Here is a 72089-nt window from a genome sequence, read left to right as displayed (position 1 = left end):
TGATACCATTAAAACTGAGGAGATTATTAGGGAATGCTTTGAAAATATATTGCCAAATAATTTTAAAATCTGAAATAAATGGGTAACTTTCTTGAAATACATGACCTATCAAAATTTAACCAAAAGATACAAATAACACAAACAGATCAACAACAAGCAATGAGATTGAAATGGTAACTACATTCTTCTTAACAAAGAAAAACCCATGACCAGACACATTCACCACTGAGTTATATCAGACCTTGTAAAGAAGAACTAACAGCAATTCTTAAACTATGCCACAAAATACCAAAGGAAACAACAAATACAAACTCATTTGATGAAAACAGGGTTAACAAAACTGGATAAGGATACAACAAAAAAAAAACTACAAGCTAGGATTTTTAATGAACATAGTTCCAAATGCTCATAAGAAAATGCTTACAAATAGTACTCAACAGCACACTAAAAAAATACACATTCAAGTTAAGTTCATGCCAGAAAGTCAAAGATTTCTGAACACATACAAACACATAAACGTAAACAAGCATATGAATAGAACCAAGAGCAAGAATCACATGGTCAAGTCAATAGGTGCAAATAAAATCCTTGAAAATATCCAATATCACTTCATGATAACAAATGCACCTGTTACCCATGTTTATTGCATCATTATTCACAATATCTATGCTATGGAAACAGCCAAGATGTACCACTACTAATGAAAGGATTAAGAAAATGTGGTACTTACATATAATGAAATTCTATTCAGCCACAAGGGAGAATGAAATTTTGTGTTTTAAGTAAATGGATGGAACAGTAGAACATCTTTTTTTTGTTTATTCACATGTGCATACAATGTTTGGGTCATTTCTCCCCCCTACCTCCAACTCCCTCCCTCTCCCCCCGACCCCTTCACTTCCAGGCAGAAACTGTTCTGCTCTTATTTCTAATTTTGTTGAAGAGAGAGTACAAACAATAATAAGAAGGACAAAGCATTTTTGCTAGTTGAGATGAGGATAGCTATACAAGGAGATTCCTAGCATTGCTTACATGTACATGCGTGCTACATCTAAGTTCATTCTTCTCGAACTGACCTTTTCTCTAGTTCCTGATCCCCTTCTCCTATTGGCCTCTGTTGCTTTAAAGTTTCTGCATTAGTTCCTTTGCACTGAGAACATCAAATACTATCGTGTTTTTTGGGTTTCTTACCTATCCTCATACCTCCCTTGTGTGCTCTCGCCTTAACATGTGACCAAAGTCCAATCACCTTGGTATATTTGCCCTTGATCTAAAGTCTGCATATGAGGGAAAACATATGACTATTGGTCTTCTGAGCCTGGCTAACTTCACTCAGGATGACAGGATAACATCTTAAGTGAAGTTAACTAGATTCAGAAGGCTAAAAGCTGCATATTTTCTCTCATATATGGAATTTAGATCTAACACAAATGTAGCAATATTATGAAAAACAAGAAATACCAAGGGGGGTGTAAAAGAAGGAAGTTAAGGTGAACATGGTTGATGCATTCTCTATGCAAGAATGAATATAGAAATTTTAAACTGGTTGAAAACAGTAATAAGAAAGGAACTATAGTAGAAAGAAGTAAAAGAGAGGAAATGGACCAAACTGGGTAGTAATACATATATGCATGGAAGTGTCACAAGGAAATTCCCTATGTAGCTATGTTAAACAAACAATACTGTCATTTCGTATACTTTTCTTTTCTGATGTTGAAGGACAGAAGGTAGGAAGAGGTTCTGCCTTGGGGGGGGATTATTGCTAGTGGGAGGGGGAGGAAGTACAGAATTGAAGTAAGGGGATGATTATGGCACAAATACTGTGTACACATGAGTGCAAATGGAAAAAAAGATACCTGTTGAAACTATTTCTCCAATGGCAGAATGAGGAGATAAAGGAGAATTGTGGAGGGGGTGAATTCAAGAATGATGTATTTGATATACTATAAGAACCTTTGTCAATGCTACAATATACCCCTACCAGCACAACAATTAAGAATTGACCAGAGTCGAGGACGACCAGACGGCTTGGGAAGATGCAGACCAGGTGAGCTTCGTGGTACCATGGTACTCCCACAGACAAGCCTGGGCCAGAGCAGCATAGCCACCTGGACAGACTGACTTCCACCGGAGGAAAAAAGAGAAACTGAATAATAAGCAATAAGAGCAATAAAGACACGTGGTAAAGAGGGTGGGGCACACTGAGCGCCAAAGATTGGGGGAAGGGAATCCTTCCCAGGACTGTAAATAAACAAGCTGGCCTGGCCGGAGAGCCTCTGGTGGGAGCAGGGGTGCACACCCAGCAACCAGGAGCGGGAAAGCTTGTGAGAGTGGCAGAGGGATGAAAACTCCACAGGAGAGGAGGGAAGACCCACTTCCCACGTGAACTGTAAACAAACATGGTGGCTGGCAGGAGCAGCAGCACCGCCCAGGAATCAGGAGCAGGAAAGCATGTGAAAGTGGTGGTGGGAGGAAAACTGCACAGGAGAGGGGGTAAGACCCACCTCCCACATGAACTGTTAATAAACATGCAGGCCTGACAACGTGGGGGCAGTGTCACCTTTCCCAGTGCTTGGAAAGGGGAAAGCTTGTAGCAGAGGCTCAGGCACAGGAGAAATCTGAGTAAACAAAGCCTGCAGGGCCAGGTGAGTGCTAAGCTCACCCCTGAGATCTGCATAAATAATGCGTCCAGCAACAGCAGGCTGACAGCAGCAGGCAGGCAAGCCAAAGCTGCAGATATCATTCTCAGAACTGTCTCCAGACTCTTTTTTTTTCTTTGTCTCCCTACCTTTGATGAGAGAACAAATGAATTACACCTGCAAGCTGAAAAACTTACTGAAACTGTATTGCATTTGAACGTGGGACACTTGGTGGGGGTTTTTTTGTGCGTGTGTGTGTAGATTTGTTCTACTTTATGTGTCCCCTTTGATGAGACAACTACAGAACAACATCTGAGGCACTATCTCCAGGATTGGAGACTGAGACGGACACCCAAATTATTAAGACTGAAACTTCATTGCATTTGAACTTGGAGGTTTTTTGGGTTTTTTGGTTTTTGGTTTTTTAAATTTTTCTATTTTTCATTTTATTTTAATACATTTTTATATATAGATTTTTATTTCATTTACTTATTTTTTATTTTTATTCTTATCTTTTTTTTATTTTTGATTTTCAACACTCTCTCTGTCTCACTAATGTCTGTTCAGCTTATTGTCAATTAGTACACTAAAGCTCCCTGTTTATACCTTTGAAATCTTCTTGTCTGATACCTTGTTCTGTTTTCTCCTTCCAGTCTGTGTATTTGTTTTTCCCATTTCTTTAACTTCTTGCTTTCCATCTCAGCTCACCCTTCACTTCTAAATATTACCATTGTTATTATTACAAGCTAGAAAATACTTAATTGCACACAGTACAGGGACAGTAACAACACCAAAGACAATGATGGGAAGACAGAAAAAACAGGGAAACCAGTTTCCCCACAGCAAAAAATTAGTACAGGAACCAGAGGGGAATGAAGAAAACAGGTATCCAGATCCAGACTCCAACAAAATGAAGATAAACTATGCCAAAGGACCCAATGAAGCCCACAAGGATAATTTAAAAGAAGACATACTACAGGTACTCAATGAGAATTTTATAGAGGTGATACTGGATAGGGTCAACCAAAATGTACAGGAGACACTCAAGAAATTCCAAGACAACAAAAATAGAGAATTTGAAAAAGCAAAAGAAGAAATAAAGGAAACCATAAAAGCACTGTACAAACACCAAAGTGAAAGAAAGAACACGATGAAAAGAGAGAAAAATGAACTCAGGACAAAAATAGACAACATTAAAGAGGAAACCACCCAGGATATGGAAAACCTCAGAAAAAAGAACAAAACAGAACTGCAAAACAAAACGGAAGGCCAATCCAGCAGAATAGAACAAACAGAAGACAAATCTCAGAACTTGAAGATGAAATGGTAATTAAAGGAAACATTGAAGAACTATAATTAAACAACTCAAGACCTGTGAAAAGAAAATACGAGAACTCACCAACTCCATCAAAAGACCAAACTTGAGAATCATGGGCATCGAAGAAGGAGAAGAGGTGCAAGTGAAGGGAATGCATAATATATTTCACAAAATAATAATGGAAAATTTCCCAAATCTAGAGAAAGATATTCCCATACAGATGCAAGAGGCCTCCAGGACACCAAACAGACCAGATCAAAATAGAGCTACTCCACGACATATCATCATTAAAACAACAAGTTCAGAAACTAGGGAAAGAATATTGAAGGCTGTAAGAGAGAAAAAACAAGTAACATACAAAGGTAAACCCATCAAAATCACAGCAGACTTCTCAACAGAAACATTAAAAGCAAGAAGAGCGTGGGGTGAGATCTTCCGGGCACTGAATGAAAATAACTTCAACCCCAGGATACTCTACCCAGCAAAACTATCATTCAAAATACATGGAGCAATAAAAGTCTTCCATGATAAGCAGAAACTAAAACAATATGTGACCACAAAGCCACCACTACAAAGGGTTCTTCAAAGGATTCTGCACACAGAAAGTGACACCCAACTTAACCATGAAAAGGCAGGCAGCACCAAACCACTGGATAAGAAAAAGCAAGACAGTAGAGAGTAACATCAAGTTAGGTACACACAATCAAACCTTCAAACAACTAAGACAACTAAATGACAGGAATCACCACATACCTATCAGTACTAATGCTTAATGTTAACAGACTTAATTCACCCATCAAAAGGCACTGCTTGACGAAATGGATTAAAAAGGAAGATCCAACAATTTGTTGCTTACAGGAGACCCATCTCACCGACAGAAATAAGCATAGGCTTAGGATGAAAGGCTGGAAGATTTACCAAGTCAATGGCCCCCGAAAACAGGCAGGAGTAAGCAATACTTATCTCTGACAAAGTAGACTTCAAACCTACATTGATCAAATGAGATAAAGAAGGAAATAGACAAAAAGGAAATAATAAATATCAACCTGTATGTACCCAATGTCAATGAACCCAATTTCATCAAACATACCCTGAACGCCAACACAGTGGTTGTGGGAGACTTTAACACCCCATTATCATCAATAGAAAGGTCATCCAAACAAAAACTCAATAAAGAAATCCAAGATCTAAAATATGCAGTAGATCAAATGGACCTAGTTGATGTCTACAGAACATTTCATTCAACTTCTACACAATATACATTCTTTTCAGCAGCCCATGGAACCATCTCTAAAATAGATCATATCCTAGGGCACAAAGCAAGTCTCAGCAAATATAAGAAAATAGAAATTATACCATGCATACTATCTGATCACAATGCAGTAAAAGTAGAACTCAACAACAAAAGTAAAGACAAACAACATGCAAACAGCTGGAAACTAAATAACTCATTACTTAATGAAGAATGGATCATCGATGAAAGAAAAGAGGAAATTTAAAAGTTCCTGGAAGTCAATGAAAATGAAACACAACCTACTGGAACCTATGGGACACAGCTAAGGCAGTCCTGAGAGGAAAGTTTACAGCCATGACTGCATATAGTAAAAGGACTGAAAGATCCCAAATCAATGACCTAATGATACATCTCAAACTCCTAGAAAAACAAGAACAAGCCAATCCCAAAACATATAGGAGATAAATAATAAAAATAAGAGCTGAAGTCAACGAAATAGAAACCAAAAAAAAAAAAAAAACAAAGAATTAATGAAACAAAAACTTGGTTCTTTGAAAAAATAAACAAGATCGATAGACCCCTGGCAAACCTGACTAAAATGAGGAGAGAAAAAACCCAAATTAGTAAATCAGGAATGCAAAAGGGGAGATAACAACAAACACCATGGAAGTCCAGGAAATCATCAGAGACTACTTTGAAAAACTATATGCAAATAAATTTGAAAATCTTAAAGAAATGGACAGATTTCTAGATACATATGATCATCCAAAACTGAACCAAGAGGAAATTAATCACCTGAATAGATCTATAACACAAAATGAAATTGAAGCAGCAATCAAGAGTCTCCCCAAAAAGAAAAGTCCAGGACCTGATGGATTCCCTGCTGAATTCTATCAGACCTTTAAAGAAGAACTGATACCAACCCTCCTTAAACTGTTCCACGAAATAGAAAGGGAAGGAAAACTGCCAAACACATTTTATGAAGCCAGTATTACACTTATCCCAAAACCAGGCAAAGACACCTCCAAAAAGGAGAACTATAGGCCAATCTCCTTAATGAACATTGATGCAAAAATCCTCAACAAAATAATGGCAAACCGAATTCAACAACACATCAAAAAGATTATTCACCACGACCAAGTAGGCTTCATCCCAGGGATGCAGGGGTGGTTCAACATACAAAAATCAATAAACGTAATAAACCACATTAACAGAAGCAAAGACAAAAACCACTTGATCATCTCAATAGATGCAGAAAAAGCCTTTGATAAGATCCAACACCATTTCATGATAAAAGCTCTAAGAAAACTAGGAATAGAAGGAAAGTACCTCAACATTATAAAAGCTATATATGACAAACCTACAGCCAGCATTATACTTAATGGGGAAAATCTGAAACCATTCCCTCTAAAATCAGGAACCAGACAAGGATGCCCACTATCTCCACTCCTATTCAACATAGTACTGGAATTCCTAGCCAGAGCAATTAGGCAAGAAGGAATAAAAGGAATACAAATAGGTAAAGAAACTGTCAAAATATCCCTATTTGCAGACAACATGATCCTATACCTTAAAGACCCAAAAAACTCTACTCAAGCTTCTAGACATCATCAATAGCTATAGCAAGGTAGCAGGATATAAAATCAACATAGAAAAATCATTAGCATTTCTATATGCTAACTATGAGCAAACTGACAAATAATGTATGAAAACAATTCCATTTACAATAGCCTCAAAAAAAATCAAATACCTAGGTGTAAACCTAACAAAAGATGTGAAAGACCTCTACAAGGAAAACTATACACTTCTGAAGAAAGAGATTGAGGAAGACTATAGAAAGTGGAGAGATCTCCCATGCTCATGGATTGGTAGAATCAACATAGTAAAAATGTCGATACTCCCAAAAGTAATCTACATGTTTAATGCAATTCCCATCAAAATTCCAATGACATTCATTAAAGAGATTGAAAAATCTACCGTGAAATTTATATGGAAACACAAGAAGCCACGAATAGCCAAGGCAAGACACAGTCAAAAGAACAATCCAGGAGGTATCACAATACCTGACTTCAAACTATATTACAAAGCAATAACAATAAAAACAGCATGGTACTGGCACAAAAACAGACAGACCAGTGGAACAGAATAGAGGACCCAGATATGAAGCCACACAACTATACCCAACTTGTCTTTGACAAAGGAGCTAAAAATATACGATGGAGAAATAGCAGCCTCTTCAACAAAAACTGCTGGGAAAACTGGTTAGCAGTCTGCAAAAAACTGAAACTAGATCCATGTATATTACCCTATACCAAGATTAAGTCAAAATGCATCAAGGATCTTAATATCCGACCACAAACTCTAAAGTTGATACAGGAAAGAGTAGGAAATACTCTGGAGTTAGTAGGTATAGGTAAGAACTTTCTCAACGAAACCCCAGCAGCACAGCAACTAAGATATAGCATAGATAAATGGGACCTCATAAAACTAAAAAGCTTCTGTTCATCAAAAGAAATGGTCTCTAAACTGAAGAGAACACCCACAGAGTGGGAGAAAATATTTGCCAGCTATACATCAGACAAAGGACTGATAACCAGAATATATAGGGAACTTAAAAAACTAAACTCTCCCAAAACTAATGAACCAATAAAGAAATGGGCAAGTGAACTAAACCGAACTTTCTCAAAAGAAGAAATTCAAATGGCAAAAAAAAACACATGAAAAAATGCTCACCATCTCTAGCAATAAAGGAAATGCAAATTAAAACCACACTAAGATTCCACCTCACCCCTGTTAGAATAGCCATCATTAGCAACACCACGAACAACAGGTGTTGGTGAGGATGCAGAGAAAAAGGAGCCCTCTTACACTGTTGATGGGAATGTAAACTAGTACAACCACTCTGGAAAAAAATTTGGAGGCTACTTAAAATCTAGACATTGATCTACCATTTGATCCAGCAATACCACTCTTGGGGATATACCCAAAAGACTGTGACACAGGTTACTCCAGAGGCACCTGCACACCCATGTTTATTGTGGCACTATTCACAATAGCCAAGTTATGGAAATAGCCAAGATGCCCCACCACTGACGAATGGATTAAGAAAATGTAGTATCTATACACAATGGAATTTTGTGCAGCCATGAAGAAGAACAAAATGTTATCATTCGCTGGTAAATGTAGGGAATTGGAGAACATCATTCTGACTGAGGTTAGCCTGGCCCAAAAGACCAAAAATCGTATGTTCTCCCTCATATGTGGACATTAGATCAAGGGCAAACACAACAATGGGATTGGACTTTGAGCACATGATAAAAGCTTTAGCACACAAGGGAGGGGTGAGGATTGGTAAGACACCTAAAAAATTAGTTAGCATTTGTTGCCCTTAACGCAGAGAAACTAAAGCAGATACCTTAAAAGCAACTGAAGCCAATAGGAAAAGGGGACCAGGAACTAGAGAAAAGGTTAGATCAAAAAGAATTAACCTAGAAGGTAACACACACACACAAGAAATTAATGTGAGTCAACTCCCTGTATAGCTATCCTTATCTCAACCAGCAAAAACCCTTGTTCCTTCCTATTATGGCTTATACTCTCTCTATAACAAAATTAGAAATAAGGGCAAAATAGTTTCTGCTGGGTATTGAGGGGGTAGAGGGGAGAGGGAGGGGGTGGAGTGGGTGGTAAAGGAGGGGGTGGGGGCAGGGGGGAGAAATGACCCAAGCCTTGTATGCACATATGAATAATAAAAAAAAAAGAAATATCCCTAGAACATAATGACACCAATATGTTCCCAAAGGAAAAATATTAAGTAAACTGCTAGAGTAATATTAATAAAAGATAAGATACACTGAAAAAAAAATTGACCTTGAAAAAACTAGTGATACATCATTTGTATCTTACATAAAGATAAAAGCTATATTTGACAGACCCGTAGCCAACAGTATAATGAATGTGGAAAAACTGAAACACTACCTATAAAATCAGGAATTCATCAAGGGTGTCTAGTATCTTGATTCTTTGTCTATTTAGTGTTTGCTTTCCTAGCCAGACCAGTAAGTCAAGAAAAAAATAAAAAGGATACAAACAGAAAAGAAGTCAAACCATTCTTGATGGCAGATATAATGAAATCCCTAAATATACCATTGGACAATTCTTGTATCTAATATGCACTTTTAGCAAACTCAAAGATAAAAAAATAAATATTCAAGAAAAGTAATTTTTTATAAGTCAACAACAAAGTCACTAAAAAAGATGTCTGGAAAGCAATCATATTTGCAAGGGTCTCAACAACTTCATTGGCATAAAATCAACAAAAGATGTTAAAGACCTTTACAGTGAAAAGTGTAAGCACTAAAGAAGAAAATAAAGAAGACTCTAGGAAATGGAAAGTGATGCCATGTGCATGGTCAGCTGAATAAATGTTGACAAAATAGTCATAATGCCAAAAATGATATACAAATCCTGTTAAAGCCCCATCACAATTCAATTAACATCTGCACAGAATTAGGAAAAACAATACTAAAATTCACATGGAATCACAAAAGACTCTAACTAGACAAAGAAGTCTAGAATAAAAAGAACAATGTTGGTGCTAGGCATGGTGGCCTATGCTTATAATCCCAGCTACTAAGGAGACAAAGATAGAGAAGATAATAGTTCAAGCCAGCTTGCACAAGAAGTTACTGAGAGTCCATCTCAATCAATAAATTAGGTATGATGAATGATATCAGTGATCTCAAATACATGGGAGGTGTGGGTAGGAGGATTGCTGCCTAAGCCACAAGTAAACCTGTGAGACACTGCCTGAAAAGTAATTAAACCTAAAAGAGAGCTGGATGAATGGTTCAAGTGGTAGAGTTTCTCCCTAGCAAGACCAAGGCCCTGAGTTCAAACACCAGTGCCACCAAAAATACAGCAATAATAGAGGAAACACAATCTTGAATTCAAATTATATTACAGATCCATAGTGACAAAATCAAACACAAAGACCAATGCAGTAGAATAGAAGTTCTAGAAATAAGCCACATCAGATATTTCCATCTTGTTCCTAACAGAGGTGCTGAAAACTTACACTGGCAAAAGAACAGCCTCATTAACAAATGGTGCTGGGAAAACTAGATATCCACATGTAGAAGACAGAAACTAGAATCCTGTCTCTAATCCTGTAGAAAAACAGCCCAAAGTGGTTAAAAGAACTTAATATATGAAAACTACCAGAGGAAAACATAGGGGACACTTTCAAGATACAGGCACAGACAAGAACTCCTTGCATAGAACTCCAACATTTCAGGAAATAAAAGAAATTGAAAAATGTGATTGCATCAAATTAAAAAACTTGTGTACAGCAGAAAAAACAATGAACAGAGTGAAGATACAGTCAGCAGAATGAAAGAAAATCTTTGACACATGTTGAAGCAACAGGGGATTCACATCAAGAATATATAAAGAACTCAAGAAATTATACACCATAATAGGAAGGAACAAGGGTTTTTGCTGATTGAGTGAGTCAACTCCCTGTATAGCTATCCTTATCTCAACCAGCGAAAACCCTTGTTCCTTCCTATTATGGCTTATACTCTCTCTACAACAAAATTAGAAATAAGGGCAAAATAGTTTCTGCTGGGTATTGAAGGGGTGGGGGGGAGAGGGAGGGGGGGAGTGGGTGGTAAGGGAGGGGGTGGGGGCAGGGGGGAGAAATGACCCAAGCCTTGTATGCATATATGAATAATAATTAAAAAAAAGAAATTATACATCAAAAATAAAACATAAAATACATTTATATTGATTCTGGTTGATTTCACTTGGAAAATAATATTTTTCCAAACCTGGGGGAAGGCATACTCATCCTTAGCATGTCAAGCAGCATACTTGGTATCATTTTTATTTTATAACGCTAGACTTTCCTATGAGCTACAGGTGGTCCATGGGTTGCTTTTCTTTTGTTTTGAATAATTTTCTTATCAAAGAAGACACGTCCTTCTGCATCTGTTGTCCTGAAGTCTCTTTCTGATGTACAGTCAATGCTGTGGTTCAGACGTAGAGTCAGCAAGAGATGTCACTGCTCCACAAATATGGTAAACCCAGATAATCTGCACTGTAGGGACCCATAATAGGGAGCCTTCTGACTGCATGAGGGGTTACTGATTGAATTGATAGAAAGAAATCTGTCTCTTTACTCAGGAAGCAGAGATCAGGAAGGTCTCAGTTAGAAGCCAGCCCATACAAACAACTTGTGAGAACCTTTCTTGAAAAAACATTTACAAAAAAGGGCTGGTGGAGTGGTTTGAGGTGTTAGCCCTCAGTTCAAACTCCAGTGCCACAAAAGAAATCTGTTTCTTAATAAATTTTTGGATCATAGAGTATAAACCATAGTGGTGTATTATTTTGTCATATTTTTAATTGATTCCTTTGGAAAATTTACAGAAAATTCCTCATTATTTCCATATGAGCTTTAAATAGATTTGGGGTACCAATAATAATTTCAAATTCTTATACCTTTATATATTTCTGTATGACACCTGTATACAAAGATGTCTCCTAGCACTCTCATTCACAGAAGATCCCTTATCAACATATTTTTATATTATGTGTATAAAAATTCTTATAACAAAATGAGACTGATCTATATGTTGAGATTGTATTTTTCAATGTTCTTCAGCCATGAGGAAGACCATTTAACAAAAATGGTCTAGTTCCCCTGTTATGTGCGTCTGCATAATGGAACTGCAAAAGCATAGATGCTACATAAAAAACACATTAATACATCATTGCTCCAATTTAGGAGCAATTTAGTGCAATCTTGTCATATTCATTTCTATAAAGGCAAATATAAGTAAGAGGAATTGTTTTGGTTGGCAAATAGAAATATAGTTTTTATCTTACATGAATAAAATGACATCCTTAACCATGTATCAATCTTTTCTGAGATTGGAGTATTATGCCTTTCAAATGCTGATGAACAAAGGTGAATGGAAAAAGCAGTTTCCAAATCTGCCATGCTAAGAGCACTAGATTCCTTTATCAGGTCCCATTCAAGCAAGCAGCCATTTCTATTTACTCAATGATGGTTCCATTTGTTTTTGAACTTCAAAGAGAAAATCATTCATTTGCAAAAAATATTTATGTAATGACCAAGTACCCATGCTTGAGGAGGACTACAAATTACCAGTAACTAATTCTCAAAATCTCACTGAAAAACTCAGATTACAAGAGAGATCCAGAATACTAGATCAAGTACCACTTAAATTGCTTTGGACACTGTTGGTTAAAATATTAACAGAAGTTCAAACAGACAGCTTCATAGCACTGTCCAGAGCAGCATCATTCATAACAGCCAAGGGGTGAAATCAACCTTCATGTCCATCAATGGTGAGTAGATGATCAAAATGTTGTATGTATAAAACATTCATTTTAGATAAGAAAAACTTATCTGATTAATTCTTGTAACCCAAACCACTAATTTTACAAATTCAGTCAATTAGTCTATTAGTGTCAATGGTATTTTCCTGAGTAGTTGCAAGTACTCTCAAAATGAATACAAGAAATATTTTGACTAATGAGATTTTCCATACTGCGTAAAATATTCCTATTATACCACTACAAGAGAAAGAAAAAGTTCAAGAAATTAATTGGACACTGACTTAACAAATTTATAGGTACCTGACTTTTCTGCAGTTATTCATTCTTATGCTTGCTTTTTCATTCTAACTTTTAAAATGGAACACTCATCTTTAAGTCTGAAATGTATTTTGTAAAATAATTCTTACCAAGATAAATCCTAAAATATATAACTTCAGAACAAATATCTGGAAGAGTAGTTCAATAAACTTAAAAATTTGAAAAGTAGATTATTGGGAATCTTTCATTTTTTACTGTGCTTTGTGAATAATGTACAAAATTTAGGGATAATGTGCAAAAATTGTGTGTTTCTAATTAGAGTGCTGGGGATTGAACCCAAGGCCTTGAACAGGCAAACCATGCATTCTATCTCAGAGCCACATAACCAACCTTAAATTATGTACTGCACATAGCATGAAGTATTTCCCTGGCTTCATACACAATTGGTTATTGTCATAACTGACATAATTTTCACACTACATTGCTTAATTACTATATTAATGGTAAGATTGCGTTTATGCTGCTTTAAATAGTACCTTTGGGAGTGACTTTCCATCTTCACTAAACTCTATACAGCTGTACTCTCTAGGTTGGTACTGCTCTTCTTGCATCTGAAACAAAGAAAAATAAATCTTTGTTAATAATCTAGTACAAGTCTGCTGATCACCGGTTTTTATGCTAAAGTTTCAGTAGAACATAGCGATATTCCCTTGTTCGTATATTGCTTATGGGGACTTTTGTGTTCTTCCCTCAGCCTTAACAGTTGTTGCAACAGGAATCTCACCACCATGGGTCCTAAAATAATAGTACCTGGACAATTATGGAAGTATACATTGACCTCTGCTCAAGGAGAAAGCACTTTATTTTTGTTTTTAAATCATATTTTATCAGATACTTGAATGGATAAAATGGGGAAAACTGGAAATTCCCTCGGGGTTAGAATTCATAAATTTCTATTCCAAATACCACATGAACAATGACAGTTTGACAAACTACTATATATGAATGATTACCTTTCATCATCACTATACCAGTGATGATAAAGTTTAGCATGATTTTTTAAATTACAACTCAATGTTTCACAAAATAGTTTGAATGGCAACATCAACAAGGATGCCCCAGTGCCTGGATCTGAATCTCATGTCTATCTGTTCACAGCTGTGTTATCTTCATCAAGCTAATTTTCTGTGCCTGAGGTTCTTCATCTGTAAAATGGAGATAATAAGATCTAACACAGTGAACTACTGGGAAGATTACATTGGGGAGTATATTTAAAGTACTCAGAAATATATGTGGCATATAGGAAACTCTGCACGAAATTTGCTATTAGCATTTGTACTTTGATTACACTTTTTGTTCTAGTAAAATATATTTTAGGCAGGTGGCAGGTCAGTGGAAGTGGTCTTCTGTACAATGTGCAAGAAATCAGTTTTCACACCATTGTAAGCAGCAGTCAATAGGGAAGAGGAGACCCAGTGTCCTCAGTATTTCATGAAACTTTTACGCTTGCACTAGTCACCACAACTTTTTCCACTTATAATAATTTACAGCTCATTTTCTTTCAGAATTATTCAGGAGACAATGAACATGTAGAGTAGTGAAAAAATTACTTCCAGAATTACCTAGTAAATAACAGCCATGACTATCAGAGGGACACTAAGGCCACTTACCTTAAAATGCTGATTCTACTATGAAATCAAGGCTCCCTAGTCAATTCATGCTTACCAAATGTTAATGCTGTGCTGTTTTATACAGAACTCTGGTAAGATGAAGGTTATGTGGAATGGCACATTAGAAAATTTGTAGCCAGATTTTCCACTGGTAAAATAGTACAAATCTATAAATGTAAGTTCAGACTACATACATAATGAGCCCTCACTTTTCCCAAAGTGAGAAAAATGTGAACAGTTTATAGAATAATTTTCTCCTATTAGGTTAAGTGCATTGAATTTATATTTAATTGTGTAACAAATATTTTGATTAGCAGTTTTATTATGTCAATACCTCACAGGAGAAATTATTGGTGTTATCCTAACACAAATGTTTTCAATTATTTTAGGATAGGCAATATCCACATCAAATATGTTCATCCCTAAGTAAACTTGTACATAGGTGAGACTATTTCTCATACAAAAGATAAAAAAAGGTAGAGCAATGTAAAATTAAGGGAGAAAATGTTCTGCATAGACAAGCACTGACAAGAGTAAAGTCAATGAGAATCACAGAAGTCAGAGAATTCTTCATGAAAACTAAATTGTAAGCCAGTTATGAATAAATGAGGTCAACTGCGTAAAAGGTAAAAAGACAGAAAGGACAGCACAAGTAAAGATGGAGAGATGGAGAAATCAGGCCAATTAACCCAAAGAATAAATTCTCACAGCAAGGAAATAAAATCATGTACACAAAATATGGTTAAGCCCCCACTTCCATAGATTTATTACACAAGGTGTGGACCAAGGACTGTCCAAAACAATAAATAAAAGCCAAAATAAACTCCAAAAAACCCTTCAAATTCCTGCAGGTACATTATGTAACTCAGTGGATGCATAGTTTTCTCTCTAGAGGTCATTTATATCCTTTGTTAAGTATATTCCAAAGTATTTTATTTTTGTGGCTATTGTGAATGGATTTGTTCTCCTATATTCTTTCTCAATCTGTTCATTGTTGGTATATAGAAAGACTACTGATTTTTGTGCATTGGTTTTGTATCCTGCAACTTTGCTGAAGCTGTTTATGGTGTCTATGGGATTTTTGGTGGAATTTCTCAATTCTTTTAGTTATAGGATCATGTGATCTGCAAAAAGGAATAGTTTGGCTTCTTCTTTACCTATTTGTATTCCTTTTATTTTTTCTTCCTATCATATTGCTCTAACTAGGATTTCCAAGACTATGTTCAATAGGAGTATAGAGAGTGGGCACTCATGTCTTATCTTGACTTTAGGAGAAATGGTTTCAATTTTTCCCCATTAAGTATGAAGTTGGCTATAAGTTTGTCATATGTAGCCTCTATTATGTTGAAATACATTCCTTCTATCCCTAGTTTCATCATATCTTTTATCATGAAAGTGTGTTAAATTTTATCAAAGGCTTTTATGCATCTGTTTAGATGATCAAATGGTTTTTGTCTTTGCTTCTGTTAATATGGTGTATTACATTTAATGATTTGCCTATGTTGAACCATCCCTGCATCCCTGGGATGAGGCCAATTTAATCATTTTGCATGATTTTTTTATATGCTGTTGAATTCTGTTTGCCATTATTTTATTGATGAGTTTTGCATCTATGTTCATAAAATATATTGGCCTATAATTATCTTTTTTGTTATATCCATTTCATTTTGGAATGGCTTCATAGAAGGAGTTTGGAAATGTTCCTTCCCTTTCTATTTCATGGAAAAGTCTAAGGAGTATTAGATCTTCTTTAAAGATCTGGTAGAATTAAGTGGAGAATCCATTAGGTCCTGGACTTTTCCTTTTTGAGGAGAATCTTTACTGCTGCTTCAATTTCATGGCTTGCTATAGAACTATTTAGGTGATTAATATTCTCATGGTTCAATTTTGGATGATCATATGTATCTATATATTTGTCTGTTTCTTCTAGATTTTCCAATTTATTTGAATATAGGTTTTCAAAGTAGTCCCTGATTATTCCCTGAATTTCCTTAATGTTTATTGTTATCTCCATTTTTTTGTTTTTGATTTTATTAATTTTGGTCTTTTTCCATCATGCTTTTAGTCAGGTAAGCCAGGGGTTTGTCAATCTTGTTTATCTTTTCAAAGAAACACTTCTTGTTTTGTTGATTTTTTGTATGGATTTTTGGTCTTTATTTCATATTTTTATTATTTCTCCCCTTCGTCTTGTTTTGGGTTTAGCTTGTTCTAGATTCTTAGGAGTTTGAGATGCAGCATTAGGTCATTGATTTGAGATCTTTCTGTGTTTTCAATATAGGCACTTGTGGCTATAAACTTTCCTCAAAGGAATGCCTTTGCTGTGTCCCATAGGGATGGGTTGTGTTTTTATTTTCATTAAATTGCAGGAACTTTTTTATTTCTTCCCTTATTTCTTTTATAACCCACTGATCATTGAGCAATGTTCAGTCTCCAGATGTTTGAGTATTTTCTGCTGCTTCTTTTGTTGTTGAGTTCTAGTTTCATCGCACTATGGTTAGACAGTAAACAGGGTTATTTCAGTTTTCTTATATTTGTTGAGACATACTTTGTGCCCTAAGATATGATACACTTTGGATAACGTTCTGTGGGCTGCTGAGAAGAATGTATATTTTGTTATTGCAGGATGGAATATTCTGTAGACATCTGTCAGATAGAGTAGATCTATGGTGTCATTCAATTCTAGAATTTCTTTGTTGATTTTTTTTATCTGGGTGACCTATGTTTTGGTGATAGAAAGTAGTAAAGTCTCCCACTATGACTGTGTTGGGGTCTCTTTGTGCTTTTAAGTCCACTAGTATATGTTTCATGAAGTTGGTTGCACTGGCATTGGGCACATACAAGTTGACAGTTGTTATTTCCTCCTGACGCATTGCTCCTTTTATTAGTATGAAGTGAGCTTCCTTGTCTCTTCTGACTAATTTAGGTTTGAAATCCACTTTATCTAATATATGTACTGCTACTCCTGCCTGTTTTGGGGCGCCATTACCTTTGTAAATCTTCTTCCAATATTTTGCCCTAAGACAGATTTTGTTTCTGTAAACAACAGATTTTTGGGTCTTCCTTTTTAATCCAGTTTACCAAATGGTGTCTTTTGATGGGGAAATTGACTCCATTAATATTCACTGTTAACCCTGAGAGGTATGTGGTGATTCCTGCCATTTGGATGATTTTGTAATTTAAGAATTTGCATGTGTACAGACAAAACTATGTTACTCTCTGAGTACTTGTATGTTTTTCTCATGAGGTTTAATACTTTCTGTCCTTTCATGGTTATGCTTGTTTCATCTTCTGTGTGTAGGATTCCTTTCAGAATCTTCTGTAGTAGTGGTATGGTAGTCATACATATTTTTTTAGTTTCTGTTTATCATGGAAGGCTTTTATTCCACTGTCAATTTTGAATGATAACTTTGTTGTTGTATCCTAGGACTGAAATTGTTTTCCTTCAGTGCTCAAAATACCTCACCCTATGCCCTTCTTGCTTTTAAAGTTTCTGTTGAGAAATCTGCTGTTATGTTGATGGGTTTATCTTTGTATGTTATTTGATTTTTCTCTCTAACATCCTTCAAAATTGTTTCCTTATTCTCGGTGCTAGTTGTTTTAATTTTCATGAGATACTAGACATTTTCTGCACTATTTTTTCCATATGAGGACATAGCAAAAAGGTGGCCATATATGAACCCAGAAGCAGGCCCTCACCATACACCAAACTGACTTGTGGCTTGATTTTGGCCTTTCTAGCCTTCAGAACATTGGGAAATAAATTTTTTGTTAATTATTAATGTTTTGTTACATCAGTCCAAAGTGACTGAAGCATCAACAAAGGTAAATTAAATTATGTAAAGAACAGAAAAATATAGAGCAAACCAATGAAATCAAGCATTTTTAGTAGATCAATGAAATACAAACATCTAACTAGCTGTTATGCAAAACACTCACCTTATAGATGAAGAAAATAAATTAGTTGTGCCAGAGCTGTTGATGGGTGTGAAAGAGAGGGGGCGGTCAAAGGCACATGTTCACAGTTCGATAGGAGGAATCACTTCTAATTATTCCATAACAGAGTAAAATAATTCTTGGTTTAAAAATTACTTGAATATTAATCAAAATAGCTACAAGAGTGGAATTATAATATTCCTACAACAAAGAAATGATCACTGTCTGAGGTGATAGATATGCCAGTTACCTGATTTGATTATTACACATTGGACATATGAACTGAGATAGCACACTGTACCTCCCCCCCCATGTGTACAATTCCTATGTGTCAACTAAAAGAAAATGTATAAACCAGGAAAAAAATACTATTTACAAAATTATAAAACTATCTGAACTACAAAAATACCTCATAAAATATGTGAAGATTTCTATTTTTGGTGGTATAGTGGTGAGAATTCAGGGATTTACTCTTGCTGAGCAGGTGCTCTACCACTTGACTCATGTCTCCAGTCTACAAAGACTTATAAACTATAACTACAAAATATTACTGAGAAAAATAAATGCAACCTCTATAAATGCAGATAGATGCTGTTCAGGAGTACAAAGATTTATTATTTAGATGTTAATTGTCCCCAAACTAATATCTAATAGCCTGAAAAAAGGATAAGAAGTCTGGTTTTTAATATAAAATCTGGTTCCAAAATTGATGTGGAAGCTCAGTCTTAGAGTACTTTGCCTAGCATGTACAGGCCTTGGATTTAATTCCCAGGACTGATAAAAATAATTATATGGAAAATCAAAAGATCTGCAATAGCCACAACAGCAGTGAAAACTAAGAAAAAGGAGTGATGACAGGAAGTATTTTATATATTACAATATTATAGGAAAGAAAACTGTGTGGTGATGGTGTTAAGAAAGCCACATAAATAGGTGAAATAGATAGGAGTACAGCAGACCAAGGCCAGCCAGAGAAAAAACAAAAGACACTATCTGAAATATAACTAAAGCAGAAAGAGTTGGACATACGGTTCAAGTGGTACATCACCTACCAAGCAAACATAAGGCTATGAGTTCAAAAACCCTAGTACTGCCCCCCTCAAAAATCTCAACTTGACTAGGTGTGAAATAATTTAAAAATTTTCAAGGTATATTGAGAAAAACAGTGTTTAAAAACACTTTCAATTGCAAAATATGTATGTTTTAGGTTAAAAAAATGAAGCCCACGCTAAATAATTAAGTAGCTCTGGTCAGTAGGGGAAAAGTCCTAACATACGGTTTTAAAGTTCATTTTTTTTCATTTGTTATTGCTACAATTTCATATTCCTTACTTCCTGTTGGTTGAATATGAAGGATGGTGGTAGATGGTAGTCCTGATATATTCATACCCCTCCCCCACATGAGCCTGGGAACTGAGTAACATCAGCTGGTGAATCTGCACATACATACACAAATTAATGGGGAAAAATTCTATCAATGAGCACAGACCCTTCTTTCAAATGTATCAGTTTAGTGGAATAATTCAGGATTATCTGATTTATCTCATTTAGTTCTGTTTTACAACTCATATAATGATTATATATAACATATCTGCATGAATATTTGCAATATAACTGAAAAACATTTTTCCAATTTCTGTTAATCTATCAAAGATTTTTTATGCAGATTTAAATATATCCTGCTAATCCTTTGGCAAGGTTCAGATTAATATGAGAGTCTAATATTCCAGCACTCATCCATAGTGAACAACAAACAGAAACCTAATAAGTAACAATCTTATTGGTAACAAAGTAGAGTGCCAGTGAAGCAGTTTGCTTCCTTCTGCACTTAGCAGATGTTATAAGTACTAGAACAAATGTAGCTAATATCATTTTTAAGTAGCTACATACAACACTATTTTAAAGGTGTAATAATATATCTCCTTATTGGTGAGTGTTTATATTGTGTTCATCTAAGTGATATTACAATTCTATAACAAATATCTTTAACATACATATGTATATATGTAAAGTATTTGTATGTATCATTAAAACATATATACTTAGTGTATACATTATATGAAATAATTATGTACTATTTTATGTTATGTGTGTATGATAAATAAAGTGTTCTTATCACGTGTGCATACTTGACTTGTCAGGGCATGTTTTCCTGGACCCAATGCTAGAAGTGAAGTTGTTTACGTTAAAATAATATTCATAGGAAATTTAGTTACACACTACTAAGGTGCACTCCACACATTATTTATCTATTTAGTTTTATGACTGTGCATAAGAACAATTTTTTCCTCCCATTTGCCAACTTTAGTCATTATCTTTTAAATAAATATTTGTCAATGTAATTGAAAATGACATTCATAGAAGGCTTCTCTGATAACCATGCAAGGCCTAAAGATCCTTGATAGAAGAATAAAATGGGCTCACACTGATTATTAGGCAAAATATAACTTTGTTATCTATGAAAAGAACAATTACCTACTTTGAAAAATTTCCATGTTCTTATTTTTCATCTTTTTCTGTCTTCTTAATAGAAAACTCTTGGTTGTCAGCTTTTCCACTCTCTCTTTGCAGAAGTAATCCATCCTAATTATGGTCTGCAGCAGCAGCAGTGACAGCGGATGCAGTGGCTGCAACACCAGGATTCAGCGTCTGTGACACCTTCATTTTATTCTTTTTGTGCTTTTTTTCTTTGCTTTTCTTATTTCACCTTCAATGACAGTGTGAGACTACAGATAGCTATCACTTCTCAATAAAAATAACTTTCCTTCTTTTCATTGACTGTATCACTTCACTCTTAGTTTGCCTTGATTTTAGTCACTAAAATATTTTTGTATTTAGTCTAATTTTATCATTACAAGTCATTGACAGTTTTGAAAATTCACTTCATCCCTGTTCAGTAAAAGAAAGCCTTTCAAAATGGGCCCTTCATTTCATGTCTTTTTCATCCACCCCTTCCTAGCCAACATTTTCACTTCCTGTTTAACTGGCAAAAGTAAAAGACAAAATGTACTCTCTTCTGTCTTTACTACTTAAATTTTACAGTAAGCAGCCAGATTTTTTGAAAGTGACTGTATATGACCTTAAGATCAAAAGGAACCTTTCCCTGTTCTGCACTAAATTAATCATCCCCCTATAAATGACTTTTATAGTTCTTTTTCTTTTCCCTTTGAATCCTGGGCTATGAAAAAATGAAGGTTCTCAGTGAACTGTATGGATCCAGTGGGGCACAATAAGACTGCTGAGCTGATAGTATGGAATTCTGGAAAAGGAGGTGACCCTCAGTTTTCACAGTCACCCCCATAACACTTGCCACATGTCTACCCATAACAGGAGTGAAACCAAGAAATATTCAAAGCTTCACTCAAAAGCTATTGAGGACTTTTCATACTGTTTTATGGCACCAAAAGAGAAGATGTAATTTCATAATGCTGGATTAGACAAATTACCCTACAAATCCATTGAATTCGATAAATTTGAAAAGAGTGACTTTTGCTATGTGATTTAACACTTACCTGCATTGGAGTGGATGCTTGATCTACTTCTACTTTTAAACAATTTCTTGAGATTTTTGCCTAATTTTACAATTCAATGTACATCAGAACTCAGCTGTCTAAAAATTTGGAGTTAAATACCAAATTTTGGCTGTGAGTATATGCTACGTATGAGATAAAATCACATTCCAAAACTTGCTGAACTAATGGAGATAGATGATTACAGAAATGCAATCTAAAACTCAGAAATGATTAAAAATGCGGACATACGTATACTCATTATCAAAATTATTAAAAGTGATCATGTTGGAACAATGATAAACTGTGAGCAAGATAAATTTATACAAATAAAGCTCAATAAATAGGCTACCTTGGCTGGCAATATTTATCAAAGCTAAATACATTATCATTTCCCTTCTTAGTCATTGCTTCCTTCCTGTCAAGCTATGTATCCCTATGCTAATAAGAAAAAAGTATCTAGAGCTTATTACATTTTTATCAACTTCCTTGAGGAGTATCTTGAGTAAGAAGGTCACTTGGTATAGAACTAAGTTAAATTCCATGTCCTATGCCACATGGAAGTCTGATGGAAATCTGAAGATGATTAAGGAAAGAAGTTCTGAAAATGTTCTCCTGGGGATGGCATAATGGTTCAAGTGGTAGAGTGCATGCCTAGTGAGCATAAGGCCCTGAGTTCCCCCAGTAACACCAAAAACAAAAAAAAAAGAAGAAGAAAATGTTCTGCGGAACTCCTATTATTTAGACTGCAGATGTGATCTATATCAAGACAATTTCATACACAGAGAAAAGCATTTTAAATGTGAGTTTTTCATTAGGAGAAAATCAGAATAGAATGGTTTAACATAAAATAGCAGCAAATAAAACTCTCCCTCTTTCACTGTATTATTTTTTTAGAGGTTCTAAGGTTTGAACTAAAGACTCTGCTGTTGCTAAGCATCCACTCTACCACTTGAGCCATGCTTCCAGCCCTTCTTGCACTGGTTGTTTGGAGATAAGGTCTTTCTTTTGCCCATGCCAGCCTGCAACATGATCCCCCTATTTTACACTACCTACCAGACCAAAATGACAGGTACACACACCATCACACCCAGCTTTTTTTTCCTTAGAGATGGGGGTCTCATGACATTTTTGGCTCAGGCAGACCTCCAATCTGGATCCTCCTGATTTCAGCCTCCCAAGTGGGTAGGATTACAGGTGTGAGCAACTGCTGCCTGTCTGTCTCCCTCTTTCTACAGGTGAACGTTTCTACTCCAAAACCAGGACCTCTAATTTTAACATACGTGTCTCATTCTTAAATCTTTGCTTGTCCTCGTTTGGACAGTTTTGGTATTCTGTCACTTTCAGGTAGGAAAAATCTGACATTTTCTAATTCAGGTTTCATTATGTTGTAGTTATTAGCACTGTGATTATCATATAATGGTTTCTGGGACAATTCCTATATTGGTTTTGTTTTCTTATAAATATCTTTAACACAAACAGTGTTGCTTTAATTGATTCACATGGTTCATTTCATTGGAGCTGCAAAGCCAGTGGTCCTCTGCTTTACTAGACTTAGGTATATGTCCAATATCCACCATCCAATTAGTGATATCTGATTTTATTCATTTGTAAATCAAACAACATTGCTCATTTCATGACTACTGCAACTAGTTTTGAGGTCTTTACTCTCATTTTCTATTTTTATTATTATTAGAATTCACCTCATTTGTGTCAAAAGCATGTTTAGTGTCTGATTTCTTATTTTCATAGTCTAATTTATTTTCAGTGAAACAAACTTTAGAAGATGACTGGCGAGTGTTCACGTACCAAGAACATGGAGGAAACAGATTTTCACATATGCAGGGTCCAGGCTGTGAAATGCCAGCTCTGGTGCAGATGTGCATCCCCATCAAATGTCAAACATCACTGGGACTTGGATGAGCCTTGGGATTCATCCCTAAAAGTTGACAGACATCTGTGGGAAAGTTGTCGTTATATTTAACTGGACTTAAAGTGGAGTGGAACTTGAGGATGATGAAGGCCTTGGTGCCAAGAAAACTCTTCTACAAACAAAATCCCACAAACCCACTTTTCAATGCCCACACACTCACTAAATCCAGACAGTATCCATGGGAATTTAGTGGATGCACTAACAGAAGGCTGTTACAGTGATTTCCAAGATGATGGCAATGTGTGTCCTCAGCTGAGGAGAAAGCAGTGCACATTTTCCAGATGCAATGAAAATGCACGGCTGCATAATTTCTACCTCTTCTCTTTGACTCAGCCTTTTTGTTCATGTTCTCTTACTTTTATTTTATACTATTAAATCTATAATGAATCCACAATTAATTTTGAAGCATGGTTGTATATTATTTTGATTTTTTAAATTAGTCACTCATTTGCCCATGCATCCATATTTCCAAACTATGTAGAAATATCACATTAAGAAACTCTGTGTTCCCAGTATTCGAGATTGAGACCTCAGCCCTATATGTCATCCCCCTCCTGCTCCTTCTTTTCTGCTTTCTCCTTGCTACCCTTCTGCCACATTTGTCTCCTCCTTCTGCAGCTGTGAGGGTCCAAGAGTTTCATTCCACAGTCCCAATTAGGCCACATTCCCAACTCCCTGAACACACTATTAGACAAGTGACTTTGCCCATATACATTCTTCCTGGCTTACTTCCTGCCTGTGTTCTCCAAGTTTCCCTCCCAGATCTTGAATGTCTCCATAACCCGTGCCTGAGCCCTGCTTGTTCTCTCCCTCATACTTCCTGGATCACAGAACTAGGAAGTCTGAGTCCAACTCACCAGTACCTTGTCTTCACACTCACTTCCCACAGCAATAGTTGTGGAGCCTGTTGGCATGGGCAGGTGAAAATGAGCACTGCACAGAGAGTGAAAGGAGATCAAATTACTTGGCAATCATCAAAGCAATCACTTCACTCAACACGAATGACCAGAGCATAACTAAAGTATGTGAAATTTTAAGAAGAAGTCAGATATTTACAGAGTCTCAAAGTGTCTTTGAACAAGATTTTTATTAAATACAACAGAGCAAATAGCAACTATACCATGGGCAAATGTGTCAGATAGCCCTTAACCACAAATATAGTTAACATTGACCAATAATGGAACCAAGTGACAGTATTTGCTGTTCTATTTCCTTATGACTATAGAACTGAGGTCCCCAGCTATTTCTTGGCTCTTGGTTTATAGCTACCTTCAAGTCCTAGGGGTCATCTCCAATTTCTAAGACTGTTCACAGTTCTTAGTCAGGTGGGCTTCCTCAACATGCCTGCTGACTTCAACAAGCCAGGAGGGTCTGCCAGTCCACAGGAATCTGATGCATTAGAAAGGACTCAGCATCACTTGTTTGACACTACATCCCACATGGCATAATCATGTGGAAACATTGTACAAACTCAATCTGAAGAAAAATTTACAAAATAACTGACCTATGAGGTACAAAAACATAAATGTGATGAAAACCAAGGAAAGACCTAGGAAATATCCCATATTAAACGAGACTAAAGAAACAAAACCATGAGGTGCAGTGAATGATGGAGTAGAAAAATTCACCATCTTGGATTTTCTTGGCTACACTGAACATCATTGAGATTACTGGCAGAATCTGAATATGCTTGTAAATTATATATAACTATTGAACCTATAATTATTTTATAGCCATATAAAATAATTCATTATTTTTAGAAAATACAAGTGTTTGGGAAAAAAGAAGAAGCATGCCTGGAACTCACAAATGGTTCAGAGAAAAATCTTTACTATAAACGTACATTTATATTTATCTAGCAAGACACAGGGAGAGGGGGAAAAAAGGACAGCGCTCATGTAGTAAAATGTCAACATTTGGGAATGTTCTTTGTACTAGTCTTACAAATTTCATATAATCCTGAAATTGTCAAAGTAGAATATTTCCCAAAGAAAAATAAATTCTAAAATGACATTAATAAATTGTAGCTCACTGCATATATCAAACTAAATACATATAAATGAAAAAATTACAAGTTTTATTAGATACAGGTATTTACATAATCTCAAAGTACTCCCCCCAAAGTAATTTAATTTAAGAATATACAAACTTAAAAAATTATGAGAGAGAAGCTACCCAGCAGATACCACTAATGACATAATTAATAATAGAAAAATCTAAATTACAGGTCACATGACAGGATTCCATGAAAAAAATCACAGAACAACTTGTGTGATACTCTTGCCAAAAACATATGCTCTGGCTAGAATCATAATTATGCATCAGAAAAATTCCACTGAGAGACATGCTGTATAAATTCTACCTTAAACTATTCAAGATCATGAGGGTCAAGGAAAGATGATGGAATGTGGCAGAATGAAGGATGTGAAGAATACAACAATGGAGTACAATCCATGGATCAGAATGGGATCACTTTGATATCAAGGACAATATGCACAAGTGGGGAGACCTGAAAACAAATGTGAGGATGAAATGATAGCATTTTTCAGTGTGAACATAGTGATTATAAAGGTTGTATTGTGGTTAACTGGAATGTTCTGACTTGTACAAAATACTAAGATAATATGGGTAGTGACATCTCTCAGCAGTTTACTCACAAATGGTTAATAGCTGGAAAATTCTTGATATTAGAACTGGAAATTTCCTCTAATTTTAAGAGTGCTTCTAAAAATTTAATCAAGGATGAATAAACAAGTAGAAAAAGTAAAAGACCTGAGCAATACTTTCTCCAGAGGAAAGAACTAGACATAAGTGTATAAAATTGAAATTATTTTTTAAATTATATAAGTTTAATTGCTCTGGCTAGGAATTCCAGTACTATGTTGAATAGGAGTGGAGATAGTGGGCATCCTTGTCTGGTTCCTGATTTTAGAGGGAATGGTTTTAATTTTTCTCCGTTAAGTATAATGCTGGCTGTAGGTTTGTCATATATAGCTTTTATAATGTTGAGGTACTTTCCTTCTATTCCTAGTTTTCTTAGAGCTTTTATCATGAAATGGTGTTGGATCTTATCAAAGGCTTTTTCTGCATCTATTGAGATGATCAAGTGGTTTTTGTCTTTGCTTCTGTTAATGTGGTTTATTACGTTTATTGATTTTTGTATGTTGAACCACCCCTGCATCCCTGGGATGAAGCCTACTTGGTCGTGGTGAATAATCTTTTTGATGTGTTGTTGAATTCGGTTTGCCATTATTTTGTTGAGGATTTTTGCATCAATGTTCATTAAGGAGATTGGCCTATAGTTCTCCTTTTTGGAGGTGTCTTTGCCTGGTTTTGGGATAAGTGTAATACTGGCTTCATAAAATGTGTTTGGCAGTTTTCCTTCCCTTTCTATTTCGTGGAACAGTTTAAGGAGGGATGGTATCAGTTCTTCTTTAAAGGTCTGATAGAATTCAGCAGGGAATCCATCAGGTCCTGGACTTTTCTTTTTGGGGAGACTCTTGATTGCTGCTTCAATTTCATTTGGTGTTATAGGTCTATTCAGGTGATTAATTTCCTCTTGGTTCAGTTTTGGATGATCATATGTATCTAGAAATCTGTCCATTTCTTTTAGATTTTCAAATTTATTTGAATATAGGTTCTCAAAGTAGTCTCTGGTGATTTCCTGGACTTCCATGGTGTTTGTTGTTATCTCCCCTTTTGCATTCCTGATTCTACTAATTTGGGTTTTTTCTCTCCTCATTTTAGTCAGGTTTGCCAAGGGGTCTATCGATCTTGTTTATTTTTTCAAAGAACAAACTTTTTGTTTCATTAATTCTTTGTATGGTTTTTTTTGTTTCTATTTCGTTCATTTCAGCTCTTATTTTTATTATTTCTATCCTTCTATTTGTTTTGGGATTTGCTTGTTCTTGTTTTTCTAGGAGTTTGAGATGTATCACTAGGTCATTGATTTGGGATCTTTCAATCTTTTTTAATATATGCACTCACGGCTATAAACTTTCCTCTCAAGACTGCCTTAGCTGTGTCCCATAGGTTCCGGTAGGTTGTGTTTTCATTTTCATTGACTTCCAGGAACTTTTTAATTTCCTCTTTTATTGCATCGATGATCCATTCTTCATTAAGTAATGAGTTATTTAGTTTCCAGCTGTTTGCATGTTGTTTGTCTTTACTTTTGTTGTTGAGTTCTACTTTTACTGCATTAAACATAGTACTGGAATTCCTAGCCAGAGCAATTAGGCAAGAAGAAGGAATAAAAGGAATACAAATAGGTAAAGAAACTGTCAAAGTATCCCTATTTGCAGACGACATGATCCTATACCTTAAAGACCCAAAAAACTCTACTCAGAAGCTTCTAGACATCATCAATAGCTATAGCAAGGTAGCAGGATATAAAATCAACATAGAAAAATCATTAGCATTTCTATACACTAATAATGAACAAACTGAAAAAGAATGTATGAAAACAATTCCATTTACAATAGCCTCAAACAAAATCAAATACCTAGGTGTAAACCTAACAAAAGATGTGAAAGACCTCTACAAGGAAAACTATAGACTTCTGAAGAAAGAGATTGAGGAAGACTATAGAAAGTGGAGAGATCTCCCATGCTCATGGATTGGTAGAATCAACATAGTAAAAATGTCGATACTCCCAAAAGTGATCGACATGTTTAATGCAATTCCCATCAAAATTCCAATGACATTCATTAAAGAGATTGAAAAATCTACTGTTAAATTTGTATGGAAACACAAGAGGCCACGAATAGCCAAGGCAATACTCAGTCAAAAGAACAATGCAGGAGGTATCACAATACCTGACTTCAAATTATATTACAAAGCAATAACAATAAAAACAGCATGGTACTGGCACAAAAACAGACCTGAAGACCAGTGGAACAGAATAGAGGACCCAGATATGAAGCCACACAACTATAAGCAACTTATCTTTGACAAAGGAACTAAAAATATATGATGGAGAAATAGCAGCCTCTTCAACAAAAACTGCTGAGAAAACTGGTTAGCAGTCTGCAAAAAACTGAAACTAGATCCATGTATATCATCCTGCACCAAGATTAACTCAAAATGGATCAAGGATCTTAATATCAGACCCCAAACTCTTAAGTTGATACAAGAAAGAGTAGGAAATACTCTGGAGTTAGTAGGTATAGGTAAGAACTTTCTCAATGAAACCCCAGCAGCACAGCAACTAAGAGATAGCATAGATAAATGGGACCTCATAAAACTAAAAAGCTTCTGTTCATCAAAAGAAATGGTCTCTAAACTGAAGAGAACACCCACAGAGTGGGAGAAAATATTTGCCAACTATACATCAGACAAAGGACTGATAACCAGAATATATAGGGAACTTAAAAAACTAAATTCTTCCAAATTTAATGAACCAATAAAGAAATGGGCACGTGAACTAAACAGAACTTTCTCAAAAGAAGAAATTCAAATGGCCAAAAAACACATGAAAAAATGCTCACCATCTCTAGCAATAAAGGAAATACAAATTAAAACCACACTAAGACTCCACCTCACCCCTGTTAGAATAGCCATCATCAGCAACACCAACAACAACAGGTGTTGGCGAGGATGCGGGGAAAAAGGAACCCTCTTACACTGTTGGTGGGAATGTAGACTAGTACAACCACTCTGGAAAAAAATTTGGAGGCTACTTAAAAAGCTGGACATCGATCTACCATTTGATCCAGCAATACCACTCTTGGGGATATACCCAAAAGACTGTTACTCCAGAGGCACCTGCACATCCATGTTTATTGTGGCACTATTCACAATAGCCAAGTTATGGAAACAGCCAAGATGCCCCAGCACTGACGAATGGATTAAGAAAATGTGGTATCTATACACAATGGAATTTTATGCAGCCATGAAGAAGAACGAAATGTTATCATTCGCTGGTAAATGGATGGAATTGGAGAACATCATTCTGAGTGAGGTTAGCCTGGCCCAAAAGACCAAAAATCATATGTTCTCCCTCATATGTGGACATTAGATCAAGGGCAAACACAACAAGGGGATTGGACTATGAGCACATGATAAAAGCGAGAGCACACAAGGAAGGGGTGAGGATAGGTAAGACACCTAAAAACTAGCTAGCATTTGTTGCCCTTAACGCAGAGAAACTAAAGCAGATACCTTAAAGCAACTGAGGCCAATAGGAAAAGGGGAACAGGTACTAGAGAAAAGGTTAGATCAAAAAGAATTTACCTAGAAGGTAACACCCATGCACAGGAAATCAATGTGAGTCAATGCCCTGTATAGCTACCCTTATCTCAACCAGCAAAAACCCTTGTTCCTTCCTATTATTGCTTATACTCTCTCTACAACAAAATTAGAAATAAGGGCAAAATAGTTTCTGCTGGGTATTGAGGGGGAGGAGAGGGAGGGGGAGGAGTGGGTGGTAAGGGAGGGGGTGGGGGCAGGGGGGAGAAATGACCCAAGCCTTGTATGCACATATGAATAATAAAAGAAAAATGAAAAAAAAATAAATTAAAAAAATTAAAAAAACAAAAAAAAATAAATAAAATTATATAAGTTTAATGACACTATAACAATTACAATACATTAAAACACTGACCATGGCTATAGTAGGAGTGGGACAAAATGATCTTCAGATCATTATTGTAGTGATAATAACTGAAAAATAAAATGACCTTCACTAAAGTGAAGTTTATCTCCATGTAAACACAAATGACAGTTTGGTTGTTTGGGAATTGTCTGAACTGTTAGCATTTAGATAGTTCAAGTGCATAAAACTGCAAACTGGCTTTAATTTGAAGAATCCAGTTAAGAGATAATTAAATATGCTAAGAAACAATTTAAAATATTGTATGATTCTTCCTCATCCACAAATGAAACAAAAATATTCTCCTTCAAGAAAGGTTTCACATCATACATTTAATTGGAAAAAATTAAAATGTTATTTGAACAACACAATAAATAAAATATTTATTTCTTTGAAGTCTCTGCCTATTTTGTGATGCTTTCTTTAGAAAGACTTTGACATCACATAAAAGTAATTTGTAAGGGAGAAATTCTAAAGGACCCAGATTCAAATTAGTGGGACATGCAAAGAAAAGATGTCAAAGTTTATGAAGCATGAGTTGGTTTTAAAAAGTGAGGGCCATATTCATATTAATAAGAACAAAAACGGTATGTATGACTATAATAAAAGTTCCATTAAACATAATTTGCCAGTATTGCACCCTGAATTATTCATCACTGTGACCAACCATCAGAGATTCTATTTTTCCCACTCTTTCTTCATTTATCAATGGCTATGTGCTAAGTCACCATAATGAGCACTGGAATTAGAAGATGAAGATGATACAGTCCACTCCTCAACAATCCTGCATGGTAAAAAGGAAAAGCAGACACACAGGCAATTTCCACACAGTCATACACACTACAGCTCTTACAAATCAGGGCATTACTGGAACAAATAGAAGGGACTTATATCTCAGTTTTACATCAATATTGTAAGCTTTGATACAGGTGATATGAGTTGATATCTGAAGAATAAGGAAAAAACCTACCAGAAACAGGAAAGCAAGTCTGCAAACAGCTAGCGGTGAGATAGGACACTGTGGAATGGTTAAGTAGTCTGCATTGGTCCAATGCTGGAGGAAAGGTCAGAGCAGAGTGAGTGGTAAGAGATAAAGGTGAGTAACTTGGCAATAAACAAATTGATTTGGATATTTTTAGTCCATGCCAGGGAAAGTTAATCTTTTCCTGGTGACAAGAGGCAAACCAATGAGAGAAAAAAATGACAGGATATTTTAAAAGGCATATTTCAAGTGATTATTTATGAACCATAGTTGCTTCACTAAGTATTTCCAGAGAAATTCAGAATCATCTCTAGTTGAATGGCTAATATGATGCCTGGCACAACTGGCTAGAGTCTGGGTTTTTGGTCATAAACCTAAGATGATCATGATGCCTTTGTTTTTCATGAATGGTGTTAGTTGTATAGGCTGTCAGTTTCTTAGGAAGGTAGACATGAAGAAAGTATTGAAACAGAAAAAGAGATGCAAAGATGTTTTGAGATTTGCCTGAATAAATGAGAAATGAGCATATATTTCATTAGAAATGGTTATGTTTATCACACCTTTCATTTGACCAGTGTATGAAAACAAAAGGAAGGATGTCATTTGCTATTTAAATCTTATTTCAGGAATCAATTAATCTAAGGTTAATTCATAAATGTTGGCAACCTACCTTCATTTAGATCTCTAGTTACTGCTTCATTCAACCCTTGCAGCATCTGAAGGAAATCAAATATTATTAGCTATGTTCAACATCAACAATACACCTCATCATAAAATGAGATATCACATAGCAAATGTGGGGTTTAAATAAGATTTGAGAGACTAAGCCTAGATTAAAGAGTCCTTTAAAAACTCATAAATAGAACAGCATCGGGCCATGGGACCATGAGAGGGCTGGAGCCGGGTCCCGAGGCTACAATGGAGGGAGATGTGCTAGACACACTGGAGGCCCTGGGATATAAGGGACCGCTGTCAGAAGAACAAGCCCTCACCAAGGCTGCTGAAGGCGGACTCTCCTCACCTGAGTTTTCAGAGCTCTGTATTTGGCTAGGCTCTCAAATAAAATCATTATGCAACTTGGAAGAGAGCATCACTTCAGCTGGGAGAGATGACCTGGAGAGCTTCCAACTTGAGATAAGCGGTTTTTTAAAAGAAATGGCCTGTCCATATTCTGGACTCGTATCAGGAGATATTAAAGACCGTTTAAAAAAGGATGACTGTTTGAAACTTGTGTTATTTTTAAGTACAGAACTTCAAGCTTTACAGATACTACAGAACAAGAAACGTAAAAATTCTCAATTAGATAAAAACAGTGAAATTTATCAGGAAGTTCAAGCTATGTGCGAGACCCTTGGTATACAGGAGTCACCTGCTTCTGACATTCTGCTTATGCTAAACCAAGTGGAATCGAAGGTAAAGGATATTCTCTCTAAAGTCCAGAAAAACCATGTGGGAAAACCACTGCTGAAAGTTAATTTAAATCCAGAACAGGTGGAAAAACTGGAAAGCATTAACCATGCCCTTTCCTGTGAATATGAGAGCCACCGGCTCATGTTAGTGAAGCGATTAGACGTGACCGTGCAGTCCTTTGGTTGGTCGGACAGGGCAAAGGTAAAAACAGATAACATAGCAAGAATTTACCAGCCTAAGCGCTATGCTCTGTCACCCAAGACAACAGTCACATTGGCTCACCTGCTTGCGGCTCGTGAAGATCTGTCCAAGATCATTAGGACAAGCAGTGGCACCAGCCGGGAGAAGACGGCATGCGCCATTAATAAGGTGCTGATGGGAAGAGTGCCTGACAGGGGAAGACGGCCAAATGAAATTGAACCACCACCCCCGGAAATGCCCCCTTGGCAAAAGAGACAAGAAGGCGGCGGAAGGGGTGGTTGGGGGAGTGGTGGAGGTGGTGGAAGAGGAGGTGGTGGGGGTGGAAGAGGTGGCTGGGGAGGTGGAGGTGGCTGGGGAGGGGGAGGGGGAGGGGGAGGAGGTGGTGGGGAAGGTGGGGTTAGAGGAGGTTTCCAAGGCAGGGGAGACTATGGTGGGAGGAGTGATTATGGTGGGAGAGGGGGCTATGGGGGAAGACGGGGCTGTGGTGGGAGAGGCTATGGAGATCCATATGGAGGAGGGGGTGGGGGTGGATACAGAAGATACTAAGAAGTGCAAAAAGTAGGCCGCAGTGCTTCTTGCTAGTGCGTTAGGCAGTGTTCTAGCAACATGCCTGAAGTCACCTGGAAGTGAGCATGGCCCCTCTTGGATCTGCTTAATATGTGAGACCATGATTCTAAACTAGCCTATCAGTTGAGCTCTTTAAGGATGGCTTTTCCATGTTCTGTGTACTTTTGAGCATGTTGTCTTTTTAAAAAACAAAATATATATATATTTTTTTAATGTAAATATTTATTACCATCAAACTTGGAAAATGAAAGTATTTTATTGTCATGATTAAATTTTGACTGTTAACCTGTATTTTGTTCAGGGTTGAAACACATAAATGATCCCACCTGTGATAGAAGGAATACAGACTCTTGCCTCTTTGGTATTCCTGTGGATGTGTTTTATATTTGTTAATTCTGTTGTACAAAACAGGGAAAAAGGCTGATAGTTGTGTTTAGTAGGTAGTTGTCATGATTTTTTTTAATAAGATGAGAATCCTCTGGTCAGCTATCTTTTAAAGTATCATTAATTGAAACCCAGGTTGTCTTTTTGCTCTGCTTACTTATTTTTCAATTGGACTTGACACCTGTGTGATTTTGTTTGACTGAAAAGTTAAACATAGTTTTGGAGTTTAAGTTAAAAATTGAGGTCAGAATTACTTTAAAGGAACCAGAGGTACATACCAATTTTACATTATGGTGTGAAAATATTCCTGTAAATGCTTCTCTTCTTCACCTGTGCCCTCCCTTCAGATGTGCACATACTACCAGGCAGGTGGAGTTGCAGCTTGCGGCATGGAGGCTGCAGTCTCCAGCCCGCTAGATAGGGTAGGGCTGGTAATTTGTTCACAGCACCGAGCAAGGAAATGGCTGTATATAACTTGATGATTGAAGCAGTCAAAGGCTTGGGGGTCAGAAGTTGTGAGTCCAAATTATGGCAAGGGTTGAAATAACCTTAGCTCAGAAGGATTGATTTGTCTTTGGTTGTCAAATGAAGAATGAGACACTTGCCCCCTGTTTAGGTTATTTCACAAAGACCTAAGTGTGAATGGAACTTGTTGAAAATTTATAGCAGGCCTGTTGTGAGTGGTGTAAGGGGTGAGTGGTATTTTTCTGTTAGCGCAGAGACTTAGAGAAAAAGGACCCAGGCACACCATGTTAGGAATCCACTGTAAAGTTTGTTGCAGTGGGTTCCCGGCCAGCACCTGTGCATGGCAGCTTTGCCATCGACCAGCGCAACAGAAACACTGTTACCAGTGATGAATGGTACTTGATGCTTGGCAGGAGTCTTGTTTGGTTTTGGTTTTATTTAAACCCTGTGGTGAAATCTAAAACAATGCTGAAACTTTAAAGTAAATATTGTGCATGCTATAGTCATGGCCTTGTATTTTTCAAGCCGACCCTTAGAATGTCTTCAGGATAGAAAAACAACATTTTTGGCTATTTATAAACTTAGACTTTTTGTGTGTTTATTTAATGATGACTTAATTTTATCTGTAGCAATTGAAAAAAGGTTTTTATGAAAACTATGAATTCTGAAAATTAAAAATATCTAAGTAGAAAAAAACTCATAAATAAAATAAAATACCTACTTATTTTAAGTTTCGATCATATTGAAGTGTTAAGTTGTTTGGATTAATAGCTTTAAAAGTACAATTAATATTGATCTTCTGAAGATACCTCACTTCAGAACATTGATAATTTTGTGTTATTAATAACAGGTTTATAAGTCAAAACATATTTTATACTGAATGCATCACTTTGTAATTCTTAGTGAAACTATACATTTCATAAAATATTTTCACTTAAGCATATTTTTCCTTAAAATGAACTTTACATTATGTACTTTTAGAAGAGTAGAAATTAAACATATGTTCTAAACTATTAAATTTTAGCAGAGAATCATCAATACATAAATGAAGAAAATGATATTTTAAAATGTCATATGAAAATTCTACTGGCAAAAGATTTAAAATATTATACTATCTTGATTATGATTAAACATTTCTTTATCAAGACTTGAAAATTTCTAAAACTTTCCTTGATAGATACATGTTAGAGCTACATTTAAGACTTCAGTTTCTTTGATCCATACATTTTTGGAATTAGACAAAAGTAAAAGAATACGTAGTTACTTAATCATGATTGAATTTCCATTACAAATTAGGAACAATTGTTTGTGAGCATGTGCACACACACGTTGGCATGTATGTGTGTGCATGTGTGGCATGTGTGGTTTTTAGAGACAGGGTCTTGCTATTTATCACTGAACTTCTGATCATGTGGCCTAATCCATTTGGATTATAAGTAAACACTATCATACCCAGCATAGAACAATTTTTTAAACAGTTAAAGATAGTTATCCACTTTACTATGGAATGTATGAGAATACTTCAAAGTATATTGGGTAGTTCCAAGAGACACCTATGACATTCCTCTTTTTCGATTAATATCTAACAAAATATCAGATACATTCCTCTTTCTCAATTAATATCTAAGAAAATATCAGATACATGGATTCAAGGAAAGTAAATTTCAAAAAACAAGGGAGGGCAGCAGAAAAATGGATAGTTACAGAGCAGGGTAACCTCAGAACAAGTGAACTTCAGAACTATAAAAGAAACATAGGGAAAATTTCACTCATGTGGATCACAGAGTAGCCACATACTGTAAGACACCCCCTCCATGCCCAGTGCTAGCTGAGTGAACAGGTGAGCTGTGCAGAGTGTGTACTGCCCCACTTCATCCCTGCCTGTGTATTTGTGTAGTGAGAACTAGTCATGCACCACACACACTTATTGGCAAATTAAGCTCCAGCCAAGCAGTGTAAACCTTATCACAGATGAGCCAGAACTACCAGGTGCCCTGAATACCCAACCTAGGACAAGCTACAGCCCCAGGGTAAGCAATGGTAGAAAAAAAAACTCAGTGGAATCAAACCCACCCACTAGGTGGACATAGATGCCTATCCTGCCCAGCTGCTGTTGCACGTGCGTGGAGCTGCTCACTCCTGTTAAAATGGCTATCATAGAGAAATCAAACAACAACAACAAAAAATGTCAGCGAGAATGTGGGGAAAAAAGGAAACCTCATACACTGTTGGTGGGAATGTAAATTAGTATAACCACCATGGAAAACAGCATGGAGGCTACTCAAAAATCTAAAAATAGAACTGTCAACTGATGAGCAAAACCACTCTGAGAGATTTAACCAAAGGAATGTAAGTCAGGTTACAATAAAGACACCTACACACTCATGTTTATTGCAGCATTATGAACAATAGCCAAGCTATGGAAACAATCGAGATACATTACTACTACTGAATAGATTAATAAAAATGTGGTGTTTGCAAACAATGATGTTTTATTCAAAGATAAATGAGAATGAAATTTTATCCATTGCAGGAATGTGGATGGAATGGGAAAACATCATCTTCAGTGACATTAGTCAGTCAATGTCTTCAGTTTTCCTCTCATATATGTAATATAGGCTCAAAAATGCAAGCAATAGTTTATATACACAGAAATATAAACAGAGCATCTATTCAAAAGTGAGGCTAGGTGGAGACCCAGGGATGGGGAAAAGAAAGATAGTGAATAATAATGAAGTACATTACATCTGTGTAGGAACAAGTTGCAAAGTAACATGCTAAAAATTGTTAAACAACACAGGATACAGGAAAGGTAAGCAACTGCACTGGAGGAGGGATACAATGACTTAAGCACAATACTTGTACAGATATAATATGAAGACAAAAATCCCACTAAACAATGAACACACACCTAAAAACAAAAGACAAGAATGGCAAACTGGTTAAGCTAAGGGATGGGTATTAAAAAAGAAGTAAAGAAGGTGAATGTGGCTGATATACATTCTATACTGGATTGAAAAGAGGTTCCATCCCCTTCTGCCTCTTTGGTTGGGGTTTTATTAAGGATTGCACAGTACTGGGTGGTTGTTAAGTTCTGGTGTTTCTTTGCCAGGCAAAATGAGAACTATTTGACGTGCTCCTTCATTTGGTGATGTGGTGTATGTTCTGACATTCACATGAACAGTGGAATTAGAAGAGAAGCAGGATCATGTTGCCTGGAGATGTAAAGATATTCTTGACTTCTCTCACATGGGTGAATGGCTTGAGGGGGAGATATGAAAATGACAAAGAGGAGAAAAAAATGTCTTTTCTTAAATCATGTAACTGAAAACAGGCTGATATGTAAAGTGAGTTATTGAGCTAAACTACAGTTGTGAGTATATTTAGGTGTTTATCCTGGTCACAAGAACAGAAGCACTAACCAGGGTATGAAAAGCAAAGGCAATCCAGATCAATCTGGGCTGACTGCAAAACTCTGTTCCTTATGTTTGGGTTCACATGTAATTCCCCAAATGACTTTCCACATGCCTTTTTTTAATTAATTTTTCCACAAAAACACATAAGTTCAAGTTAGTTAATAATGCTAAAAAGTAAATAATCATCATGAGAAAAACAAGTAATGTGTCTAAACATTGTGGACTCCTAAAAAATATGACAACAATAAAGAAGTAGAAAAAAACAACTTTTAAAAGCAGTATATAGTATAAAAACATACTAATGAATTATGTAAATGAGCAATGTGACATAAAACAAAATCTTAAATATTTACTTGAAAAATTATTTCTCCCTCAGTGTACAGAATTCATAACAACTTCTGTATTATTTAGCTGCATAAAAGATACTAAACTTTTATGTTAACACAAAGTGAGGTCAAGTTGTGTAGATTTGTTTCTCACAGAATCCGAAACCATTCTAACGAATCTTCTTTTTCTTAATTTTACTGTGCTCCACTAATATATTATTTTTCCTCTAACTATTCATCTATTTTTCCTGACCTTGCACCCAAGCATGGCAGACAGAGAATGCAAGAGGCCCAAGATTCTATAGTAGCTGTTTGCAAGGGGGAAGAAACTACACTAACTGCCACAATGGTTTTTCTTCTTAAAAAGGACAGAAACTGACTTAATTTTTCAGAGGGATGAAGGAAACTGAGTGTGGGATGTCTACAAGGCCCAAGGAGCCAGGGCTGGCAAATTATGAAGCAACATATTGTGACTGAAATCCAGATGAGGTAAAGTCAGCTGGATCTTTGCCTCTGGATCTTTTGCCTCTCTGTTATTTGCGTCTAATGGCAGAGTCTATTTCTCAAAGCATTGTGGCTCTGAAAAGAATACCCCTGCTTCTGAATCTACACAGGAAGTAGCATCCATACCAGACTGCAAAATCAAGGCTTGTCCAAGAAACAATTCAAACAATGAAGGAGAGAAGAAAATGCAGGTCCAACATAGCTCAGACCCAGCACAGGCTATGAAAGAAGAAACTAAAAGAAAAGAAGATTGGATCATATCAATTCTACAAGGAGCACTCAATGAACTTCACCTTACACTTCAATCAAGTTACAAAAAAGGGTGCTTTAATCCTTACCTTACCCAGTAAATTCACTACTCAAATCAATTGCAATAGTTTAAGAATAACTATAATTGCTAAAATTAGAGATAAGGGCAAAATAGTTTCTGCTGGGTATTGAGGGGGGAAGCGGGAGGGGGTGGAGTGGGTGGTAAGGGAGGGGGTGGGGGCAGGGGGGAGAAATAAACCAAGCCTTGTATGCACATATGAATAATAAAAAAAAAATAAAAAAAAAAAACTATAATTGCTAAACCTCAATGTGTCTTTCCTTCCTCCCCAAGGATATTAACTATATATGCATTATATAATTATAGTATGTGTTAGAATGTAAAATATAAAATTATGAATAACTTTATTAATGAACATTTAAAAGAACCATTGAGATGATTCCCCTAAACGTGTAAAGACAGACCATCATGTCTGCCTTTCATGACTTCAGCACCTCAGAGCTCAGTCATTAAGGGGCTGTTATAGCTCTACTGTTATGAGCTCCAACCAATCCGGCTTTGTGATTTGGAATCGGGTCATGCTATTGGCTACTTCATAACTTTAAACTGCCAATGACATCATTTGCCCACCAAGCCTCCTGCCGCGTGGGTAGAATCTTGGGGTTTCCATGGAGTTGTCTGTAAACAAATTTGAATCATTGCAAGTGACCAGTGACCAGTGACCAGTTACTAGTGTCCTTCGGACTTGACACACGCACCGAACAGCTTCAGCTACCCAGACAAGTTTCATCTCCTCATTTCTTGTATCTGTAGTTGATGTTAACACTTCTCTGACCATGTTGGGTAAGGAAAGAAAGGTTTTTTAAACATAGCTTTTGAAAACTAATGAAAAAAATAGCTTTCATCCATGACTAAATTTAGTAGTAGAGTAAAACAGCTTAGAATAATGGGGGGGGGGGGAGAATTACAGTAGATATATGGGAACATAATTTCACTTCTGGCTTTGACTTTACTAGGTATGTAACTTTGGACTGATTGTATACTCACTCAGTAAATGTTTCCTCATCTGCTACATGAGGATGGCGTTAGGCCCATGTACTGTTCCTTTCCCTCCTCTAATATTGAGTGTAAAGGGCATGTGAATAGTGAAATCAGAGACTTCTTGAGACTGTTAGTTTCATCAGAACCAGAGAAAAAACTAGATGGTATTAAAAATGACTACTATATGCCAATATGTTTCATCTACAACAGTCAATCCCTCCCCTAATACTTCCACTTTAGTGTTTCAAATTTACAACGACCAAAATTATCTTTGGGTTTTGGAATTTTCTGTTTAAACTAGGTAAAAAGGGACATAAGAAGGAAAGAAGGAGGAGACTGAGTTATATGAAGGAAAGATTTTCTAGAGTAAGGAAGTTTGGGACTGTTTTCATTAAGCATAAGCCAAGAGTAACTGGAGGGGTGAAGAAAATGTAAAAGTGAGGGAAGAAAAAAGCCTAACAATGAAAGAGATGCAGAGGAGGGAGACATTCTCAAGAAAAAAGAGATGACCTGGGGCAGTATTTTGAAGAGAACTAAAAATTTTTAAATTAACACACAACACACGTAGAATGAAATCTACTCAGAGCAAAACAAACTGAAGTTAGTTTTGGGAAATGCTTGTATTGCTGGATTAGGAAGGTAAATAAGAGAAGAATAGGGTATCACCCATAAAGGCAGTTAATCAGAAAAGTTCCATTTGATTATATTTTTTCTATTGACTCTGGACACAGATGACACTTGACAGTTTTGTATATGAATAATTTAGAGACATATTTTAGAAATGATTCTGCCAATAAACACACTAAGAAGGGGCTATAGAGAAGGCTGGTATAACAGAATCATCAGTGTCCTATTTCATTCTGATTTTTAAAATACATGGAATTTTAAAAATCATGCATCTTAACTTGAATCAGTAGAAAGTTTCAAGTTAAAGCTACTTTTAATCTTTCAATAATATTTTTCCTTTTTTGACACTACTGGGGTTTGAACTGAAGGTCTAACATTTGCTAGGCAGGCACTCTACCACTACAGCTATACCTCCAGCCCAATTACTCTCTTCCTAAAACAGAATACACAGTTATTAATAGTCAATAACTGTTTTTAGACACAAGATTCAAAAGAAAGAACTTTCTAAAAACAAAAAGTCAGTCTCCACATCTCTAATTCCACATTTATGTAAAACAAAGTTGTGAAATCTTTTGAATTTTCAATATTTAAAAGAATTGTTTTGGGCTGGAGGTGTAGCTCAAGGACAGAGTGCATGCTTATCAATTACAAGGCCCTCAGTTAATATTTCATGAAATCCCACGCAAAATTTTTTCATTGCATCAGTTGAATTTTAGTGGTAATTTTTTCAGACTTTAGGTATGATATTTTCCTATAAGTTGAAGATGACCATTAGCTAGCTTTTGAGGATAAATATAGAAACTTTCATTATCTTTTTGAAACACTTTTTAAATGTTTTTTTCTGATTTTTATGTGTCTACATTAATTGAACTATCTGTCTGGTAGGATTAATATCTACTACATGGTACGTAATATTCAGAAAAATATGATTGAGCACCATTAACATAATTCCTTTACATTTTTTGCTTTACTCTCAATTTTATACCATTTTATTTTGTTTTGTTTTATTTGTTGGTTAGGGGATGATGTCTTGCTATGTGGCTCAATTTGCCATCAAACACTTGAGCTCAAGCAACTCTTCTACTCAGCAATTGACAGTTCTGAGGCTACAGATGCACCCAGATTCATACAACCATTTATTGAAATATTGCTCTGCATAAAATATGACTCCCTAAATGTTTACATTTGCTGCATTTATCTGCTTGTTACACACTTTTTAAAGATATAGTTTCTCTGTGTTTATGTAATGATTAGAAATACATTCAAAAGAAATCAAGGTGTGGTGTTTGGTGCTTGTAAACCCAGCCACTCAGAGACTGAGATGAGAAGACTGTAAGCTTAAGGCCAGTCTAGAAAGCTTTGATGCTGACTACATATCCAAATTTACATTACAATCTACTTATTTGGTTTTGTTTTTTGTAGTTTGTCTGTCTTTGCATAGATTACTATGTATTCCTCCATACAAATCATGTACAAATGCCACTTTTTTTCTTGGATTGGATACCACTATTAATATTGAATGATAATAATATTGAATAATAATACATGAAGTATTAATAAAAATTCAATAATGCTGCATGACACTTGTGGCTGACAAAGTTTAAATAAATTTTTCCCAAAAGGAATTATTTTTGAGAAACTAACTCTCAGGTAGTTATTTTGACATAGGATCAGAAGTCAGTCTTTACAACGTTAAAAATGACCCTTTACATTTACCACCTGGTCTGTGTTGTAAGTGAACTCCATGTAATGACATGTGACTTGCAAAAAGAAAATGAAACAGAGAAGGAATAGCATACTGTTGCTTTCCTTCCTTCCTTTCTTCCTTCCTTCATTCCTTCCTTCCTCTCTTTCATTCTAGGCAGTACTAGGGATTGTACTCAGGGCTTCATGACTGCTAGGCAGGTGGTCTACAATTTAATTCACACCACCAGCCATTTTAGCTCCAGTTAATTTTGAAATATGTCTCACGTTTTGCGTGGGCCGGACTGGACTGTGATGCTTTTACTTTATGCTTCCCATCATAGCTTGGCTGACAGGTATTGGTTGAGATGGGGTCTGGTGAAATTTTATTTCCTATGCTGGTCACATATAACAATTCTCTAGATCTCATCCACCCAAGTAGCTAGAATTACAGGCTTGAGTCGTGGCCTAGCTAGTAATACTAGTCTCTAATGAATAAGAAAACAAAAAGCAATTATTAAAAGCTCTATTTCTCCTGGTTTTTGGTCATTTCTCAGAGGACAGCACCTGGTAAGAGAGTCAGGTTCTATAACATGATACAGATAACAAGGAGATATTTTATTGTAGCACTGGGGTCTGAGCTCAAGACCTCATATTTGCTATTAAGACACTATACCAAGTAAGCCAGTTTGTCAGCCCTTTTGAGGGGGGGTATTTTGGAGAAAGTGATTTTTGAACTACTTCCTGGGCCTGCTTCACACCATAATCCTCTTAAAGTCTGCCTCCAAGATAACTAGGATTACAGGCCTGTGCTACCACCTCCCAGCAGTGGGAGATCTTGATGGGAGAACTTGAAGGCATAGGTCTGGCCTCTCAGGCCCTCAGTTTGTTCACTTATAAAATGGTAATATTAGAAGTTCTCTAAGGATATCTTAGTCTTAAAATACTTCAATTCTAGAACACAGTTATGAGATTATACTAGGGCAGGCTCAAGAAAAAAGCCTAAAGAAAGCTGCATTTAGTCCTGGGAACAATGTAGAAACCAGGCTACTTTGGGTCTTCTGTGCACAAATTAGATAAAGGTAGTTCATCAGAAGAGGACCAAACTGCTTCAACAGTTACAGGCATCTTACACTGTTTGATTTTTGGTATCTCAGTGAGTAATGGTATTAGAGACTTCTGGTTTACAACAACCTTAAGCTAATAGTGGTCAGCAAATAAAGTGAGAGTTTGTCAATCTCATCAGTTTACATCACCCTCTTTCTTCCTACAGAAAATTTCCAAAATCCACATTTGCTTGGAATTGACAATTCTCTACAGGTCTCTCTTCCTGTGCTGAGCAATGCCACTTCCCTAACAGGAAGAGTCTGCAACTTCTCCAGAGATTCTGGTCCAGATGTCACTCCAGCATGGCTAGAGCCATCAGTCTCTGACACCTCTTTCCAGTCACTCATGGGTAGTGCCTACCTTTACCAATATTCTAGCATAACCATGTCATCTCAATTTACTGCCCAGAGCCAGATCTCTACTTCAGCTCCCAACACAGTGGTTCCCCTCTATCCATCTATGCCTGCCAACTTTGTTCAGGTTGCACCATCTCATATTGCAAATCAAGGACATAGCCTGTCACTTCCCTACCAGGAAAGAAGTGAGGTCTATTATTATGATCAAAACACATTGGGGCCTCTGATATATCTAGAACATGGCTGCAGCCTGCAAACCTATGGCACTGTTTGGTATGCAGGGGGTAGGGCCTCTATCCCGCAACCAGAAATGGTGATGGTACAAAAGGAGGGTCAGACTACAAACATTATAACACCAGTTTCCACCTCTGGAGTCTTCCACTCTGGGACTGCTCAACCCATCACAGAAAATTTGAGTTTACAAGGTGAGTACAAAGGTCAAAAAAGGAAAAGAATGGTTAGCATTCAAAAGGACAGCCAACTCTTCAGATGAGTGGTGGTTAGTCCAGAGATAGGAAGAGTCCAAACCCTGAGATTTCAATCACTGTTCTCACTCAGGACTGTGAAGTTTCACATCCTATATAAGGAGGAGGGCTGAGGCCATGGCTGAAGTAGTACCATGCATGCCTCACAAGTTTACGATCTGAGTTCAAATCCCACAAACACCAAAAATTAAATAAGTAAATACATGTGGAAAAGCAGAACTCTGTAGTGCATTCATGATGCATTTCAGAGTCACTTAGAAGCACACTGAATAGGCCTCTCTGCCCTGGCAAACCCCCTACAATGTAATTTAAATATCTTCCCTAACATTGCTCTGATTTCTTTGGAAAACTTTTCCAAACCTTCATTTTCCATTTAATTTTCTTTAATTTCCTTGCTTTAAGTGATGTTGTAAAAGGATCCCAGTGTGCACACAGCATGCCCTTCTTTATGTATTTCATGAGGAAGAACTCCACTTTATCTCCCTAGTCGGTGGTTTACCATATTCTTATATTCACAAGGAGGGCAGAGAGAAATGAGTGTACCATATATGAGAATACAAGTCTTTAAAAAATTATTTTCATTTTTATGTGCTTGTGTTTAAAACCAGGGCCAAGAGCATAGGAGATAAGTGCTCTACTACTAAGCTGAACCACAAGCACAAAACATTTCATCTTTTCATAAATCACTTTCACTTTTTAAAACTTACATAAATCTTATGAAAAATTACATCAAAAGACCAGTAGTAGCAACTCAAGCACTAACCACCTATCACCTAACAGAGGGTACTACCATTGTCTTAAGAAGAGTCAGTAAAAAGGTTTTGCTCACTGTTGGCAGGGGTTGGTTGCTGTATTAGTGTATAGCTGGGAGATCCTACTTACTGGGGGATTGACTCCTTTTTTGACTACCTTCTACTGATGGAAATTTCCATGGGGATGGAGAATTCCTAGACTTGCAACTTCCAAGCCCGACATTTTGCCTTCCACAATCTCCAGAATTCCTCAAGTCCTGCTGTAGTATAAATGCTCAGATACTTGAGAGTAACCCACCACATGAACGTGGCAACATTTCATTAGTAGCTCCAGTCCAAAGTTCTACCAATACCTTGTTCTTGTCTCCAGCCCCATACAACAAACAAGTAGACAATGAGAATTTGGTTTAAATTAAAACCAAGCTTTCAAAGCCTCTGGATGCCTTCTGGGTCCCAATCAAAAATCATAATCCTCACATACTCCTTTAGAAATTTCTGACATTCACCAACTTCTGGCCTGCATTAGACTTTTGGGGTAAAAGGGGAAGTCTGGTTCTGAAAATGCCAATTTGTGAAATAATTGCCTAAGTCTTGAGGAACAAGGGACATTTAAAAACAGGAATGAATCTCGCAATAGTATTGCAGACATTGCTACATCGGTGGAACATATTCACATCTTGCCCATTTTCAATTCATTGACAGGCTTGGAACAATCCAAAGTTGGCACAGCCATCAAAGCCAATGATACAAACAACATCAAGGTGGAAAAGTCCAGCATCATAAAGGATCCCACTGGCCCACTGAGAAAAGAGGGTGAAGTTCAAAAGGCTAAAATTCAGCACCAGAACCGAAAGTGCCTGCTGGAGGGAGAAGTGGTTGTGTGCACTGCTGCATCCAGTGACAGACCTCCTGTGAACATCACCAAGCATTCTCACAAAAAACCTCCAAAAGCCACATCCAGCAGGGCCAGCAAAGCTAAAAACCAGGGACAGGAAAATGCCAAAAAGATCAGAGAAAACCTCTCTAATAAAACTGAAGAGAGTAAGCAGACAGGGAGCAAAAGGAAGTCAGAGAAGACAACCATTCCCAAGGCAAAGCGCAACAAAAATCAGTCTGAGTTTAGCCAAAAGAACTTTACTAAGCCTCAAAGTGCCCTGGGTATGCACCTGCTGGAATCAGTGCAGGTTTTCCATGCACTGGGGAAGAAAACTGATAAGAACATTGGGCCATCTTCCTGTCGGGCCCTGGGAAATTCAAGCAACACCAAAGGCTCCCAGTATTCTCCAGCTATCAAATCACAGCTGCGTATCCCACATAAAGGCAAAGAGCCTAAAAAAACTCAATTCAAAGCCCAGAACAAAAATAGCAGTGCTGGCAAGGAATGTCCTTCTCCATCCCAGTATAAGCTACCCCCTCCTGGAAAGGTCAAGTTGGTACCTTTAGCTTTTCCAAGGCTGGACAAGCCTCAGCCTCGACCTGTTTCTTGCAGACCACAGTCTCTTGCTTCGTGTAGGCCCTCATCATCTTACCCTGTCCGGCCTCATTCTAACACAGACCAATCTAAGGCAGTCAATGTATCTCAACTAGCTAGTCCCAAAACATCTTCAATTCATCCTGTCAAACCAGCTCAACCAATTTCAACCAATACAACACTATGGGGTTTGATCAAGCCTATCCAGCCAAATATATCTCAGTCTGCTGCTGCTAGACCTGCACCCTACAAAAAATCACCTACCACTTCTTTCCAGTGGGAGCCTGCTTCCACGGCTGTGACAAAGTTCCAGCGACCACCTAAGCTACAAACCCAATTTCTACTGCATGATTTCAGCTTGCAACCCATTCCATGGAGGAAACCCAATGTGCCTGAGCCAGTAATGTCAAGCCCCATCACAAAAGAGCAGAGGCCAGAGCGTGAGGCCATGAAAAGGAAGGCTCAGCAAGATCGTGAGCATGCTGCCAAATACCCTTTTTTGGGAAAACTTCAATTTTTCATCGGGAGGGAAAAAGAACTGGAAATTTCTCAATACTATGGTTATGTAATGTAAGAGCACCTAAGATTTTTGGTACCACCATAGATACCAAATGATTTTACATATGCATATACATAAGTTTATATAAATGTATGGATATATAACTACATACAATCTTTTAGATAAAAATGTAGATTAAATTTTAATTATTTTAATGTATTTTAAAAACTTAAGTGTTGTCATAGATTAGTAGATGAGCAATAAAGAGGCCGTTGGTGCTTTGAGATGCAGATTCCTTGGTTTTCATTGGTAGAGGTGGGCATCAAAGTCTACATTTGACCAAAGCAACTGAGAGTTTGATGGGAGAACAGGGGGAGAAGTGTAAGTGGGAAAAGAGGAAGGAATATGATCTGGGAGTAGATGATCAAAAGAGTGGAGATTATATAGGTTGCTAAGAAGAATCATGGATAGGTAAAATGACAAAGTCATTTTAGACACCCAGAACAAAATTCAACATGTTTGATTATCTATGATAAAAGATGAGAACTGTGAATACAATGTATGGGAGGATCTACCACAGTAGTGGCAAGAGCTTAGTCATCCTGGGGGCAACTGATAACTTGGGTTCTAGCCAAGTGAAGTGCAGCAACTTGAGGCCCACCCTGAAAATGGCTTGAAACATAAATCACCATTCTTTCACCACTCAAGCACAAGGGCAACATGAGTGTCCTTTCATTGCTCTATTCATGATTTTCCTGGCTCTTTTGCTTTCTATATTTGTGATCTCCTGTTTTCATTTTGTCAAGTAATGCTATAAATCCTTTGAATATTGACATTGGAATTAATAATGAAAAACAGGATAGTAAAATAAGTACAGTGTGGGGGGTATATGTGGAAGGGAGAGGTTAAATAGAGGAGATGAGGGTGAGAAAATATGGTTGATCAGCTTCATATATGTATACAAAAGAGAATGATGAAACATCTTGCAATTGCTTTAGGTGGAGCAGGTTGGGGGAGTCACAGGAGGAGATGGTGAGGATGATGTAAACAATGTTCAATGTGAGGTTATTTGGAATTGACACAATAAATTGCCACTGTGCAACTAATATATTCTAATAAAAATGGGGAAAAAACAGGCTGTACAGGTTCACTGACTGCTGCACTCATGATCTATTCCTTGCGTCCTTTCAGTCACTCCACTCCAGTCATACTGAGCCCACTTGCTGTTTTTTACCTCCTTCAAGTCTTAGCTCAAATCTTGTATTATCACTGTTTCTTTGACCATGTATTTTGAATATACAATCACCACTCTGTTCTCCCTTTCCTCAGTCTGATTCCCTTCACCATAGCCTATTTCTTCTGTAGAACTTCAAACCTTCTGATACACCACAAAACTGACTTCTTTATCATATGTTTTATAATTTACTTCTAGCTCTCACATCATTAAAATGTAAGATCCTTGAGGGTGCAGAGTTCCTTCAATTCATCCTTCCTCTTCCTCCTCCTCTTTCTTCTCCTCCTCGTCCTTCTCCTCCTCCTCTTTCTTCTTCTTTTTCTTCTTTCTTCTTATTCCTTGTCCTCCTCCTCCTCCTATTTTCTTTTTTCTTGGAGAGGGGCATTTTGTTCTCTTCATTGTTCACTGGTAAGTTTCCAGTTGTTTCAATAGTGTATGGCTCATAATATATAATCAATACATATTTCTTGAATTACTGAATAGAACATTCTTCCCAGAGTAGAAATTAAGTGGCAGAAAAGTTTTCATTCATCACTAATAGTTTCAGTGTCTTGTCATATTCCAGAATTTTTTAATAATTAATATGTGAACCCAATATAAAGTGACAAAATCCATCACTAAGATTGTGCTATTCAAATAACACTAAAGTCTCTTATGTCATTTAATTCTTTTTTAAATTTGCAAATTGAGAATATTCTCTTGCCAAAAACAAAGGCCTTGAATTATCTGGAAATATATTCTGCTACCTCCAGGTATTTAGCAGATAACAGACAAAGAAAATATTTTTAACATAGACCATCTTCCTCATGTACTTGTAAAACTTATTCCTCATTTAAGCATCAATTTTTAAGTTTTTTAAACTTTTGAGACAGGGTCTTCCTATGCAGAAAAGGCTGGCCATGATCTTACAATCCTCCTACCTCAGCCTCTCAAGTGCAGGAATGTAGACATATACCACCATGCATAGCAGAATATTTAATTGTAACAATAGATACATGTTAAAGCTCTTTCCAGAATGCATACTACCTTATTTTCCAAACGCATCATTTTTTCCTGGTGACAGATGATACCAATCTTTGAATAAGCTATAAGTACAGCTCCAGATTCTTCTCAGTGTTACTGGTTTTATGCAGCCTTCATCTTTAAAAACAGGTTCATCAGATTATTCTAACCCCAAATGAAAAGGAACATAATTTGTTAGTGATAAAAATGCACCAAGTAAATGACTCCAGTGCATTTGCTATATTTTCTTATCTTTGGACCAGTTCCTCACACATCTTTTACTTCCTGAGTATTTACTTTTCAAATTCTATCACTTGACATTCTCAATTGGTTCTCAGCAAATATTTTAATAATACAAAACTTTCATTTCTGCTTTCAGAACATTCTTTTTTCTAGCAGTATTCAAGCTAGGCTCTTCAAGTGTCAGAGTATATAGAGCTCATCTAGCATCCCCCTGAGAATCTTGCTCTTCTTTCAACCATGACTTTCCTTCTGATGTCTCTAAGCCCTTATCTGTGAAAGCCTGCAAACAATAGAAATTGAGTTTTTCTCTTTCATTGTTGTAGGGCCATGGGTTGACATACAGCAGAGTCAAGACCAAGATAGTCTCTCAATAAATATTTGCTCAATGAAAGAGTGTGTTTGCATTGATATTTTCTACTTCTTCCACCAAATGCCTTGGAGAGAATCTTGGTCCTGAGAACAAAGTGGTCAACTTTTCATTATTTATCACAGCTATCACCATAGTGTTTAGCCCATCCACATAATTCATTTTGAAGATAATGAGACAACATTCATTTCAACAATACTTGAAGCTGGGGATGGTGGCTCATGCCTATAATGTTAGTTTTTTGGGAGGTGGAGATTAGGAGGATGGTGATTCAAGGCCAGCACAGGCATAACGTTGAAAAGAACCCCATCTTTAAGTGGAGGTGTAGCTCAAGCAGAAGTGTGCCTGCTCTGCAAGTTTGAAACCTTGATTTCAGACCCCATCCCACCAAAAAAGAAAGAAACCCCATCTCAACTAATAAAAAGGTGAGTGTGGTAGTACAAACTTATCATCCCAGCTATGTGGGAAGCATAAATGGGACAATCATAGTTCAGACCAGCCAAAGCATAAATGCCAAACCCTATTCAAATAACAAAACAAGGGACACCAATATGAAGGATAGCTGACAGACCCCAAAACTCTGAGTTCTCACAACTATGAGAGAAAACTTTGAATTCATGGGAGTGAGGGCTGAAGAATCTGGCTTCTCTACCACATAAGATATCACCAATACATAGACAATTCAATGGACAATGATTAACTTTAACTACCTTTTAATAGCATGAAACAGACCAAAAGCCCAGGTGCTGTGGTTGCTGTCACACTGGAACACCAGTAGCTGTTTCTCCATTTTTGTGTGTTTCTGGTTTTTTTTTTCTTTTTTGCTTTTGGCTCTTCTCCTGTCATTGTACAAAGAGCAAAAACTCAATGTAGGGAACTGCAGAACAAGTTCTAAAAGTTCCTGGGCAGTCCTAGACCCACCAAGATTCATGGACATAGAATCTCTGAATGCCACCTGCCTGTGACCCAGGCCACTGACCTGCAATGCTACAACCCATTCAGGTGAGGGTGCAAAACCATCTGCTCTGGAAGAAAGCACATATTCCAATGCAGTTTGAGGGTATTGATTGCAAGCTTCCAGGGCAAAGCTGTTTGTCTAATTAATGGAAGGAAACCAACAAGCCTGCCTGGTGTGGGAAGGGTACCACAGCTTCGGACCATCTTTTTAAAGTGCTGGTCTGATCCAGCCTGGGTGGGGAGGGGTGACTCAGCCTGTGTAGACTGGGGAAAAAGAATTCAAACATCTTGGAGAAACTGATAGCAAGCTGAAACTAACAGCCTTCCCAGAGAAGAGTATTCAACTAAATGGCTAACTTCAACTCCTAGGCTTCACCTCTGGGTGGGAGGGGCCAGCCTGTGATTACACATCATCTTCTCCTAGGACAACAATAAAGTACACAATTATATCCCAACGTGTCTGGTGGAGCAGAGCACCATCAATTGTCACCAAGCCCAACAAGGACCCTGAGCAAGACTTTATCAGAAGGGACAGTACCTGTATTAGAAATCAGAAGAAAACATCCAGTGCACTCACTGATTTCAAAGAAGCATACTCTACAACACAACACTAAAGAAATTTGGACAGTAATTATATTTTTAATTTTTTTTATCTCCTATTTCCATTTGCTGAAATTATAATTTGCTTATCCCTGTTTTGTCCCAGTTTCTTCTCTTATTCCCCCTTTTTTTAAATTTTATGCTTTTTTCTTCCTTTCCTATCTTTATCATGCTCTCTTCTCCCCCTTTTCTCCCCATTTGCCCTGTCCACTCCATACTAACCACTCACAAAGTAGTTTATTATAACAACTGTAGACATTGCTCCTCATTCTTCCTGTTCTTCTGCAATCCATGACAAGAGCATCCTCCTACAGAGTAACTGAATTACTCCTTTACACACATTATGGACTTGTTACCCTGTAGCATACACACCTCACAACTTTTCTTCCCCTGACCCCATCCCCCAGGTCTCCTCTTCTATAATCAATTTCATTACTTAAGTTTTGAGCTGTATGTAGATAACTGTATTTGCCCAATTCCTACTGGTTTTACATAATACTGCCAAGGAATTTACATATAATGTAAATTACTGATTCATAATTGAATCCATGAATTTCTAATTGCTAAGTAAATCCTCCAGGCTTGTGAACAGAAATGTTACAGCAGCTCAGCTAACAACTAAGCTAGCCCAAGACTAGAAACTAAGTCAAAAGCGAGATGAGTGGATTAAAGGCCCCAATCAACAACACATGAGCAAATCTCAAGATAGAAATATATGGAATAAAGGAGGCAGGGGAATATGACACCTCAAAAGGCTAACAATCTGAATATAGAGGATTTGGTGGATAGTGAAGGGGATGAATTACTGAGGTCAGAAGAATGATGATAAGAATTTTTAACAAGCATAAAGAGGACATATGAAAATAACTCAATGAATCCCAAGGCAACATGTATTAAAAAATTAGAAGATACAGAAACAATTAAATGAACTCAAAAAGGAGTTCAACAAACAATGAAACAAAAATGAAGTGAAATGAAGACAGTGAAAGAGAAGCTTAACAAAGACATAGAAAATCTCAAAGTAAAAAAAAAAAATCAAACAGAAATGCTGGAAACAGAAAGCTCCTTAAGTCAAATAAAAAATGCCGTTGAAAGCCACTCCAGCAAACTGAAATAAGTGGAAAACAGAACTTCAGAGCTCAGAGACAAAATAGATGTCAAATGATAAACAGAAGAATATGGAATAGAGTTGCAAAAGGAGTATGCAAAAACTCCACAGATCCATCAAAGGCCAAACCTGTGAAGCATGGGCATTAATAGAGGAGAGTAAGTACAGGCCAAAGGCACAAAAAACTTAAATATTTAACAAAACAATAGCAGAAAACTTACCAAAACTCAAGAAAGAGATCCCATTCCAGGTGTAGGAAATCTCTAGGACACCAAACAGACATGACCAAAGCAGAACCTCTCCACAGCATATGTCAGGTAAAACAATTAAAACAGAAAACAAAGACATAATATTGAAGGTGGAAGAGAAAAACTCAAATAACATATAAAGGTAAACCCATCAAAATAACAGATTTCTCAACAGAAACCTTAAAAGAAAGAAGGGCATAGAGGAAGGTATTTTAAGCAATGAAAGGAAACTATTTCAATCCTAGGATACCCTACCTAGAAAAGCTATAATTGGAAATGGAAAGAGAAATAAACCTTCCATGATAAACAGAAAGAAAACAACATATGACCACTAAACCAGCACTCCAGAGTTTCTCAGAGGAAAACTACACACTGAAAATGAAAATGAACTGTCATGAAAGGAAAGGAATTATTACTCTCAAGAGAACAGCAGACAAGTAATTAAAGAGTAGCACAGACTTAGTTCCACACACACAAACTCTTACACAACAAAAAGGACTAAAAGACAGGAATCATCACATCCCTCTCAATATTAACACTGAATGGCCTCAATTCCTTCATCAAAAGACATCAATTGACAAACTGAGTTTAAAAGGAAGACCCAATAATTTGTTGTTTACAAGAAATTCACCTTATACAGAGAAACAAACATTGGATAAGGGTGAAAGGATAGGGAAAGATTTACCAAGATGAAGGCCCCAAAGACAGGCAGGAGTAACTGTTCTTATATTGGATAATTTAGACTACAAATCTAAATCCATCAGAGGAGACAAAGAAGGTCATTTCATACTAATAAAAGAAGCAAAGAAACCTCAGATAAATGACCTCATATTGCATCTCAAATTATGGTGTATTGTATTTTTATTTTCGTTCAGTTCAAAATGCTTTCTACTTTCTTTTTTATCTTTTTGACATAAAGCTTTGTACATATGTGTTACTTTGCTTCCAAATATTCATGTATATTCCAGAGATTTTTTTTAAATTGATTATTCTAGTTCAATTGCTTTTTGATCTAGAAACAGACTCTGCATGGTTAAATGGTTTTGACTTAATACTTCTTATTAAGATTTATTTTATGGTGGTAGATTGTGTTCTATTTTGGTAAAAGGAATGGTGTTGTTCAAGTCTAATACAATCTTGTTGATCCTTTACCTATATATTCTAACACTTATTGAGTAAGGGGTAGTGAAATCTCAGACTATGATTGTGATTTTTCTACTATTTGCACCTCTATCAGTTTCTACTTTGGATTTTGATGCTGTTACTGGGTACATAAAAATTCAGGGTTGTATATCTGATTAATTGATCCTTTCACAATTGCAAAATGACCTTTTTTGTTGCTGGTAGTAGTGTGTACTACAAAATCTATTTTGGCTTAAGGTAGTTATTATAGCTTATACTTGATCTTATTTCTGTAGTTTTGACAAAGGATTTCCACATTTAGAAGACTGAAGCTAATTTCCACTCATCTAGTATAAAAATAAATTCCCAATGGACTGACAATCCTAATATGTGAGGAGAAACTTTGAAACAAGTAGAACAAAACAGAGAAAACTCTTGAAGATTTAAGCATATGTAATTCTTTTATAAGTAAAATGGTGAATTGCACAGAAAATAAGATCAAGAATTGAAAGATGAGATTGCAACAGATTAAAGAGCTATGCATAGCAATGGAAACCAACAAGAATCAAAGCAAAACCAAAAGAATGTAAGAAACTCTTTGCCAGTGAATCATCAGATAAAAGATAAAAAGCCAAAATATATAAAGAGCTGAAAAATTAAACACCAAAAGAATGAATATTATTCAATTAATAAATGGGCAAATGAATTAAACCATTTTCAAAAGAACAAGTAAAAATGACTAGCAAATACATAAAGAAATGTTTAATATCTTTATAAAGAAATTGATATCTTTAACTATAAACCACTTTTGAATCACTGACATTCAATCTCACCCTAGTTAGAAAGACTATAACAGAAACAACAAATGTTGGTGAAGATGTGGAGGAAAGGAAGCACTTTTTACATTGTTGGTGGGAACATAAATTAGTCTAGCAACTACGGAAAACTGTATGGATCTTGATCAAGAAAATAAAGAAAGAACTACCAAATGATCTACTTTAACACTCTTGTGCCTATATCCAAAGGAAGACAAGTCAACATGCAGTAGAGATATCTGTACACTAATGTTTAACACAGCCCTACTCACAATATCCAAACAATAGAATAAGCCTAGGTTCCCATCATCCAAAGAATGGATAAAGTGTGTGTGGTTTATTTACACAATGGCATAGTTTTCAATCATGAAGAAGAACAAATTATGTTCTTTATAGGAAAATGGATGGAAACTAGAGGTCATAATGATAAATGAAATAAGCCAGACTGAGAAAAACAAATATTACATGTTGTATCTCATATACTTAGGGGCAGAAGCTACCCCTTAAAATAAAACACAGGAATGTAAACCAGGTTCTATTTAAAGGTGGGTGTGAGTAGGAGAGATGTTAAAGGAGAGGGTGCAATAAAAGTAAACATGGTCAAAGTACTTTTTACACATGTTTAAAAATACAAATGATAAGCTGAGCAATTGTGGCTCAAGCCTGTAATCCTAGATACTCAGGAAGCAGAGAATGGGGGGTCACTGTTCAAAGCCAGCCCTGGCAAATATTTTGCCACACCCAATCTCAAAAACAGCCATCACAGAAAAGGGCTGATGGAGTGGCTCAAGTTGTAGGCCCTGTATTCAAACTCCAGTACCTCAAAAGAAGAATAGAATGATGAAATCTGCTAAAATTATTTTAAGAAATAGGGGTGGGGATGAGTAGAAATGATAGGATAAATTCAATCAGGGTACATTATATGCAAAATGGAAATGTTGCATGAAACAGTGTTCAACTAATACATGCTAATAAAAATGGGGGAAAAAAAAGAAAAATTTGGTTGAATTTCAGTAGTACTGAGTTGGGAAGAACTACTTTCCTTTAGGTACAATGACTATTTAGTGGGGTTGTTTAAAACATGTCCATGTATTCCTTGATATTGCTCCTGGGAGATTCCCACTGCAGAATATGAGCTGGGCTTTATGACTGGTTTCTAGTGAACAGAATATCATGGGCCTTCTCTGTGACTGCTAACGCCAGGTTAGGGAATGTAACCCCTAGGGAATCCCACATGACTTTCTCTAGGAAAGCCACCCTTGGAATCAGGCCACCATATTATGAAGAAGCTCAAGTCCCACAGTGAATCCTTATACAGAGGCCCTGCTACAGCCACTGCTAAAGGCTCAGTCAAATGCCAGCTTCACCAGCCAGGCATGTGAAAGAACAAGACTTAAATTATTCTAGTCCCTAGCTTCAAGTCAACCAGGGTGAGGCCAAGAGGAGATATAAAAACCTGGCCTCCTGCCAAAATTGCTGATTAGGAACAAAATAACAAATGTCACTTTGGAACACTGAATTTGGGGTGCATGATGTCAGTAACTTACAGATGCTGTTACTAAATGTGAGTCACTGTCACTTAGGAAAAAATAATATGACAAACACACATAGAATAGCCTAGACAAGAAAGTAGATGGAAGCAGAAATTACATAAAAGAAGAGAAAGACAAGAGGGCTTCAAAAGGACTTTACATGGAAGCCTATGGTGTCATTTTCACTCTTTGAGAGCAGTTTTAAAAATTATTTTCTGATTATTCTTTTATCAGAACTTAAACACATAGCTGTACACCAATGTCCAGACCAGCATTATTCTTATTAACCAAAATTTGGAAATAACCCTACTTGTCCTTTGATGAATAAACAAGTAAAAATATTGTATAAAAACATGGTTTTTAAACAATCAGAAACTTTTTATTAATATATTACTACCTAAATCATTAATTTTATGAAGTCAGTAAATTTCAATAAATAATTACACTACTAGTAGCAAGTAGTTTCAGCAGGAGTACAATAAATATTTTATCTATGAGATTTTTATGCTATCTAAAATATTCCTATATACTAATAACTGGAGTAAGAAAACTTATATTTCACTCTGACAGCAATTAATAAAGGGAGAATTTAACAAATTTTCCCATAACAGATTTTCCTTCAAACTTTCAATTTTCACTGTGCTTTTATGTATTATAATATTTGACTTTATTTTTCAAGCTCAAGACTGTAATGTATGTTTAAAAATATTCTCACATGCCAATTTTAAAAATACCACATAATTTCTGAGCAAATAATTGAAACTACTTGATTTCAGAAAAAATTTAAAGTAGGTGATTTGGTATATGCATCATTTCTCTGTGTTTTGTTCATACTAGGGAACATTTAGGTAAAAAGTGAAAAAATGTGCACCTTTTCTTTCAGCTGTTTATTCATTTTATTGGCCTACTTTGTGCTGCTGGGATTGAACCCTTGGCCTTGGGCATAAAAATCATGCACTATGCCACTGAGGTCCAAGCTCAGCATAAGTTATGCATTTCAAGCAACGTAAAGATGAAGTGTTTCCCAGGCATCACATAAACGTACATATTTTCATGGCACACATAATTCTCAATCCACAGTGCTTATTTGCTTTATAGACACTCAAGTATTTATATTTTTCACACGTTCTTCAATCTTCACAGCATGTTGTCCAGTCTTTGCATGTAGATCCAATAATCCCTGTGACTAAAACAGAGAAAACAAGGCTTTATAAACAATGCAGTACAAATATGTCCATCCTGAGTTTCTGTGCTAAGATTTACTGAAACATAGCCATACCCTTTCATCTGCAGACTGAGATTGGGAACTTTTGGGTAGAAACTGCAGAGTTTACTGAGTTGTTGCAATAGGAATTTAATTTCCCACACTGCCTAAATTAACAGGAGCCTAAGGTAACACTTGCCAGAAAAGCTTACTTACCCATGCTGTAGTACTGCAACATATTATAATTCTTATTAAGTAATATTTTAACGACACTCACATTGATAAAATTGCTAGAATGGGCAAATTTTCTATGCTAAGAATTTTTATTTGGCATTACAAGCAAGTATGGCTTGAAAAATTCATATATATTGATGACCATAGGAGCAAACAGTAACTGTTCTCAAAAAGTACAAAATGACAAACAAATTATGATCTCTGCTGTCTACATAGCACTGGAAATAATAAGTAAATCTCCACATTAAGATGTGAATGGCATGAAATCACTACCTCGAACTTGAACATAGATTGTTATTAGCTAGGGTTTTGTTTGTTTGTTTGTTTTGAGATAGTACCTCACTGTGTAGACCATGTTGGCCTCAAACTCATAATCCTCACACCTCAGTGGGAATTCTGAGTGATGGGATTACAGGCAAGCATCACCATGTCTGGCTCAAAATTTGAATTTTGATTTCCACCATTGGGGATCAATACCAAGGACATACACAGGCTAAGCAACACTCTACCACTGACCTGCAGTGTAGCCCTAAAACTTTATTTAAAACTTGGATATCATACCTCAAATTGCTGACTTCTTCTTCCTGCTCTATTTTGTCATGCTCTGTTTCTTAAGTTCCTTTTTTAATGTACTGATAATTTTCCATGTTTTCAATTTTCCTCATAAGTACATCACAGATGACTTTTAAGTCGTATTAATTTTTTACATGAATGAACTATATCCTAAATTTTCAAAAGACTACAAGAATCTGCATTATGGAGAAACTAAGACAAAAATAAAATATATGAAAAATTTTTTTGTATATGCAGTACTATATATTTTTACATTCACTCCTTCCTACATTGAGCAAATGCAGATTAAGTACACATTTATAACATATTGCATACAGTGTAACACACTGTAGTAAGTTCTATAGTTAAAACAGATTAAATCTCTATTGTGTTTAAAGTATGGTGGAGAAGGAAGACAAATAAAATAACCATTATAAATGTAGATCAGTGCTGTAAGGACAATGGAGTTCTGTGAACACCTAAGAGAATTTGACCTAAACTAGGTTCAGGAAAGTTTCTCAGAGGAAGAAAAGGCAGCACTGAGAAATGAAGGATGAATTTCAAGCAGTTATGCAGGGGATAACAAAGAGAATTCTAGACAATTTGCAGCATGTGCTGAGGCTCTATTGTAATCTTCTTCTAGCCAAGATGAAGTAACAGGTACAAATTTATGTTACTTTCTGAAATACCCCCAAACAAGCCTGACAAAATACATGAAATGACAAATTTCAAGGCAATGGACTTTAGGCAATGAATGTTCCTTGAAAGTCAGGAAACAAATGAAGTCACCTCTCCCATGGCAAAGTTCCCTGCTGTGAACCAGATTTCAGGCCATGACACAAAGAGAAGGAATTGAAGCAGAGCCTACCGGATGCCCAGAGCTGATGTGATAAAATTAAGAGTGTGCTGAAACAAGGAGATCATAGCACAAATTCCTGGGGAACAGATACAGAGAAAGAACCCTGAAGATCTTGACAGAATATCTGGAAGAGTAATGAAAACCACACCTGTCCTAGAAAAAATATTTGAGACTGAAGGGGAAAACACCAGAAAAGTGTCTGGTGCCCACACAGTGCCAGAAAGACATTTCATTCCCATTAGCCAACCTAGACAAGCTCATAATTCACATTACAGTGAACAGAGTAATCAGAATGTACTTGCCTCAGCAGTAGGGAATGAGTCCTAAGCTGCCCACTGTTCTGATATACCTAAAAAATCATAAGAAAAAGACCAAAAATGATCAAGCTCTTTATAAATAGCTGAACCATATCCCAAAATGAAATTCAGAAGATAGAAGTTGAGAAATGAAAGATATTTTGAAAAACAGACTGAAGTTGTGCAGATGCAAATCAAACTGAATGATTAACAGACAAAATTAACTACAGTTGAACTTTGAACTTTGAAGGTCCATTTACACGCATATCTTTGTTTTTTGGAGAATCAAGAAAATTTTTTTTAAAATTGCCAGGTGTTGGTGGCTCACATAGTTACTCAGGAGGCAGAGAACAGGAGGATCACAGTTCAAAACCAACCCTGGCAAATAGTTCGCAAGACCCTATCTCAAAAACAACAACCAAAAAAGGCTGGCAGGGTACCTCAAGTGGTAGAGCACCTGCCTAGCAATTGTGAGGCTCTGAGTTGAAACTCCAGTGCCACCAAAAAAAAAATTGTAGATGAACCATGTTGCCTGGAAATGTCAAAACCTTAATAAAAAGGTATGTCACAAATGCCTAAGATAAATGTAAATAAGTCTACTTTTATCATTTGTTATCATAAACACATACAAAGCTATATTAAAAGGTTATAATTCAGTAAAACAGAAGCCATCAATACCTAGTAGTCTGTGGAGTGTTTCAAAGTCTAGAGACTGTAAACAAGCATGAAGATGTCAATGACATAACTGCACTACTGTAGTATTTCAGAGTCATCTTCCAGTTGCCATTGTGGTGAGCTCAGTGTTAGGATGATCCTCACTTAAAACACCATGGAGTGTTAATCACCTTCCTGCTCACAGTTCATTTCTCATATATTTTCTATCACAGGAAAAACTTATCTCACATATTTTGTATAACTTTACCATGTATAATATATACAAAATCATAAATGTGTCTTAATCAGCAGTTTATGTTATTCTAAATGCTTCTAGCCATTAGCAAATTATTATCAGTCAAGTTTTTGGAGCGTGAATATACAGACAGACTTTTAACTAAACTACAGCATCACCCATCCCAACCCTGACATTGTCAAAGTCACTACATATCAAAAATCATGTGAATGATGATTCCTATTTTATAATTGAGGTAAACTGAGGCTTGGTCAGTGAATAGTCAAAGGGCAAGCAATGATCTGTGCCAATCAGTTTGACTTTACAGCTTCTGGTAACAAAAATTCTACTTCAAACTAAAATGGTTTGTCTGGATAGGCTAGAGTCATGGCTCAATAGGTAGAGCATCTGTCTGGCAAGTACCAGGCTGTGAGTTCAACCACAAGTACTTCCAAAAAATAGTTTGCCTGGAATCACAAAAAAAATTACAATTCTTCAAATTAGAAAGTACACACAATGATACCTCAAAATCTTTACCTATTTTATTTACTCAATAAATCTCTAGTACTTAGGAATAAGCATTTTATGTATATTAAGCAAAAAAACAAAATGCAGAATCCCTGTAATTATGTGCTGTATTTGAATATACTTTGATTGTGTCCCCCAATTGTTCACTTATTAGAAGTTTGTCTGGCTGGTGTGAAAGAGAGGGGGTACATCCTTAAGAAGCGGAGATTTGTTGGAGGTTACTGGAGGCCCTCCTCTGAGAAAGCACTTGTACATGTCTCTCAAAATGAATTATTTGTTGGTTAACTGCTGAGAATCAAAACAAATTGTTAGAAAAGGGCGAGCCCAACTGTTGAACCTCTCTCAACTGTCTCACCATGTGATCTCTTCCTCTTGCACATGTCCCCTCCATGATGTGACACAGCTAGGGGTCCCATTCATGTTCTTTGCATTTGTAACTTCCACGTCTATGAAATAAATAAACCTCTTTTTAAAATTTTTCTTAAAAGGCATGTGAAATGAAAATGATCTTAAAATTTCAAGGGAAAGACAGGTGGGCAGACTACATAAAAAAAGATACAACTACTCACTGCCTAAAATAAATGCACTCAATGTAAAGATGCAGATTAGTTAAAAATATTGCAAACATTATCATGCCAACACCTGATGAAAGAACACTGAGCTGGATTAGCTGCATTAACATAAAGCTGATATCTTAGCAGAGACCACGCCAGCAATAAACAAGGTCATTTTGTGGTCATAAAAGGATCAATTAATCAAGACAATGTACAATAGTTAATGTGTACTCATTCAATAACAGCTTCACAACATGAGACAAAAATTGATAGAAATGCAAAAAGTACAAAAAAATCAAAGTATAATCTAAGATTTCACTATCCCTTATTCAGTAAGTGACATATAAGCAGAAAATCACTAAGTGTATATTACACTTGAAAAACACCTTTCCTCTTACCAAAACAGAACACAATCTACCACCATGCAATTAATCTTAATAAAAGGGATTAAATCAAAATCAAGTAAGCATGCAGATTGTGTTTCCTCAAAAAAAAATAAATTTAAATTATATTTAAATAGCCCTAGGTCAAAAACCTAAAAATAAAAACTAGAAAACATTTTAAATGGATAACTTATTCAATGAAAATACAAGACACCAAATTTTATCGAAGTTAGCATTTTCATTAACTCCAATTGGAAAACTAACCCACCACCCACTCCTGCCTCATAAAACCATATACCTTGTATTATTCATTACTGTTAACCCACTTATCTCCTCCCTATTACCACCTTTTTTTACTAAGATTCAGCTTTGTTCCTATATTCCTCTAAATATACTGGAAAAGAAATGGTGACTGCACACCATTAGGGTTTGCCATAATCTCAAAGTTGTGATAGATTTTGCAGCTAATCTTTCTCATCCTGAGTGCAGTAGGGGACTTCATTCAGGGTTTTGAGCATTGAACTTGAATTGGAAAAAGGAATGACAAGAATGACCAAGGATATTAAAGAAGGATGTATAAGCAGCTTAATGAATTCAGAGTATATAAATAAACAACTAACAACTCAAAGAGAATTCAAACAACAAATAAATGAAATAAAGGAGACAATGCAGCATAGGAAAAAGGAATTCAATAAAGATACAGAAATCCTGAAAAAAATACCAAATGGAAATCTTGGAAATGAAAAACTTAGCACTGCAAATAAAATACTCCATAAAATGTCTGGCTAATATAATGGACCATGTTGAAAATAAGAGTATCAGGTACTGAAGACAAAGTAGAGGAATTAGATCAATCAGTCAAACACAATGAAAACATCTAAGAAAATATGATTAGAACATATAAGACCACCATGACACCAACAAAAGACAAAAATCTATGGATTATGGGGATAGAAGAAGAAGGGATACAAATCATGGGCATAGATAACTTATTCAATAATATCATAACAGAAAATTTCCCTAATCTAATGGAAAACAGGGTCATCCAGGTAAAGGAGGCTTTTAGAACACCAAACAAACAAAATCAGAAAAGAAATAGACCCACACATGTTATAATTAAATCACTAACATGCAAAGAAAAATATTGAAAACACAAATTCTAAATGCAAGGAGGGCATGAAATGATATATGTCAAGCCCTGAAAAGCACTGAAAGAAAAGAATGGTTGTCCTAGGTAAGTGTATACAACAAAACTATCCTTCATAATTGAAAGAGAAATAAAAAACTTTCACAATATATATACTTAAATAAACTGAAAAATCTAAAAGAAATGGATAACCTTCTAAATGCATTTGCCCTACAAAAACTGAAACAAGAGGACAAAATGACTTAACTTTATCTATATGAAGCAAAAAGATTGAAACGGTAATAAGGATTCTCCAAGCAAAGGAAGCCCTGGACCTGATTGTTTTGATGCAGAATTCTACAGATATCTGAAGGAAAACTAACACCAATATTCTTCAAACTTTTCCATGAAACAGAAAGGGAAAGAACACTATCAAACTATTCTATGATGCCAGCCTTACATTCACTCCAAAACAGGACAAGGACAAAATAACACCTGAATGAATTATAAACCAGTATCATTGATGACTATAGATGTAAAAATTCTCAGTAAAATACTTTTGAACCAAATTTAACAAGATCATAAAAGATCAGATTCCATATCTTGAAAAAAAATATCATGCACCATGATGTTTCATTCTATGGAGGTGAGGATGTTTCAACATACATCACATCAATAAAAAATGTAATACATCACACAAACATAATCAAGGACATACCACTCCAGGGCATATATCCAAAGGAGTGTAAATAAAAGAGAGATATTTCCATACTCTTAACTGTTCTAGCTCTGTTCACAATATTCAAACTGGGAAATCAGTCAAGGTGCCTAAAACCAATGGATGACTAAGAAAAATATGCAGAAATACTGGATGGAACTGGAAATAACCATGCTAAGTGAGATAAGGCAAGCTCAGAAAGCCAAATTCCTTTTTGCTCATTTGTGTAACCTAGACACAAAATGATGATAATGAGAATAATAATGTGCCATGAATGTAAAAGATAGACTGTCTATGAAGGGATCAGCAGAAAGACAGAGGGTGGAAAGGATAAAAAGGGGTGAAGAGGATTGAAGTACTTTACATACGGACCTATGAAGACAGCATAATCAAACCTACTACACACTGTTTGAAAGAGGTGAGAGGAGACAAGGGAGTATGGGATTATAATGGACTTGGTGAACTTGTTTAAAATACACTGCACACATCTCCAGAGCTATCAAAATAAAACCCTCTTGTATTATTATTGTATGCTAATTCAAAGTTTAAATAAAAAATAAAACAGAAAAGAGCAAACTAAACCCAAACATAGCAGATCAAAGAAATAATAAACATTTTTATACTCTATATGTTTGTGCTCCCTCAAAATTCATATGCTGAAATCTAATTGCAGAGCTAATAGTATTAAAAAGTGGGGCCTTTAGAAAGTGATTATGTAATGAGATTAGATCCCTCTTGAATAAGTCCAGTGTTCTTAAAATCAGACATATTTGTCAGATGTAGTATTGGAAATTTTTTGAAAATATTTGACTATGTGATAATCAATAAATATGAATAATGATTGCCAAAAACAAGGACCCTACAGAGCTCATTCATTCCTTCTGCCATATGAGGAAACAGGAAGTTGATCACCTGTCAACCAGAAAGCAGATCCTAACCAGACATCAAATCTTCTTGTGCTTTCGTTTTGGACTTCTTGGTCTGAAGGCTTTTAGAAAAAATTAGGCCATTTATTAGCTACCTAGATTTTGGTATTTTGTTTACAGCAATCCAAACATACAACAGTATCAAACATAGAATCAATTAAGCAAAAAACAAAGACACAGAAAACAAACACTTTGAGAATATCTACAGAAGTGATAAACCGCTGTCTAGATTTCATGCAGGAAGATCTCATAGAAGTAGAGAACATAATACTGATTATCATAGCATAAGAGAAGTGTGGCACAGGGGGGATGGAGAGAGGATGACTAAAGGGCATGGGGTGGCAGCTGAAAAGGAAGAATCATGTCTAATATTCTATAGCACAGAACCACCCAAAACATACTACAGAGTACAAAGTATTGTTGAGAAAATTAAATGCAACATATGTAAATACATGTATATTCTTTGCTAAGGAGTTCAAAAAGTCATTATGAAGAGGTTAATACACCCCAATCTAATTTCTCAGGGGCCACCAAGTTTCCTGTTTTTAATTGACTATATGATTCTAATATTCATATGATGGTCTGGGGATTTCCCTCAGTGGGAGAGCACTTGAGGAGTGTGAACATGTCCACCAGTTCAATCCTCAGCACCACAGAAAACACAAAAATAAACTAAAAAACTTATGGAATTCAAAGGATGTAGAATCCCAAAATAACTGTTGGAAAAGAACTAAATAGGATGGATGAGGGGTTTATTTGAAATATTATAAATCTATGATACTGAAAACATCATAATACTGGTAAAATGAAAGAAAAATCAGTCAGAAAATGCAGAAAGAGACCCAAAACATGAATAGTGAAGTTATTTTTGACAAAGTCTTCAGGGCAGTTCAGTGCAGTAGTAAAAGGATACTTTTTTCCACCTTTTGTACTGGAACAGTTGGATCATCTCCACAAAGTGAACTTGGATCCATACATCAATACATCATACTATACACAAAAATGAGCTCAAACTGCATCACAGATCTAAATACACAGTCTGAAACTATTAAATATCTAGGAGAAAATCTTCCTGACTTTGTTTTTGGTGAAACTTTCTTTCATACGGCACAAAAATCAAAATTCATAATTGAACAAATATTAAATTGGACTTCATCAAAATTTAAAACTCTTCTTCATAAGATATAATTAAAGTTATGCATGCATCTCAATGGAAGTGTACTTGACTAGCATGCATAATACCCTAGGTTCAATCCCTGGCACTAGGGGGGAAAAGCATTGATTAAAAAAATATAATATTAACAAGATAGTCAAGGGCTTGGGTGTAGCTCAAGTGCTACAATGTATAACTAGCAACCATAAAGTTCTGAGTTCACAACTCTTACTTTCAAAAAAGGACTCTATCCAAAAACTGGGGAAAAGTCTTTGCAAAAATATAGTAGATAAGAAATGGTATCCACTTTTGGTACCAGTGGTGGGATAGGGGAGAAGTTGGGGAAAGGATGTGGGAGGGTGAATAGAGTGCAAATACAGTGTACACGCGCATGTAAATGGAAAAATGATACCTTTTGAAGTAATTCCTGGAATGGAGGGAAGAGGGGTACATTGTAAGAACTTTTGTGGATGCCACAACATACTTGTGTGCACATCACACACCAATTAGAATGGCTATTTAAAAAGCGATGTGTTTGTAAAGGTAGTGGGGACTGGAACTCTGGCATACTGTTGACAGCAATGGAAAATTGTGCACATTCTTTGGAAAACAAGTCTTCAATCTGTTAGTAATGGGGAAAAAAGGAGCATGAAGAGATGCTGTGGATTGTGGACTTGTTAACCATCTTTATCATAGTGGTTAAATATGTGTTTAGCACATTGTCAAAACTGTCCAAATTGCACACTTTATACATGTGTAGTTTATTGTACATCAGTTATGTCTCAGTTAAAGCTATTAAAAACAAAAAGCTCTCTTGCAAGAACACACATAAGACAGAGGCTGGGACACAGAGATGCAAGATAAAGCAGGATTATAGCAATGAGAAATGATAGCTGGAGTTTTAGCAAAGGGTTAGTATGATCAGATATGAAATTAGAATTGCAGGGTAGATCACGGTTCCAGGAGGAGGGGTAGCAAGGGAAACAGTTTTAAGGTTTCTACAGGATTCTAGGTAGAGATGATAGTAACCATGTAGGTAGATGACTGACCTGATCATGGTAAAGGCATGGGTGAGAAGCAGAGTCCACAAAAAGCCTGGGAGTTCTACTCACACTGTAAAAAGTGCAGTGGGAATGATCATTTCTCTTTGACTGAGAATCAATAGGTGTATTGTTGTTATTGTTTGTTTTTGCAGTGCTGAGTAGCAAACCCAGGACTTTCTAGCACATGCTAGGCAAGTGCTTCACCACTGAGCTGCATCTCCAGGCCCCTCTCTTATTCTGCTTTAAGATACAGCTCATATCTGATGTGAACAGTACTATAACCCATCAATGTTATGTCATGCAGTGCTAAACAATGTGCATCCATTTCTCTAATATACATAAAAACCTTATATGTATGCAACAGCCCTACCTTTACACTCCATTCCAAGTTGCTCTCATAGAACTAAAACGTTGCCTCATAGCCTGTGTAATCTCACAGTTCTCTGAGGTTGTTTCACGTGACAGAATTAAGTCATCATGGTCTTCCAAAGAATGTTTCTTTTTTGACCTATAAAACAAATAATACAATTTCAAAGTGTCCCTCTAATATTTATATCACATGCTAAACATATAGGCTCAATTATCCATCTTTTTATAGAAGCAGAAGCACAGATATTTCTGAAAAAAAACTGATTTGTGTCAAAAGGATAACTTTAACCATTACTAGTGTTTCTTAATTCCTTTTTCAAAGTAAACATCATTACCTAACCAAAGAGTCTATAGTTTTAACTTTTATTTTATGCTGTATTTTTAACTTGTATTTATAATATGTTACTTAGTCTTTTGTAATGCATTTTTTCTATAAAATATTATTTTTGCTTATTTTATACAATACCTTGTTCTCTTATTGATTTATTTATGGTCCAAAAACTAACCCATAAAGTCCTTCCAAGCAAATATTGAATACGTGAATTTGAAGAATATCTGCCACTCTTATCTTTTCCTGTAAAAATCTCTACACTTGTAATTGATTTATCCTATTTGCAAACTTTATAAACAATTTAAAATATAAAAGTTTTAAATAAGAAGATTGAATTGTAAACAGAAAATGTAACAAAAGGGGACAAACTAAATCATTACTAATAATATCCTAACAAAGAGTTCAATTTAAACCAAACTAACTATTAGTAAAAGCAAAAGGGAAAACATATCATTTCTTGCATTACTTGATAGAAAAAAAATATACCAGGGTTTTTGTTGTTGTTATTGTCATGTTCAATTAAAACACATTTTTATGGACACTGAAACCATTTTAAAGCTATTACTTAAACAGTGAGGCCCTGTTTAAGTGAGGATGGGAGTTAGCTTTCTCAGAACCTACCATGCAAATTCTATGCATTATTCTAGGCATTGTGCATGTGCTTAGCTCATTTGAACCTCACAACAATTCTGTTAGGTTACAAACATACTATATTTTACAAAAGAAGACATCAAGCCAAAAAACCAAAAAAGGCCAGATAACTTACCTGGCCCACACAGCTGCTCAGTGACAGACCCAGAATTCAAACCCATGAATTCTGGCTCCACACGTGTGATTTCACATGCTGTGAAAGTAACATTTATCCTCAAGTGTTTCTATGTGATATAACAGGTGAACCCGTGTTATTCCATTTCTGGCTATAATTATTAATAATAATTTCTGAATCTTGAAAATCTGTTAAAAATACTTTATAGCTAGTCAGTTTTGGAAACCTACTTTCAATAAACTAAAACCTTATTTTTTCTAAAAGAATTCTAAGTAGACACCATTCATGTATTTAGCTGTTTATTCTTTCATCAAAAAACACTTATTCAGGACAAAACACATGTCAATGACACTGTTGGTTCGTTAGACTTTATAACCCAAAAGTATTAATCAGACCTAGATTGCCAGGAGTTTACTTTCTGTTACACATACACCACGTCCTCCCTTCATCCCCAGAATACTCACAACCATTAAACTGGTACAGCTTATATTTTAGAGTACGTTGTAAAGTCATGATCGTGACTGCCTCAGGACACACCTCTCCTCTGGGGTCCTCTCAGCCATTTTCCGTTGTTTTTCTCTCAGAGACCCCACAGCCTCTGCTGCTTTACCTCTTCCATTCTGGGACACCTGCTTCTCTTGGCCGGCTTGACCTTCACCTCCAGCCCCGCCCTGTTGGCGGTTTCTGCGGTTTCTGCGGTTTCTGCAGTTTCCCGGTGTGCCAACTGCAGCCTGGGTGCTCTGAACCTGCGACGCCATCAGCGCCCTGAGGTCATGGCTAACGTCCCAGGGCCAAAGTGGAGTGAGTACAGTAAATGAGTAAAATCCTTCACCATTTCCTTGGTTTTAACAAGAAATACCTCATCATACTTCCTCTCCTGGCAGTTCTGATTGCTTGGGACTATTATTTTTCTACTTTTGTAAACTTCATGGCTGCATTTTTTAGGCTGTTTACAGGTGTAGTATCAAGTGAGTGTTGTGTCCTTTTGTTAATGGCTTCTTGATGTAGCACAATCTCTGCCCTCCTGTCTGTCACTGTCACCATAAAGAAAATTGTTGTACCTATCTGAATCAAGGTGCTGCATCTGTTTTATCACTTCTACTTTATCTTTCTGTTGTGTTCTGGCAGAATATCTCAATCATGTCTCCCAAATATCAAAGACATGTATTAGCTTAATATTGGGGAAAGTGAGAACGGAATATAAATTTTTCTAAATACATTATCTCACTGTTTCTCTGCCTGTTCCCATGCCAAATCCCTATCTTAAATACCTCATTCATGTGCACCTGTCCAAAAGGCCTCTGTTGCTGTGTCCTTCCTACATCACCACCAGTGATAAGATTTAGGAGACACACTAGTCCAATATGAATCCATCTTAACTCATCAATTAACTTATCAATTAACTTATCAGTTGTTAAGGGTCTGAAAAGACCCTATTTTCAAATAATGTCACAGTTACAGGTACCATGGGTTACCACTTATACAATACTTTCAAAGAGATGAAGTTTAACCCACTACTCAAAGAAGTATGGTGAGCCTCAGGCAACAGAACAAATGTTATTCCATCTTAATTTGCTTCTCCATCCACAATTCCCATGGTCAGTCATAAACTTTTATATTCTTTGTGACAAAGCATTGTTCTGGATCTTAATCAGCTTTGTAAGGAGACAATATAAGGGAACAAAAGCCTATGCCAGCCTTTTTCCTGACATGGCTTTGGGAAGGAGGATGTGTATTAAGGGCTTGTATTACTTTAATATGGAGGAAAGTAAGGACAGGATTTAAATTTTTTTCTAAATAAATTGTCCACTGTTGCTTCAACCTTTTTCTTCCCCTACACCCCCATTATAAATGCCCCATACATAATTCAGCCTCCAGTTAGGAATTTCTCATTTTTTAAAATTCATTATTTATTGTGAGGAATGTTTCCTCTTCATTTTTTAATATTCAGAGAGTTGATTTTGGTATTCACCATCTTGATAGCAACTGATATCCCTCCATTTAAATTGGTAATCTTATTTATTGCCAAAATCACTTTTATGCTATAACTCCCATAAATAAAAATGCCAACACTTGGAGAACAAATAATATAAAATTAAAGCAAGATTTTTACCTAATTGATCTATGTTGAAATTCTGAACACTAATTACCTTTATGAATTGTTTTGTGACTAACTTCTCTCAGCTCAGTTTAATTACATGTAATATGGGAATAATGATATATGCAAATGATATTTTAACAGTGGATCCTTTACTATTATGCTTATCTTTCTTGGGTTTAAATAACTTAGTGCAATTTTCATTGTTTTAAGTAATTGTAACTCAAATGAGTCAAAATTGTAATTGTAGCTTCCAGAAGTTACTTGATGTACTCTGAGCAAATTGCTAAAATATCAGAATAAAACAGAGTCTATAAATTTAACAAAAATAGCTTCATTTTTGTTAATTAAATGGTGTGTAGCTTTCTCTGTATCTCCTAATATTTTACTTACACCGGGAGGAATTAAAACTTTTATGTAGAATTTGAGAGCTATGTTTATAACAAAACAAAGCAAACAAAGCAGCTGTCAGAAACTAGTGACAAATAGGCATGTGTTCTGGGAATATCTCATTTAAAAAATGATTGTTCCATTCACCATTGTCACTTAAGCCAAAATCAAAACATGGTGCCAAGACAGCATGTGATAAAATTGAGACAGCCTTCCTAAAATTCCCATCAACAGCAGAATTGCCTGTTCATCAAGTGAGACAAAGGAATAGATTGCAGAGATGAAATGATCAGAAAGATTACCACATTCTTGATGATGGTAAGGTATTTCCTGGTCCCCATAGTGGAGGAGTCCCCGTGATGGTCCTCATGTTTGGTGATCTGGTATCAGGATGCACCGGGCTCAGCACACACTTATACTGATGTCAAGATTTATTACAGCAGTCATGTGGAGGGAAATCTGCAGGAATCCACGTCCAAGCTTACAAGAATCTTCTCCCTGTGCAGTCACATGTGACATCTCATCTTCCTCTGGTAATGAATTGTGACAACATGAGTAAAATGTCTACCAGGGGAAATCAGTAGAAACTTGGTACCCAGACTTTTATTGAAGGCTGGTCTGTAGGTGCCCTCTGCCTGGCATTTTCCAAAATTCCAGACTCTCATAAGGCAAGCAGGTGTTCAGCATGAAACATTTTACATAAACAGTTTAGGGATATAAGCTACTCAGCAGTGAATGGTGGGAACCCTCTCAAAAGCCAGCTTCTCAGATGCCAGGTTAAGAACAACTTTGCAACAGGACTTTCTGGGGACAGGCCCTTCTAAGTTTCATGCCTGCTATTAACTCTTCTCTGCAACTTGGAAAATTTAGCTGTTCATGTTAGAAAACAAACTCTCTTTTCTCTGACTTTCTTTTTTAATAATTATACAGAATTGAATTGCAAATACCAAATTTTAAATGATAAAAATAAGGAAGTACACATATATAAAAATATAATTCAACAAACTGCCAAAATACAAGTTGGCTTAAAGTTTGAGGGATTACCTCAGATAATTTTCTTTAAATCGTATTGTTTTCTTGTCTTTACATTTCTACTTTCCCTATTCAAGTTCAAGGCAGACGTGAAGAAGACTCTACATTATGCTTCAGCCATTTGTGGACACACCATTCCTCTGTTAAATGTCTATCACCACAGAAATGGTGGAGTCATGGGCATCCATTACTGGCAGTAAGGTCAAGGATAATTGCTTATGGCTTCTTCTTGATGATGTGTAATGGGCAAGGGACAGAAAGTTTAAGTTTATGGCACAGGCAGAAATAAGTCTTACTGCTGACAAGGTGCTAGCATGATTGTTTTTACATTTCATGCTTATTGTATAGTTAGTTTTAAACTATGGTTATAGTTAATTTACTTTGCATTTCTCACAGGTTGTTTCTACTTCGGAAGAAAC

The 72089-nt window shown here is 36.2% G+C and overlaps 1 protein-coding gene, 1 long non-coding RNA gene and 1 pseudogene across 2 annotated transcripts; 2 read left to right on the top strand and 1 right to left on the bottom strand.

The window, feature by feature from the left end:
* Positions 1-23733: 23733 nt before the first annotated feature.
* LOC141417205 (uncharacterized) lies at positions 23734-31493 on the bottom strand. Its single transcript, XR_012441794.1, has 3 exons — positions 31418-31493; positions 24716-24791; positions 23734-23864 (listed from the first exon to the last, which is right to left on the bottom strand). It is a non-coding gene; the product is annotated as an uncharacterized lncRNA (long non-coding RNA).
* An 821-nt stretch (positions 31494-32314) lies between these two features.
* On the top strand, positions 32315-33795 carry LOC109679906 (protein FAM98B-like). Its single transcript, XM_074055379.1, has one exon. The coding sequence runs from the start codon at positions 32315-32317 to the stop codon at positions 33584-33586; it is 1272 nt and encodes a 423-aa protein (XP_073911480.1). The 3' UTR covers positions 33587-33795.
* Positions 33796-34796: 1001 nt separating this feature from the next.
* LOC109677072 (uncharacterized protein C2orf78-like) lies at positions 34797-47066 on the top strand (annotated as a pseudogene).
* Positions 47067-72089: the final 25023 nt, after the last annotated feature.

This window comes from Castor canadensis, chromosome 15 (assembly GCF_047511655.1).
Source record: "Castor canadensis chromosome 15, mCasCan1.hap1v2, whole genome shotgun sequence".
Lineage (NCBI taxonomy): Eukaryota > Metazoa > Chordata > Mammalia > Rodentia > Castoridae > Castor > Castor canadensis.
The sequence above is the reverse complement of the archived record's forward strand: the minus strand, read 5'-3'. Positions and strand labels throughout refer to the sequence as shown.

Bases quoted from the DNA above. Each gene is read 5' to 3' on its own strand.
- LOC109679906 (XM_074055379.1), top strand. From the start codon at position 32,315: ATGAGAGGGCTGGAGCCGGGTCCCGAGGCTACAATGGAGGGAGATGTG.